The sequence below is a fragment of the Schistocerca piceifrons genome, chromosome 5, assembly GCF_021461385.2.
Source record: "Schistocerca piceifrons isolate TAMUIC-IGC-003096 chromosome 5, iqSchPice1.1, whole genome shotgun sequence".
Lineage (NCBI taxonomy): Eukaryota > Metazoa > Arthropoda > Insecta > Orthoptera > Acrididae > Schistocerca > Schistocerca piceifrons.
In genome coordinates, this window is record NC_060142.1 from 132139363 (window position 1) to 132211451 (window position 72089).

Sequence of the window (72089 nt, forward strand, 5' to 3'; positions counted from 1 at the left end):
TAAAAAGACGTTGTTCAGACGCTTTACACTAACGTTTCCCCAACTACAGAAAAAGTCAAACTAATACAAAGCGCAATAATAATAACAGTAAGAATGATACCCTACAACCTGGAAAATCTCGTTACATTCATGCCTGTGTGTGAGATCGGCATGAGTGCGCTCTGTGCCTTTAAGCTTCAATGCATGGCGGCGTGGCGGAGGGTTCACAGTGACGTCAAAGCTCACAGCCCGCCTGCATGTGACCCTTACCGTGTATTCCAGTACCCGTGCTCGTGTGCATTACGTGCGAGCTAATGTTGAACACGTTGTAGTAGCCATGTCCTTATTCAATCTTTACGATTGTTTTTGTGCCTCCAACTGGAACTGCCGTTGTGGTAGGCAGTATAAGGCCAGTCTTACACAGTGGGTCTCAATTATTAACGAAATTGTAATTCAATATTGCCCATAACCATTTTGAAACATAATATTAGCGCCACTTTACAAGGGTAGTCGTGCAGTTTTAATTACCAGCTCGACAAAATAAAGTAGGGCAATTATTTTTGTTTACAGTTACGTATCTTCAATAGCAACGAAACTGAACATCCCTCACCACAGTACCATAGAACACGCTTAGGGAAGCCAGTTGAAGGAAGGGCACAGAAGAACAACGACCTAGGGCCATTTTATAAAAAAAGTTTCACAAAAAACTGATTTGACAGTTTAATAACTCAGTACTAGAATCACTAGGAGAGGCAGTTAACCAAACCACAGAACTGCAGAGACTGGAAGCTAAAGCAGGCCTACAGATCTCTATCGAGAAGACGCAATGTATGACAAACATCACGACAGCTCCTAGGAGGATGACAACAGGAGGAGGGAAAATTCAAAAGGTGGAGAGATTCAAATACCTTGGAGAATGGATAGACATTGGACTGACCGAAAAAGAAGCAATGGGAGCACGAATAAACAAAATGAACTTAGAATATAAACTATCAACACCCACAATAAGAAGAATACTTCGATAAACGCAAAATTGAAACATTACCAAACAGTGATCCGCCCAGAAGCTCAATATGCTGCAGAAACTCTCAACTTAGCGCAAGAACCGGAGTGATCAACAGACTAGAACTGATAAAACAAAAGATTCTCAGGAGAATATTAGGACCTCGAAGAACATACGATGGTTAGTTTAGAAACCGAGCCAGCCGGGAACTGTATACCAAGATAGAAAAAATTTCTGACGTCATCAGGAAAAGAAGGAGCATGTTCTTCGGACACGTCCTCAGAATGGACCAGGGGAGGCCAACACAGCGATTCACACAATTTCTGAAAGTACGATGGAACCAAGAGATACAAAGAGATATGAAGAAGTGACCATACAGGAACCAGAGATATACCGGGTGGTCAAAAAGTCAGTATAAATTTGAAAACTGAATAAATCACCGAATAATGTAGATAGAGAGGTACAAATTGACACACATGCTTGGAATGACATGGGGTTTTATTAGAACCAAAAAAATAGAAACGTTCAAAAAATGTCCGGCAGATGACGCTTCATCTGATCAGAATAGCAATAATTAGCATAACAAAGTAATACAAAGCAAAGATGACGTTCTTTACAAGAAATACTCAATATTTCCACCATCATCCCTCAACAATAACTGTAATCGAGGAATAATGTTGTGAACAGCACTGTAAAGCATGTCCGGAGTTATAGTGAGGCATTGGCGTCGGATGTTGTCTTTTAGCATCCCTAGAGATGTCGGTCGCTCACGATACACTTCCGACTTCAGGTAACCCCAAAGCCAATAATCGCACGGGCTGAGGTCTGGGGACCTGGGAGGCCAAGCATGACGAAAGTGGCGGCTGAGCACAGCACATCAGCAAACGACGCGCGCAAGAGATCTTTCACGCGTCTAGCAATACTTTTTTTTGGCTCTAATAAACCCCATGCCATTCCAAGCATGTGTGTCAATTTTTACCTCTCTATCTACATTATTCCGTGGTTTATTAAGTTTTCAAATTTATAGTGACTTTTTGATCACCCACTACAACAGGGTGATTTTTAAATAAGAAAATTCAGGCCTTCAAGGCTTTAGAGGACAGAACAAAACCCAGAACAAAATCATCTTGCACAGAAGAACGAAGAAGGTTTCAAAGTATGAGAACGAAGAATATTGGGAAAGAAGAATGACCAGAAGAAACGAAGCTGAAGCAAATTAACGTGGTCCTAATATGGCCAAAATGAAAGAAGAAGAAGAAGAACTAGTACTCAGTTCTGTGTATGATGAATGAAAATTGACACAGAGGAATATAAAGAATAATTATTTCTTAGAAATTAAACGACAGTATTCGTTTTAACTGGTAGACAGCAACAATGGAAAATGCAATTCAATGAAACAATGTGTATTCGTCCAAAATAAGAACAATCAAGGTCCAAATGAATACTGTCTTGAACACCTTAATTGTAATGCAGTACCACTTCAGCCCAAAAAGTAAACTGTTTCTCGATCACCTGATACATATTTGCAACACTGTTATTTACTCGCTTTCACTAAGGCTTCTCCACTGGTAAACAGGCAATGCACTCCTGTGCTGTAGGACTGCAGAAGTGTCTCACTTCTAATAAATCATTCAGAGTTGTCCTTTTGATATATAATGGCTTCACATGTTCCTGTTGAGCGTAATCTCTGTTGTACTGTTTGTCTTCAGATTTCTTTGAAGTAACATAAAACATATAAATGACGGGGAAATTACTATTCAAGGATCCAAATGATGCATTCAGTCATGAGAAGATATTTTAACAAATAACGCAATAAACTCGCAGTGCAGCTTTCGTGGTATCTGCTGTACGACTGTCTCAGGAACGCCAGTTCAGAATTTTCCGGGATGTGGTATACGGTATTGCAATGGATCTCTGGACAAGAAGGCTTCTCTTCCTAAAGTAGCTACTCAGAAATTCTCGCAATCTATGAAATATCTCCTTCTTGCAATTAATAACATCAGCAATCTCTTGTTTCCAGTGATACACCAACACACACTGCCTTCTGATTTATCAGGCCCACATAGTTCTTACAATATAGGTACGAATGACCTCCTGCTAGAAATGTCACCTACAGGTGATCAATATCTCACTCATCTGCACCATTAAGTGGCAAAATGAGAACACAGTAAACGTTTTATTCTGTCCAGAACTGGAATCATACAACTAACTGAGTTCACCCGCAGCCAGGCAAAATTTCCGAACAAAAAGTATCACATTGAGCACACGTCATCAGGTCCTTTGTTGGAAACTGTTTCATCGTTTGTATAAAATACAGGTCACCCAGTGGAAAGCAAACGAATATTGAATGAATAAAATGATAGCTGCCTGTGATAATTTGCTTCCTTGGTTGAAATACTGGGAGACAGTAATTCTTCTGGTAATCCCTATAGATTGTTTTCTTAATCACTGGTTTTCTCCTACAAACTTAAGTCGTTCGGAGAAACGTCATTCTAAAATGAAGTACAAAAGAAGATGAAAAAAGCTCTGAGTAGAAATTCGATCTTGACTGTTCTTCCGCAGCACGGAGTGGACATTAATAGTTTTTCTCAATTAAATCAAAACTTTAACACAGATCTTCAAGCACCTTGATCGTTTTTACACAAAACAAATCTTATCACATTGTAGTAATCTAGGAATTGTAGGAATCGCCCCTATCTGAAATGACATTTCTGAATTTAGCTATGAACAATCGGCCACCGTTTGTGTTGCTGGATCATACAAAAAGTAATCTATTTACTTGATATACATTACGCAGAATAACAGTGTTCGGATTCGTTAAGATAATATTTAACAGCGTTAATCTGCTGGAATTCACGAGTTTAAAACATCGTTGGTGTGAAATAACATGCCTTTGCGCTCAGTTTTCAGACGCTTCGAATTAAAATTAGATATTGAGGTAGTTTATTGCTCATTGTATCAAAGTACTACAGATACTAAATTCCTGTTAAAGTTTATATTGCTATATACTTCAGCCCAGGCAGCAGTTAATGTTTATTAACACGATCAATCTGAGTTGTTAGAACACGAACCTGTTAACGCACATCAGGAAATATATACATTCTGTTCACTTAGTCTGTGAATGACATTTACATAAAGCGTATTTACATTACTTGTCCACACATGCACTTTCGGTAGCTAACGGTTACACATCAATAATCAATACTGCAGCACCTCTTAAAAAAGTTGTGTGTTTATATCTATGTACACACATCAAAAAAAATTCTGCATCACCTCGGTTCCAAGAATTCCGGAACCCGTACAGCAAATTGGAATAGGTATCAACATAAAATCATTTTCGCCCTTTTTATTGCTCATGAAAACCACACATTGCACGATGTACCACCATACAGTGATGAGACCATCAGAGATGGTGGTCCAGACTGCTGTACACACCGGTACCTCTAATACCCAGTAGCACGTCCTCTTGCATTGATGCATGCCTGTATTCGTCGTGGCACTGTTGGTACATATTGTCCCACTCCTCAACAGCCATTCGGCGTAGATCCCTCAGAGTGGTTGGTGGGTCACATCGCCCATAAACAGCCCTTTTCAATCTGTCCCAGGCATGTTCGATAGGGTTCATGTCTGGAGAACATGCTGGTCACTCTAGTCGAACGAAGTCGTTATCGTGAAGGAAGCCATTCACAAGATGTGCACGACAGGGGCGCGAATTGTCGTCCATGAAGACGAATGCCTCACTAATATGCTGCCGATATGGTTGCACTATCAGTCGGAGGATGGCATTTACGTATCGCACAACCGTTACGGCGCCTTCTATGACCACCAGCGGCGTACGTTGGCCCCACATAATGCCACCCCAAAACATCAGGGAACCTCCACCTTGCTGCACTCGATGGACAGTGGGCCTAAGGCGTTCAGTCAGCCTCACCGAGTTGCCTCCAAAAAAGTCTCTGACGACTGTCTGGTTGAAGGAATATGTGACAATCATCGGTGAAGAGAACGTGATGCCAATCCTGAGCGGTCCATTCGGCATGTTGTTGGGCCCATCTGTACCGCGCTGCATGGTAACGTGACCGCAAATGGACGTCGGGAGCGAAGTTGCGGATCATGCAGCCTATTGTGCACTGTTTGAGTCGTAACACGACGTCCAGTGCCTGCACGAAAAGCGTTATTCAACATGGTGGCGTTGCTGTCAGGGTTCCTTCGAGCCATAATCCGTAGGTAGCGGTCATCCACTGTAGTAGTAGCCCTTGGGCGGCCTGAGCGAGGTACGTCATCGATAGTTCCTGTCTTTCTGTATCTCCTCCATGTCCGAACAACATCGCTTTGGTTCACTCCGAGACGCCTGGACGCTTCCCTTGTTGAGAGCCCTTCCTGGCACAAAGTAACAATGCGGATGCGATCGAACCGCGGTATTGACCGTCTAGCCATGGTTGAACTATAGACAACAAGAGCCATCTACCTTCTTCCTAGTAGAATGACTGGAACTGATAGGCTGTCGGACCCCCTCCGTCCAATAGGCGCTGCTCATGCATGGATGTTTACATCTTTGGGTGGGTTTAGTGACATCTCTGAACAGTCAAAGGGACTGTGTCAGTGATACAATATCCACCGTCAACGTCTGTCTTCAGGAGTTCTGGGAAACAAGGTCATGCAAAACTTTTTTTTATGTGTGTATATATTTCATTGTAGGCATTGGTTTAAGCACCACTATGGGTGTGTCAATGTGTTTCAGTAGTCTGTTCTGTCAGGTGTAAGGAGAAAAGGAAGCTGTCAGATATTTGCATATGTTCATTTGCTCGAGTTGGAAGCTTTCTGCACTTAATTGATTTTGACAGAAAGAGCATGGCATCACAAGTAATATTTAGCCAGTCAGGTGTTGTAGTGTATATATTCTGTGTTGAACTATTACGTGATTGTGACAGTATAGTGTATTCTGGAAATCCAAGTTTATACTCAGTATTGGAAGTGCGCAGGCTACGTAGATATTCGTTGATTAGAGTGGGAAAATACTGTGAAGCACGCAACATTTTACAAGTTTCACGAAGGTTCGTCAAACTGTCCCAACCAATCAGGAAACAGGCAGCGTGACTAATCAATTTTAGAAGCAGAAAGAGATAATTAGGTCCATTTTATGTGTTGGACGTGTGGCGTACTGCTACTGTTATACACAACAGCAGCCGTTTAGACCAGTACGTTGATCTTCGGACGAAAACGTATGGAGTAGGTAACTACCTGTTTACGCTCACTCGAGTCAAGCGAGATGGAAAGCTATCAAGATAACCTTTGTGCCTGGGGAAACCAGCCCAGTCTTTGTACACCACTTTGGAGAGTGACCGTAGGCCATGGTGGATGATCGACCGACCTCGAGGTAAATACCTAGTGCTGCGAGGACTATATACTGTGCTTATGCTTATGTTTTTTGGGGACCTATGTCGTTGCGTTATATGCTCGAGAGTCTGTTGGTCGATAGCTATAAGCAGGATGGCGAAGTGACGATTTTGTATAATGCAGGATACGAATTGTGTTTACTACATCGATATGGTATTTGGTGTCGTAGCCCAGTTGGAGATCGGTTTCACACTGAAAAATTCGAGCTTTCCTCGCCAATAGCAGAGCAGTGTAATTGAGGAAGTGTCTTTGGCGGGAGTTTTCGTATTTCGTGATCTGTAGACCAGATTTGCAAGGTTTAACTGTCAGTGTAATATTGCTGCTGTATGTTTTTTTTTCGGTCTATACAAAATAGTTTTTCTACTGAAAGTCTCGTAATTGCAGAAAATCGCGGACAGTGCTCTCATACCGGCAGCAGTAGTAGTTTGACAGGTAAATTCAGTAAGCACCAATCAGATTATTCCATTCTCAAAAAGTTCCAAGACATCAGAGACTCACAAGACATAATTTGTGCGGAGCATAGGCGTCTCTACAGACTAATTCGAACAAGATGGGGATAAGGTATCTATGGAAAGTTCTGTGACGTCTGAGAGTTACGTGATGTCTTCTTTGTTGGAGTCTTCAGAGACAGAGACACTTCCTAGCAGACAGTCCTCCTATGGTTCAGTCAGATAGGATGATGTCCTTCAACCGCCGTAGCGGTTTTAGAGCAACTCCAGACCACCAGCTATAGGACATCGAAAATTCCAGCCTTTTTCTTGTCTATGGAACAGTACTTCGAATTCTGTTTGTGTAATTGGTCTGAATTTCCTGTCCGTGCTTAGACACCAGTGTGTGCTTCGAGAAGTGAGAAAAATACCGTCCCGGACTCCAGCAGCAGCAAATGCAAACTAAGCCCACTCACCATTTCAGAAAAGTGATGAACACCACAGCAGCTGTAGGACTCATAAATTTTTCTCTCTCTGGCAGTGCCTTCAACCAAGCAACTAAAACTTGGAAAGTGGTGAGCATCATGTTTAGAGTTAGAGAGATATTTATTTCGACTTCCAAATATCGTCGTTTTGTCGTGTAAAGTCAGATATTGCAGCTGATATCGTATTTTTTTTCTCAAGAATCCCTGTTCGACGGTGGTATTATACATCTCAAAATTGATGCAGAGTACTGTGTAGCGAAATTTTTGAAAGTGTATATTCAACTGGATTTAGTAGCTCCTGAAGCACCTCGTGCTCAAAGACAGGGGTATTTCTCACAAAAGCGCGCGAAATGTCTCTGGGATGGTTTCACAAGTGTGCCGTGATCTTTTTAGTGTCTGCGTTCAAGTGTTGTGGTGGTGGTATTTCTCAGAATAAAACGTGCAATTGTTTAAATATCCTTGCGTCATCCGCTAACCTTTATTTCTCTTTCTTTGTGCAGTGGTACATGTAGTCCCTGTGACATCTTCAAGCTATGTATGTGACAGTACTTGGGATCACCATATGTAATAACTCCTCTAGCAGTTCAACAACAATGGGTATCTATGTGTTGGGAATAGGAGTGAGGAAGGCTGTGGATATTTTCAATGCGACACAAAGTATGTGGCCACTCCTGCGGTTACCACTTGGTCATGCCGTAAGCTGGCGTGTGGCAGGGAGTGCTAGCATTGAAGTGGACATCTTGCCTCTTGTACTTCAGAAGAATGACTTGACTGTTATCAAATGGTCTGCAGTTACGGCACACACATTTATCAGCATGAGTTGCGAAGTGTAACTTAGCCCCATCCTGCTGCATCTTCATTATTTGCTGAAGTGTATTCGTCTTCACCAAATATCATTGCTATCGACACAGTCCTCTAATGCATGGTTAAAGCTAACATACCTGTTAAACTCCTCCATCACAGACATCTCATCCACTGATCACAGTAAACAATCATGTCTGTCCTCCTAATCCAGCAACTAGACACAGACTGTGTGCTTTTCCCGCCATTTCCCCTCCCCCCCAGACACCATCTTGGATAATGTCATGGAAGAGGAGGGGGGAGGGTTGACAGCACCCTCTGGTGACAGTGTTGTGAACTAGGTCAATTGGACTCTGGACCTCATGGTGAACACACTGGATGGAGCTACTGCCTATGAGAACTCAAATTGTTTAAATAAACAATGCATACTGATGTCTGTCCTATCCAGTTACCCAGCACAGACTATGTCCTTTTCCCACCAATTTCCAGATGGGGAGGGGAGCAATGCACACAAAATAAAGACTTACGTTTCTCCTGTATGGCAGCCCAGCACAGACTAAGTCTTTTTCCCATCAATTTTTAGATGAGGGAGGGGAGGGGAGGGAAGGAGAGGAGAGGAGGGGAGGGGGTTAGGTTAGTGAGGGTAGCCCAATTGACCTACCGTCCTGCCAAAATATGAACTTCCTGCCATGATGTCACTGCGATGTTGCTGCCATCTTGGATCCGCCATCTTGAATAAATTTAGTAACAATGTTATGTTGGGTGGTGCTTCTTTGCTCTACTACTCACAGGGGCTATAGAGTTGTTAAAGTGCTCACACCTGCGGAGCAAGGAGTAGGAACCTACTTTCATCAGAGGGCACAGAAATGATGCCTATAGGAAAGTTGAAAGAAAAAAGAATGAATCACTACACGAAAATTGAATGGAAGAAAATGTCGTGAACGACTGGGAGACTCTATGGTTGCCAAAACCAGTTTTGAGAGCGGATGATCTGGACGTGTGTCCATCAGAGACAGTAAATTTATAAGCCTGGATGTCATGAACTGATATATATATATATATATATATATATATATATATATATATATATATATATATATATATATATATATATATATATATGACTTTTGACCACTATTAAGGTAAATACATTGTTTGTTCTTTATCAAAATCTTTCATTTGCTAACTACGCCCATCAGTAGTTGGTGCCTTCAGTAGTTTGAATCTTTTATTTAGCTGGCAGTAGTGGCGCTCGCTGTATTGCAGTAGTTCGAGTAACGAGTTTTGTGAGGTAAGTGATTCATGAAAGGTATAGGTTATTGTTTTGCTGGAGCAAGAAGAAGTCCATTGGAAGCATGTGTCTAAATTACATAGGCATTAACTATCCAACCGACTACCTTCTTATCTACGAACAATTATACATTTATCATACCTCACAGTAATTATACTCGCAAAAATTTAAAGTTCATATCGTTCTTGTAAGTAAAGACACGTCCAAACAAAAGGCAATTTAACTGTAGACTATAATATACTGATCTGAGAGATCTATTCGTTCTCTACATTCTTCTCTGAACAAATGGCTGCATTGTCTCAGTACATGTCAACACTTACAGGACATTCGACGCGTCGTGACGCACGCAATGCGTCGGCGACAGTGGGGTGGCAGCTGAGGGACGTACTCAGGCGGTAGCTGCGTAGCAGCAGCATGAGCGGCGGGCTGCTGGGTACACGGCTGCTAAAATACGCGCCCCGGGCGCTGAGGCCAGGACCCTAACGCAGATGGCAGCAGGGGGCTGACCGGTGGCGAACGTGGGGCGGTACGGCGGCATATTGGCCGCGTAGCCGGTCTGCAGCAACAACAGAGCCCGCGATGCGGGCATCTCTGCCTGTAAAGCCGGTATTACACTATCAAATTTCTTTGTCAAAGATTTGATCAAAGATGTGATCAAATATTTCGCCAAATATATTTGACAAAGATCTTTGACGTAGCACTAGAAGGGATATTACACTGTCATCATATTTTTCGTCGAAGTTCAAGATGGCTGACAACAACTACTTTTTATTAACCGCAGCAGTTGCATGTGCCACAATTGCATTGTGTGCACATGCGGAAGAGAAGTGGGGGAAAAAAAGGAACCATACATACTAGGTTGACAGTCTTAAATTCCTGGGATTACAACCTGACAATAAACTCATTTGGGAGGAGCACACCACAGAACTGCAGAAACGCCTTATCAAATCTGTATTTGCAATTCGAGTGTCAGCAGACATAGGCGACATAAAAATTAAAAAATCTTGAATACTTTGCCTATTTTCTTTCCCTAATATCATATGGTATAATATTTTGGGGTAGGTCCAAGTCAAACAAAAGTTTTCAGAGTCCAAAAGCGTGTAATACGTATTATTTGTGGAGTAAATTCTCGGACGTCCTGTAGAAACCTCTTTAAAGAACTGGGTATACTAACTACTGCCGCTCAGTATATGTACTCCTTAATGAAATTTTTTCTAAATAATATATCTCTTTTTCCAAGAAACAGCGCAGTTCATACATACAATACCAGGAACAAAAATGATCTGCACAAGGACTTAAAAGCACTTACTTTAGTTCAAAAAGGGGCCCACTACTCAGGAACGCTCATCTTCAATGATTTGCCAGCAAACATAAAAAATTTAGTTACAAATAAAGATCAGTTTAAAAGGAGCCTGAAAGACTTACTAGTGGCCAACTCCTTCTACTCCATTGACGAAATTTTTAATAGAAACAAATGATGTATTGATGTATTCATACTATTAGTATTGTTATTTCAGCTTAAAATAATTAACATGTTCCACATCCACGAGGATCTCCTCAGCACGGATATGGAACGAAAAACTAATCTAATCTGAGTGAAGCCGTGGGTTTTACGACGACACGATAAAAGCATTCAACAAAACTTGTTACATGAGCTTATACTGGAGGACGTCGTACATCAATTATTTAAGTGAAATATATCCTCATATCATAAAGGACAATATTCACTTAAGAACTGCTACATCTGCAGAAGACAGGCTCACTGTAACACTCCGATTCCTTGGTACAGGAGAGGGTTACGTAATGTTAGGTTAGGTCAGGTCAGGTCAGGTCTCCAATCTTCTTAATCTATTTTGGTATTCAGGGCGCCTCATGTCGTAAAGCGCCTCATCAGCTTCATACATCTCTATTAATTTTGTAGTTGTCGGCACACACCAATTGTATTTACCGGCAATGTTTATAAAAACACTACAGACGACAGAATGCTGCAGCGATGCTAGCCTCTTGAGTAAGCACTTTGACGTTCTACATGCTCAGTGTTACTTGATGAGCACCTCCACAGGCATTGGTGCTGTCTTGCTTTAAACTTAAGCGTGGTTTCTTATATAAATGTGGGCAGAATAATCGCAACCTCTATTACCTTACCTTCAAATGTTTAGCAACTGCAAACAACATATTTTTGCTTCCTGTTTTCCAATATTTACACGAAAATAAACTTAAATCTATCCCTTAACGTCACTCACGTTAGCAGACTTCAACACTGGTCACATAAAATATATCGTTAGCCATCCTGTTTATCATTGAGGTACGTATTTTCATTTTTATTTGTGTGCCCTTAGATGTACAATAGACAGTAAACGTTTTTCTTCCCTGTGAATAGAAGTACTGAGCTGACGGGATATTGTGGGATGGAGGTGTAGAAATGAAGTAATTTAATGTAATTACTTTTTATTTAGAACATAATTACGTGAAACTTGTTACGGCGGAACTAGTTGGTGCACCATATTTTTCGTAATATTTAACCTTTGTCAGGAAGTCATTTTTCCCTTTTGCGTATTTATAAAACTCCCTGCAAGTCAGCTCGTAGTTAAACTGGCACTGTGAGATGGTTCCCACAGTCCCTGGAAGCAGTATATTTCTTTGATCACCCCACCGGGCCGACTTCAGAAGAAACACTCTTTCCACTGTGGTGTTGTGTGCGTCTGTAGCAACCAAATATTCGCATAATTTCAGCAGTTGGCTTTTGCGTTTAGGATTTTCAGTTTCCTTAAGAAAGTAAATCCACCTTTCTTCCATTCTTCCGAGTCACCCTTCGTTTGTAAAAAGCTCTTCAGATACACATATTCCAGAAAACAATTGTCACATGAAATCTTCACGCCATTTTTACTCGGGTGTATAATAGTTTTTTCAATCATCAGTCATTCCCGGGTTTCAGATAGCGTCATCCGATCAAATACGTGATATTTAATAAAAGAAATAGCCCATTTCTCAAAGAAATCAAATGATATGGTGTAGAAAGACAGTCTCTCTTCCTCCGATTTAGAAATCAAATTATAATATGGTATAGAAAGACAATCTCTCTTCCTCCGATTTCGAAAACAAATTATAATTATTTCTTGGTTAGGGTTCTCATTCTTTAATTTGTTCAAATTCGTCTTAGTTTTCATGCCAATAAAACTAACAATTTTCCTTTCATTGAGACATCTTTGAGTGTCGATTAATATGTTTCTTATTTCAATTATCGAAACTTTATTCTTCTCTTTGTTTCTTATATATTTTTTCAAACAGAGCCAAGTTTGACTGCAGAAACATGAAGTAAATTTCACTGATCGGACTATGGAAAAAATATGAAATTATTTAAGGTAGCCTGTCTTCGGTGTCAAAAAATTGTTTTGATGGAGTCCAGAGCTTACGAATTCTCTCAACTGCCGGCATTAGCGACAGTCATCTTGTTTTTGAGCGAGATATAAGAGCCTGATGATTGACATCAAGGTATAAAAAGAATTATTTGCTTCTGTAAATTGACAAATAATTAAATGTTTTAATGACGATTATTTAAATGTCGATAGTTAAGACTCCAGCAGCGCTGAATATAGCATTGTGGAGAATATGCGCAGGGCGTCCAATTCCTTCTACATTTTTTCCTGGCTCTTCTTTAATTTTGTGAAACACATTCCGCTGGCCGCGTCGATGAAGGCCTCCGAAGTTGGTATTGATATTGTCTTCGCAAATTGCGATCACTTTATCTAATGGAATTTGCAATTGTCTTGAAGTGTCTAGACAGAATTTGCAATTGTCTCAGATGTTTCGGTATTCAGCGAATCATACTGCGAAAGCTTCTGTTGGATTCCATCAGTTCCAGTAAAGTATTGAACAACTAAAGGGAACATCTGTTCAGCCTTGTGAGTCGATGCGTCGATGTCTATACCATGAAATGAAACTTCTTGTAATTCTTTTACGCATTCGGACACGGAGTATGGTGCGAGAATACTTTTAACGATCACTTTAACTTTGATGCTGGCTGTAGGCTACTTTGCGACGACTCTGGAGTCAGGACACATTTCAGCATTCAGTTTTATGGTACAGTTAAGAGAATTGAAGGACCGATGATGCTTGACAACTTCACAAAGCTGTTCATAGTTCTGCAGCAGAAACGAGCATTTCTTCCTGGATATCTTCTTTAATCATGAAAGAAGAAATAGGCTTTGATGTCGATGCTATCGCGAAGCTATTTGTATGATTCATCGTAGTAATTGTATTGTCTCACATCTACCTTCCTCCGTGAGTTATTGAGATGAAACAGCTACAAATTTCACACAACACTTCCTGATGCGTACACCTTTTCTTGACAAGAGACCGCTCCTTTGTATAATCATCCGAAAAGTCATATTTTCTTTTTAAATCCTTATGCATTTTCATAAGCTATGGTAAGTTTATTAGAAGGTAAACAGTCGACAGTAACATTTTAGTCACCGAAGTAAACATCTCAAACATTACTGACTTACACTCGTTGTTCATATTATGTTTAGGAAGAATCCTCTTATCAGATCGCTATTCAAGTGGGAACTGTCCTATCCTTCTGCATGGCGCTGCCTAAATTGTCCCAGTCCCTTACTACTGGAAAAATGTGGTATTTTCTCGAATGATAGCGCTATATCTAGAAGGGAAAGAAGGTCAATTGGGCTACCTCCACTAACCTAAGAAAATGGCAAGGAAATTTTGGTGGGAAAAGGACTTAGTTTGTGCTGGGATGCTGGATAGGATGGACATAAGTCTTTATTTTGCATGCAGTGTTTATTTATGCAGTTTCAGTTGTCATAGGCAGTAGCTGCAACCAGTGTGTTCACTGTGAGATCCGAAGTCCAGCTGACCTAGTACACAGTACCGCCACCAGATAGTGCTGTCGCCCCTTCCATGATGTGATCGAAGATGGTGGTCTGGGGAAAAATGGCGGGAAAAGGACTCAGTCTGTGTGCAGCTGCTGGAGAGGTTCAGTGTACTTTATTTTCAGTGCAAAGTTGGAACAGTTTACTTAGAGATGGATTTCACACAGTTTATTTATTACACTAATACAAAACACTCGCCCTAACGTGCATGGGGTCACAATAAACATCCTAAAGACCTGAAAACTGCTCGTAAATTACATCTACATCTACATTTATACTCCGCAAGCCACCCAACGGTGTGTGGCGGAGGGCACTTTACGTGCCACTGTCATTACCTCCCTTTTCTGTTCCAGTCGCGTATGGTTCGCGGGAAGAACGACTGTCTGAAAGCCTCAGTGCGCGCTCGAATCTCTCTAATTTTACATTCGTGATCTCCTCGGGAGGTTTAAGTAGGGGGAAGCAATATATTCGATACCTCATCCAGAAACGCACCCTCTCGAAACCTGGCGAGCAAGCTACAGCGCGATGCAGAGCGCCTCTCTTGCAGAGTCTGCCACTTGAGTTTGTTAAACATCTCCGTAACGCTATCACGGTTACCAAATAACCCTGTGACGAAACGCGCCGCTCTTCTTTGGATCTTCTCTATCTCCTCTGTCAACCCGATCTGGTACGGATCGCACACTGATGAGCAATACTCAAGTATAGGTCTACATTTGTCTATGTTAAGGGTCAGTTGCCACTCCCTGCACCAAGTGCCTATCCGTTGCAGATCTTCCTGCATTTCGCCACAATGTTCTAATGCTGCAACTTCTCTGTATACTACAGCATCATCCGCGAAAAACCGCATGGAATTTCCGACACTATCTACTAGGTCATTTATATATATTGTGAAAAGCAGTGGTCCCGTAACACTCCCCTGTGGCACGCCAGAGGTTACTTTAACGTCCGTAGACGTCTCTCCATTGATAACAACATGCTGTGTTCTGTTTGCTAAAAATTCTTCAATCCAGCCACACAGCTGGTCTGATATTCCGTAGGCTCTTACTTTGTTTATCAGGCGACAGTGCGGAACTGTATCGAACGCCTTCCGGAAGTCAAGGAAAATGGCATCTACCTGGGAGGCTGCATCTAATATTTTCTGGGTCTCATGAACAAATAAAGCGAGTTGGGTCTCACACGATCGCTGTTTCCGGAATCCATGTTGATTCCTACAGAGTAGGTTCTGGGTTTCCAAAAACGACATGATACGCGAGCAAAAAACATGTTCTAAAATTCTACAACTGATCGACGTCAGAGATATAGGTCTATAGTTTTGCGCATCTGCTCGACGACCCTTCTTGAAGACTGGGACTACCTGTGCACTTTTCGAATCATTTGGAACCTTCTGTTCCTCTAGAGACTTGCGGTACACGGCTGTTAGAAGGGGGGTAAGTTCTCGCGTACTCTGTGTAGAATCGAATTGGTATTCCGTCAGGTCCAGTGGACTTTCCTCTGTTGAGTGATTCCAGTTGCTTTTCTATTACCGAAATTGATGTAAAAACATGCAAACAACTTGTAAATTATCACAATAATACATGTAAAACGCTAAGCAAACACTCTGACTAATTGTAAATGTCGAAATATTGCATTGCACAGCCTACACACATGTTCACAAAATAACGCAGTACACTGATGCAAAGACACATTCACTACGCGTGAAATTGTAAAAAATAATACGTGTATAACACTCTGCAAACACACTCACAACGCCTTAATAGTCAAAATAATGCAATGCACACACACTCATTGCACGTAAAAACGCTTTCGAACCATGATTAAGAAATTCGACCCCCCCCCACATATCAACCAACTGTTCCCTACAGAGGCCAATAGTCGCGCTCGCTGGGGCGGCGCGTGCACGCCTGTCCAGGCTGCTCCACATGCGAGATGCATATGGCCGCACACACGTTTACCTGCCCAGCATGGCTGATGCATAGCTGCGAGATGTGTACCTCGCGACTCACCCTTGTAAGCACAGCGAAAAAGTTGACAGTGTGTTGTGTGCATCTAGCAGGGGAAAGATGGGTGGAAGACACATTTGATGGTTCTCTAAGCATGAGAAACTAACGTTAGATGACTTTGTAAATTATAAGGATGATTTGAAATCTGCTATATCACCAACATCGGTATTCGAGTTTTCATGTAAAGGTCTTCGCTGACGAGATAAGTTTCCAGTTACTCAGTGGTTTACAGCACGCTCCACCTCGCTACGGTTTTGGGTTTCTAGAGAAGTAATTTCCACTCTATATTTTCGGAAGCGATCAAGCTATCCAAGCGATTTTGCTACATACTTGATATCGAGAAATATCGCGAAAATGGTATGATATTCAGGCAAACCATGTGAAAATACATATGTTCTTGTAATACGGGAGTCTAGAGATGGTTGTAGAAAGCAAGCAAGCAGGTCGCCTCTGTGCCGACAGTTCTGACCCAGCCTTTGTACAACAGTTTAGAGAGTGACCTCGGTGCGTTGAGGGTGATTTGGTCATGCGTCAGGGCAATGTGTGTGCGGGGGCAGATTACTTGTGACCGTCGGCTGCAGTGTATGAGCTACCGAGCTCATGGGAAATATTTGGTGCTGCGAGGGCTATATATAAGGTCCGTGTGCCTATACCGTCTATCTTCGTGGTATACGTACGAGGGTCTGATGGTCAGTAGCTACACTCCTGGAAATGGAAAAAAGAACACATTGACACCGGTGTGTCAGGCCCACCATACTTGCTCCGGACACTGCGAGAGGGCTGTACAAGCAATGATCGCACGCAAGGCACAGCGGACACACCAGGAACCGCGGTATTGGCCGTCGAATGGCGCTAGCTGCGCAGCATTTGTGCACCGCCGCCGTGTCAGCCAGTTTGCCGTGGCATACGGAGCTCCATCGCAGTCTTTAACACTGGTAGCATGCCGCGACAGCGTGGACGTGAACCGTATGTGCAGTTGACGGACTTTGAGCGAGGGCGTATAGTGGGCATGCGGGAGGCCGGGTGGACGTACCGCCGAATTGCTCAACACGTGGGGCGTGAGGTCTCCACAGTACATCGATGTTGTCGCCAGTGGTCGGCGGAAGGTGCACGTGCCCGTCGACCTGGGACCGGACCGCAGCGACGCACGGATGCACGCCAAGACTGTAGGATCCTACGCAGTGCCGTAGGGGACCGCACCGCCACTTCCACAGCAAATTAGGGACACTGTTGCTCCTGGGGTATCGGCGAGGACCATTCGCAACCGTCTCCATGAAGCTGGGCTACGGTCCCGCACACCGTTAGGCCGTCTTCCGCTCACGCCCCAACATCGTGCAGCCCGCCTCCAGTGGTGTCGCGACAGGCGTGAATGGAGGGACGAATGGAGACGTGTCGTGTTCAGCGATGAGAGTCGCTTCTGCCTTGGTGCCAATGATGGTCGTATGCGTGTTTGGCGCCGTGCAGGTGAGCGCCACAATCAGGACTGCATACGACCGTGGCACACAGGGCCAACACCCGGCATCATGGTGTGGGGAGCGATCTCCTACACTGGCCGTACACCACTGGTGATCGTCGAGGGGACACTGAATAGTGCACGGTACATCCAAACCGTCATCGAACCCATCGTTCTACCATTCCTAGACTGGCAAGGGAACTTGCTGTTTCAACAGGACAATGCACGTCCGCATGTATCCCGTGCCACCCAACGTGCTCTAGAAGGTGCAAGGCAACTACCCTGGCCAGCAAGATCTCCGGATCTGTCCCCCATTGAGCATGTTTGGGACTGGATGAAGCGTCGTCTCACGCGGTCTGCACGTCCAGCACGAACGCTGGTCCAACTGAGGCGCCAGGTGGAAATGGCATGGCAAGCCGTTCCACAGGACTACATCCAGCATTTCTACGATCGTCTCCATGGGAGAATAGCAGCCTGCATTGCTGCGAAAGGTGGATATACACTGTACTAGTGCCGACATTGTGCATGCTCTGTTGCCTGTGTCTATGTGCCTGTGGTTCTGTCAGTGTGATCATGTGATGTATCTGACCCCAGGAATGTGTCAATAAAGTTTCCCCTTCCTGGGACAATGAATTCACGGTGTTCTTATTTCAATTTCCAGGAGTGTATGTGTAGGATGCAGAAGTGGTGATTTTCTATGTCGCAGGATACAAATTTTGTGTTCACTATGTCGATTGAGTATTTGGTTATATATAGCCAATTTTCACGCTGAAATATTCAAACATCCATCTTTAGTGGCCAACCAATGTAATTGAGGACGTGTCTTTCTGTATTTGACGATCTGTAGACCACTTCTGTAGGGTTTAACTGTCAGTGCAATATGGCGATCTGTAGAAAGTAGGATTGCCGCTGAAAGTCTTATCTGCAGAAAAAAAAGGCGACTGTCCTCCTGCACTGGCAGCATCAGTAATTTCGTGAGTAAATTCAGTAAGAGCCAGTCAGTGCTCCATTCATTCACAAGACATCGTTTGTGCTGGGACATAGCAGCTTCTACAGACTGGTTCGAACACGATGGGGGCACGGTATCTACGGAAAGTTTTGAGGGTAATGTGATGTCTTAGTTGTTCTAGTGTTCAAAAAAAGTTGAAGTGGACCATCCATCTCTGGCAGGATGCTGTCCCTCATCCACCATTGTGGCATTAGGACATCTCCAGAAGAGTAGCTGTAGGAACCGAAACTTACAGTTATTTTTCTCTTCTGCATGACTGCGTAAATCTTCTGATTTTCCTATCTGTGGTTAGACTGTGATCTCTTTCCAAACAACAAGAAAGGTTTATTGATTAACGGTGTTTTCACAAGCATGCACAGACAAAGACTTTTAGCGGTGAGAACATGAACGAAACGTTTACTATTTCTGAGAAATATGGGGAAAGCAGGATGTTATAATTTCCGGGAATGGTAACATGTGATGGACAGGGTGCTTCTTTAGGACCATCAGGAGGAATGCATTCGGCGTTATTCTGGGATATTTTCGTAAGCAGGTTCTGTTAGGACAAGAATATCCATGCAGACAAGCTGAGACGTAATGAAAGCTCCTACAACAACAAAAGCAACCATTAACTATTTCTGTGGCACTTATTAGGTTCACTATGAAGAATGCATCCTGCGATATTCTGGGAAGCATTCCAAAAGATTTCTATAGCACATCCAGAAGGAGACTTGTATGATATTTACATTGACATGAGATGTCAGTATAACAGTGACAACCTTATAGCTGTGCCTACAAGCATGAGTCACGAGGTAAACATCTCGCAGCTGTGCGTCAGCCATACTGGGCAGGTAAACATGTCCACAGCCAGACGTGTCTCCCAAGTGGGGCAGCCTGGACCAGCGTGCACATGCGGCCCTGGCGTGCGCACCTGGGGGCATCTGTAGGGAACAATTTGCTTATATGTGGGGGTCGAATTTCTTAATGATAGTTCGAAAGCGTTTTAAATGCAATGAGTGATTGTGCACTGCGTTATTTCGATTGTTGAAGCATTGTGAGTGTGTTTGCAGAGTGTTATACATGCATTATTTTTTACAATTTTACGAGTAGTGAACATGTCTGTGCATCAGTGTACCGCGTTATTTTGCGAACATGTCTGTAGGCAATGCAATGCGTTATTTCAACGTTTACAATTAGTGGGCATGTTTGCTGAGCGCTTTACATGCATTATTTTGACAATTTATGAGTTGTTTGCATGTCTGTACATCAGTTTACTGTACTGTAGCATGTCAGGGTAAGGGTTCTGTATCAGTGTAATAAATAAACAATGTGAAATCCATCCCTAAATAAATTGTTCCAACTTCCCACTGAAAATAAATAAAGTACACTGCTTCCTCTCCCGCAGCTGCACACAGACCGAGTCCTTTTCCCACTTTTTTCCCCCAGAGCGCCATCTTGGATTATATCATGGGAGGGAGAACAGCGCCCTCTGGTAATGGTACTGTGTACTTGATCAGGAACACACTGGTTGGAGCTACTGCCTAATGACAACTGAAATTCTTTAAACACTGCAGGCAAAATAAAGACTTATGCCCATCCTCTCCAGCTGCCCAGCTCAGACTGAGCGCTTTTCCCGCCAAAATTTCCCTGCCATTTTCTTAGGTTAGTGGAGGTAACCCAATTGACCTATTTTCCCGCCAAAACTTTAACTTCCTGCCATGACGTCACTCAGACATTGCCGCGTCTATCCCCGCCATCTTGGATCAGCCATATTGAATAAATTTGGCAACAATGCAATGTGGGGCCATCTTCTCTCTGCCCTACTACTAAGTTGTACTATAGACAGTGATTTGAAGTAGTAAATCTCAGCTGTCATTCATGTCTGGTTCTTTGGAACTTTCGAAGCCCCTTCCCTCAGGTGCGCCTAATTACACATCAGCTTAGGGGAAAAAACGACATAGTCATTCATAGTCAGTAGCATCCATTGCCGGAACATATCGTGTGAACAGTCATAAAAAGGATACTGTGGGCAGATACAGTGTGAAAAATCATTTTGTAGGAGCAATACAGCGATGGCAAAGTTCAGTGTGGAAGAGTGCTAAATTTAACCATTAATACGAGCATGAATGTGTTTACGCATTGTTAGGAAGTTTATTACTTGCAAAAATCAGTAAATGAAGTACAGTTATCCTTAAGAAGCCTGGTTTTCCACGTAAATTTGCGAAACTTTACTATTCACGATGTAAAGAGACACGGTTTCTTATTTGGTAAAAGGGTTCTATTTATTTAGCGACGAAGTGTTCTCTCTCTCTTTTAACCATCATCCAATATCCATGTCCGTCTGCTGTATACTGAAAATTTTGGGAAAGGAGCTTACATACTTTTGGTCGCACTTCACTATACTGTGTCTATGATGTAATACATGTGAAAAGCATGTACAAGATCGCGTGCATTGTAGATGTGCAACAGCTTTACCCTTCTTACATTTATTCGCTTTTGTCCGCTGCTCGTGGTCTCGCGGTAGCATTCTCGCTTCTAGAGCACGGGGTCCCGGGTTCGATTCCCGGCGGGGCCAGGGATTTTCCCTGCCTCGAGATGACTGGGTGTTGTTGTGTCGTCTTCATCATCATCATTCATCCCCATTACGATTGGAGGAAGGCAACGGCAAACCACCTCCACTAGGACCTTGCCTAGTAAGGCGGTGCGGGTCTCCCGCATCGTTCCCCTACCCTCTGTAAAGAAGCATGGGACTTCATTTCCATTTTTTTTGTTAGCTATCTCAAGATTTCCTTTCTTTCGGAACCCAACTGGGGAGCACTGAATTTTGATATCGAACTTCCTATTGTTCCTCATTATGTTATGAAATTCTAACACTTGTACAGCTTGAAATGACGTGTGCTTAAATTCTAACGTCAGGTATGTCAGTTTGTTAATGTACTACAGTTAAGTGTCTTACTAGCCAGTGCATTAATTTGTAACCCATATTGAAGCTGCTCGTGTCGAGTCACAATCTTATTTCTTGATTTTTTGAACTAAATCACTATTATATACTTCGTAAATTATTATACCAAACTAAGAAATTTACAACGATTATATGTACAAATGACCTAGTACTTGACATTACTAGTTACCTTAGGATCTACACAGACGATGCAGTGATAAACAGAACTGAATTGTAATTTATCATGGAAGCATGTCACCTACGACATTGTTATTAGGGTTATTCTTCAAAAGTCTTAGTCAGCGTGAAACCACTAAGATGTTAGATATACGGTTGTGTTACAGATAAACCATAACGGGGATGCAGGAATGGCAATTGGTTCATTCAGATGAGCGAGTGTGTCGTGCACATTCTCATTAGCGCCGTCATTGTCAACAGCTGGTAGCCATAAAGTTGACTCTTCTTGTGTTATGCAAAAGCACGAAGTCGTCGTTACTACATTTGGCAGGGTGCAGAGGGAAGATTCCTGTTTTACTGTAGCCAGAAACATCCCTTTCTATATTTGCAACCTCCTTGAAGGCTTCGTTAAAAATAGGGCAAATGTCATACGGGGCTATTTCCTATTCCTAAAATTGTTACATTCTTGATTAAATGGAGCCTTTAAATTGCTGATAAAGCCACTTATAAACGTTTTAACCTGTGGGAACAGTAATGTGGTATGCTAGTCCATTGTCCCTGCGAAACGTATAGGCTTGTAGGGAGACATGACTACTGTGAATTTATAAAATCAAAAGAATGTTATGGTCCTTGAATGCTGAGTTTAGCCACCTTGGAAAAAGATCCTCACTCATTTAGCCATTTTGCTACAGTCGTATATTGAATTTGATGGCTCCCTTCTCTGTAAAGCAAGGGTCGGTTATCCCACACAGCGAAAAAATAAACATGGAAGGCATATACGCCGTACTGACACTCGCTCACGAAACACTGTGAACATTCTTACCACGCTCCCAGTGTGTCGTAGGTGATTTGGTTCGATGATAAATTACATTTTATTTCTGGCACTCGCTACACGGAACACTGTAAACGTTTTTACCACGCTCCCAGGTTGTTGCTGAGCCTACTTGTTTACATGGCTTTTGAATTATTGATACCAGGATCTCATCAAAATAATAAACCCTAGAGGCATTCAGATTATGGATTTCAGTTACAGAGGAGAGGGTAGAGAAAAATGGTTGCGTTACTTGCATTAAAAGCTGAGATCCACTCATGACTCAGTCTCAGGTTTCCGATTGTTGACATATAGCTTTCTAATAACCAAACCCAGAGAGCCAGTCCTGCCCGACCATCTTGAATGATTTGTTAAAATTATGCTGAATATTTTTTGCCACAGCATATGCATTCAACTAAATATCTCAAATCCGCAGAAGGTAGTCCATAAAAGTCTTTGCTAGGAATAACACAATGCTTAGATATGTCTTCGTCCTGTTCTTTAGATAATGTAATCTTTCTGCCTAAGTTTCACTTTAGAACAGCCTCCACCTTCCAACCTATCTCTTAAGGCAGAAAAAGAATTCTCGTTCTTCCTTGCAGCTGACATTTGTGGCTTTCCACTTTCAAAAACATCATGGAGTGCACGATTCATATCATGTTCTGTCCACCATTTTCCCCTGTCTGTCACTCTGATTCTTTTCCTCACAATCTGTGAAGAAACGATCTTATAAGTTTTCATACATTTTCAAAAAGTAATTCATCGCGAATACTGAAATGAAATTACCGTATAGGGCAATAAAGTTCACCCCCAGACAATAATGTGCATCTTACACGGCATTGTCTCATGAAACATGAATCTACATTTCCACTCATTACGTAAAGGCGTCCGCCCCTGGTAGCTGAGTGGTCAGTGCGACAGAATGTCACTCCTAAAGGCCCGGTTTCGATTCGCGGCTGGGTTGGAGATTTTCTCCACTTAGGGACTGGGTGTTGTGTTATCATAATCATTTCATCCCCATCGACGCGCAAGTCGCCGAAGTGACGTCAAATCGAAAGACTTGCACCCGGCGAACGGTCTACCCGACGGGAGGTCCTAGTCACACGACTACCTACTACTACTAATGTTTGGTGTACAGAACAAGTTTCATAAAATTGTAATTAATTACTTTATATGGTTACAATTACAGGTTCCACTGACCTCTACACTTCATATCCACTGTTTTTATAGCAAAATCAGCTGAAATTAAATAATGAGATAGTATGAATAATCTCGTGCTGTTAGGAGCTGACCAGAACTCTGGGTGTAACTGATATTCCTTTCGCTTTGTGGCAACACTAAGCGGTGCAAGCTATTACCCTGCTGTCCCCTAATCATAACTGATAGTGCTTTATCATGGAATATACCACTGATGGTACTTTACTATTAAAGCAAAACGCGTATGGTCAATGACTCCTTTAGTTTTCAAAATGCTTAGGACGTGAAAGGTAGTATAATGCTACTTATAACAGCTGACACAAAGATGTCATCAGAAACAAACTTAATTTTGAAGTTCTTGGTGATGGTTCAGAAATTCAGGAAATGAAGGGAAGAAAAAAGTGAAGCAACCAGACAGGAAGGAGGGAATGGAAACAAAATTTCTTAGATTGAGAGGGTATGTGGTATTACACAATGTGACCAACGTATCCGCAACATTGGACCTAGGGATGTTTAGGAGCGTGGAAATCTCACGTACAGACGTATGACACAAATGACGCCCAATCACCTGAACACGTTCGAAGTCCATGAGCTGGTATGGAGTTTCTGGCAGTAGGTGACAGCACAATGCACCTAATATGAAAAACCTATGTTTTTGGGGATGTCCGGATACATTTGATCACATAGTGTATTTCAGTTATTGAAATGTAATCAGTTTAATAAAGAACTTGGCACTATGAACCCACTTACCAGTGCGACGCTGCAATTTCTCTGGTCTGGATGAATACACCGATTCGATTGGGAATGATGTCATAAAGCCATTGTATCCTCTCCTGAGGCAAGCTGGCCCACAATTGTTGTAACTGGTCCTCGATATCATAGGTACTGGCCCTGGTTCGGAATTGAACGTCCAATCTGGTCTTTTATATTCCATGAGAGACGGACGTGGAGGCCTTCCTGGCCACCGGAGCACCTCGCAGACCGCGTAGAGACACGTGGCGTGTGTGAACGAGCATTGTCCTGTTGAAAAGTGGCATCACGATATGGTCACGCGAGACGTAGGATGTCCGTGACGTACCGTTATGCCATCATAGTTCCTTCAATCACTACCAGGCGTGACCATAGGTCGTACCAGTTCTTTTACCACACCACGACACCAGCAGTGACACCGCTGTCCCTCTCCAAAAACTTGGAAGAATGAAACCTCTCCCCAGGTCGTCGCTGTACTCGACGACGATGGTCATCCAGGCTTGTGCAGAATTGTGATTCATTGCTGAACATAATGCGAGAGCGCAGTGATTAGCACACTGGATTCGCTTACAGGAGGACGACGGTTCAAACCCGCGTTGGCCATCCTGATTTAGGTTTTCCGGGCAAACGCCGGGATGGTTTCTTTGAAAGGGCATGGCCGATTTCTTTCCCTATCCTTCCCCAGTCAGATAGAGCCGATGACCTCGTTGCTTGGTCCCTCCCCAAATCAACCAACCAATCATAATGTGACGCCGTTCATCAGTAGTCAGCGATTCCGTGTCACGGCAACATCCCAAACGCAAGTCGTTTGTATTGTAGTCCTAACGACAGCCTACATATGAGGTAGTTCGGCTGCTAGTCTCTGGCCAACGGTGTGGTGACACATAACGTTGTAGGGAGTCCATTACTTGTTCTTCGATGGGAGGTGCAGATGTAAAGGGGATACAATGTGCTCGGTGCACAAGACAGCGATCCTTCTTGGTGGTGGTCAGATATGATCGTCAGGAACCTTGACGACGAGTATGCCTCCCTTCACATTCATATGGAGTCCAACATTGAGCCACTGTCACATAAAAATGCCACACAAATCTGAATACTGCACTGTTCGACCAGCTGGCCAAATGGAAATTCACAGGCGCATTAGGTGATGATAACGGTGTCTCACATGTGAGCTCCCCATTCTCTTTGGCCTAATGAAATTAGTGTTAATATGTGTGGTCTGATCAGTGGAGAGTCAGCTAAATCTGCAACCTAGTAGAGATTGTGGCTCGTATACCTGCCAGTGCCGATGGTTGCATATCGCTCCATTTATTACCCTTCGTCCAGCTTGGATGTAGAATTGTTGGATTTCTTTGTGAGTTGCCTAGCGCTTGACGAAAATTGCAAAATATGGAAAGATAAGTCAGTAAAATTAATAAAATAGGATAATTAAGTAACTGACAAGTATTTATGATTGAAACTGAACAAAGTTTTTTATGAAATAAAAGTGAATTCACTTGCGAATGGTGGACACACACAAACACACACACACACACACACACACACACACACACACACACACACACACACACACACACACAAAACTGCTTTGATAAGACCAGTTTGTCAACCGCGTTCATGTTTGTTAGTAAAGCTAACTGGACATCAGATCTGAACACAGTGAAGTCTCATACCAAGCACCTGTCAGAGGTGGGGGCTCACATTCCGAAAGTGCTCTGACTACATGAAAATCAGAAATTAAAGTTCATTAAATGATTCTGTAGTCACTAAAAAACGGTAATAATTCTGTCCAGTAAAATATGTTTAGTTTGTTATTAGCGCCACTAGTTAGCGAGCGTTGTAACACACTGTAAAACGAATATTTCAGTTCGCTTCACTACCTAACACCCATAGAAAGTCCGTTCTCGCAGTATCACCCGCGAATGTTGGATTAAAATGTTCAACACATAGCGGAAAGTTTGAAATCTTTGGCGCTCGACGCGGCCGATATGACGCACAAAATCTCTCACATCGCTGCCTATTACCGATCTCGCCGCCGAGACGGACACAGCGACTACGACTGAGGCAGTGAAGACCTCGCGCCATTGGCACCTCTCATTTGTGTAGCTGACGTCACGCTGCGCGGTTCGTTACAGCGAAATTATTTCGTATGACCACCGTTCAATTTTGCAAATAAAACATTAACAGTACACATTATACTCCTTCTTGCGATTATTTACCACCTACAAACTACGTGATATGTTTATTGTTTCGCTTGTTGTTGACAAAATTGATATTGAAACCTATTTGCAATATTGGTTTACACAAAGAAAAAAGTTAACCTAAGAACATAAGTGGCCAGTTATTCTGAAACCTCTTTTGACGACGTTTCATCTCGTGCACCGAAACCTTACAACACATGCAGCTTACTCACATGTCGCCGGCCGAAGTGGCCGTGCGGTTAAAGGCGCTGCAGTCTGGAACCGCAAGACCGCTACGGTCGCAGGTTCGAATCCTGCCTCGGGCATGGAAGTTTGTGATGTCCTTAGGTTAGTTAGGTTTAACTAGTTCTAAGTTCTAGGGGACTAATGACCTCAGCAGTTGAGTCCCATAGTGCTCAGAGCCATTTTTTTTAGAGCATCCCAGACGTGCTCGATGGCGTTTAGGTCTGGAGAACAGGCAGGCCACTCCATTCGCCTGATACCTTCTGTTTCAAGGTACTCCTACACGATGGCAGCTCAGTGGGGCTGTGCGTTATCATCCACCAGGAGCAAGGTGGGACCCACTGCACCCCTGAAAAGGCAGACATACTGGTGCAAAATGACGTGCGATACATCTTACCTGTTACAGTTCCCCTGTCAAAGACATGCAGGGGTGTACGTGCATCAATCATAATCTCACCCCACACCATCAAACCACGACCTCCATACAGGTCCCTTTCAAGGACATTAAGGCGTTGGTATCTAGTTCCTGGTTCACGCCAGATGAAAACCCGGCGAGAATCACTGTTCAGACTATACCTGGACTCGTCCGTGAACATAACCTGGGACCACTGTTCCAATGACCATGTACTGTGTTCTTGACACCACGCTTTACGGGCTCTCCTGTGACCAGGGATCAGTGGAATGTACCTTGCAGGTCTCCGGACGACTAAACCAAGTCTATTCAGTCATCTGTAGACTGTGTGTCTCGAGACAACTGTTCCAATGGCTGTGGTAAGGTCCCGAGCAAGGCTATCTGCAGTATTCCGTGGCCATCTGCGGACACTGATGGTGAGATATCGGTCTTCTTGTGCTGTTGTACACTATGGACGTCCCGTACTGTAGCGTCTGGACACGTTTCCTGTCTGCTGGAATCGTTGCCATAATTTTGAGATCGCACTTTGTGGCTCACGGAGGACTCGCGCTACGACCTGCTATGTTTGACCAGCCTCCAGTCGCTCTAGTATTCCACCCCTCATGACGTCATAAATATGTGTTCTTTGAGCCATTTTCAACACACAGTCACCATTAGCAGGTCTGAAAACGTCTGCACACTTACTCGTTGCACTGTACTCTGACATGCACCAACACACCTCTGTATGTGGGCTGCTGCCAGCGCCACCTTGCGACGACCGCAGGACAAATGCACCGCATGGTCATACCCCGAGATGATTTAAGCCCACAAACCGCCCACCAGAGCATTGTTTCACCATGCATCAGCATTATCCTTAATTTATGAGCGTACGTGTATTCTAGAACATTTCTGATTGTGGATTTTGGACACTTTTGTATACCAAATATCATGTCATGATAGCTTTACTGTGCTGTGTAACCAATATAAAATCCTGTTCATGGAATTTGCTGTACTACATGACAATGTTTAGCATTTGCATATTAGTGCAGGTGTAGGTTATAACTACTTTGTCTACTATGTTCTCAGTAGTGTTATATTTAAGTACTGTAATTTATTTCCACAGCGAGAATGAGAGTGAAAGATCAGCAGCGGTGGAAGATGTCGAGGGCAGACTGGTCAGCGACCTGCTGGTGCTGTTGGAGTCTGGCGAGGGCAGCGACGTGACGCTCATGGTGGATGGGGCCTCACTGGCAGCTCACAGAGCAGTGCTGGCAGCGCGTAGCCCCGTCTTAGCCGAGCAGCTCAAGGACAGCCCAGGTGGCACCCTGCAGGTGGATGGGGTGCGAGAGGAGGAACTGCGTCAAGTCCTGCTCTACATGTACAGCGACCAGCTGCCGCCGCCAGCTAGCATCACAGATAAGCTCCTGGTGCTGGCCGACAGCTATGCACTTTGTGGCCTGAAGGAGTACTGCGAAGAGCAGTTGGAACACAAAATTACTATTGACAGTGCAATGCTCTTCGCCGTGGTCGCCATCAAGCACTCCTGCTCCTCATTGAAGAGGACCTGTGTTGATTTCATCAGGACACACATCTTCCAGGTGATGGACACAGCTGGTTGGGATGCAGCAGTACGCGATGATGCAGAGGTTGTGCTGCAGATAACCAAGAGCATAGCAAGGGCGGTGTTCAACGATAAAATTAAAGAAATACGCACTAACATCAGTATAACTGCCAACGTACTGAAAGAACTGTCCAAATAAAATAAATGTCAGAGTAGGTATAGGAAGAATAAACCACCTATAAGTGATTAATATTGCTAAGGATGATATACAACTAGGTGTGCCCTACAGACCTCTGTCCTACATGCATGTAACAATATGCCTCATGCCAAGCTCGATGAGTAACAGTGAAAGTGAGTCCTGTGTTGACGGCTGACATGATATAAAACTGAGTAACCGACTACACCAGGTCACTTTCCTGACTGTTACCGAAAGCATTAAACTATTCGCCCACTGCAGGTTTAATTCACCTAGGCATCACACTAGATAATGGCGACGGCGAAGCGTGATTAAATTTAGGGATAGCATACCTCTATAGCACAAAAAATACATGTCCTATGCGAGAGTTAGCTAACAGAACAGAAATAGTTTGCAACATTGGAAGAAGAAGTACTCCAGAACTGGGCCAAACACCATCTATACATACATCACATACAGAAATATAGAAAACATTATTATAGAATGTGAATATATTACTCTATGTTAACAGTTTCTTTTTCAGGGATATTAGCTTAATACTCCTTTTTGAATCTTCATGTCTAATTTCGCTCATGTCAGTCTGTGGTCGCTACCAATATTAAATTAGTTTGAAACCGAAACATCCTTGATTGATTTGTAAAAATAAAATCTGTTCCATTCAGAGTCTTGGGATTTGAGCTTCTCCTAGTCCACTTCTGTTACAGTTTTTGTCAACAAACCAGGAAGAGAGGAACCGTCGAAATACGACTTTTTTAAAAATTCTGGTAAGTTATACCCCAATACTTGCTGTATCAGAATTTGTACAGATTTTGCGTATTTAGTACATACTAATGGGAAAGAAGAAAATTTTTTAAACAACGACACGCCCCCCTCCATCTGCTGTCAATTGAGATGTCTTTATCCCGGCCGCAGCAGACTTTTTATTTTTTGTCTTTACGCTACTTATTCTTTGGCCACTGTTTTTCAAATTGGTCAGCCTGGTGCTAAGAGAGTGTAGGTAATAGCTGAATATCATTTCAGAATCCTTTTTTCGAGTTACTCATCGTCGTGTACTGAAATAGTGATTGATTTTGGGTAGTAATCTTATTCTGTTTCTAGCTGTATTTTATCCACGCAGATCGTAAATATAGGCAGAATAAGGAAATTTAGATGTAGGAACGGCGGCGAAATTTCATTCTCTCCGTCCAAAGGGCCTCGAGCCACAGTGTAAGTATTATAGGGCTAGTGTAACTGGTTATGAATATAGATGTAGCCATCCCCTGCCTAAGCCAAAAGCAGAAGTTATAAAATTCATCTATAAAGATATAGCTAACAAAAACATAGTTAAATGCAACCATGGAAGAATTCAAGATCACAGTGAAAGTGTCAACGGTTGCCTAATACAATATTTGTGGGCCTCAAACCCCTAAAAACTGGTATCATGGAAGCAGTGTTGTGTTTCAGTGATGGGTCAGACAGCAAGCAGAAAGTTTTCAGTGATATGGGCTTAGAATCTGGAGTGAACGTAAAGAATACGCTTTTGTCAATTGACCAGCTGATAGTGCGGGAGGCTGAAAAAAGTATCCTAGAAATGGACCAAAATTCAAAAGAAGGCCTCCAAAGATAATCTGGAGGAAACAGAAACCCATAACGATGGTAGCTATGGCCCTTACGAGTTTCAGCTTTGAATGTAAGTTGAAGACACTGTATTAAAATCTTTAAATGCATTTTCCCGAAAGTATGTAATTTTTAGCTTCATGTAAATTTTTTCTGAAACAAAAACATCTAAATCAATGAAACTTGGCACAGGGATTAATTACATCACTTTCATTAAAATGTACTAGAATTATGGCAAAATTTGACAAATGTTTAGATATTTTTTAAATGCCAATTTTTTAAGTTACATATCTGTTTTGGGGTTTCTTCTGTGATAAGAATGCTACTATCATACATGTAAAAGAAAATAGGGTAGGTTATGCATGATTCAGATTTGGTTCGATTTAAACAAATAATATTTTAGAAAAGTGTGAAAACGTTAGTATTGTCAACAGCAGAAAATTCGCTCACGAACGGGGCCCCTTAAAAACGGTGTTCATGATGAGTAAATTATTCACTTCAGCAAGCTAACAAGTCTCCATGAAAATCTTCAGAAATTCATACCAGCTCTGTCTTCTGCCCTTTATCATGGAATACATATAAAGATAAAAAAATCGGCGTGCCACGAAGGACTTATGCAAATTGGCTACAAACCGTTATTCATAAGAGTATCCACGAAAATGTAAAACTGTAAACTTTGACCGCAGATGGATGTATATGTGATGCTGCAACGCAGTTTCACGATACGGCTGACAAAAGTAGCAAACAAGGGACATGCCGATACCAGGGCATGAAGTCTTTGCGAATTTAATTTCGTGTTCTTAGTTGGCGAGCAACTATGCCGCGCAGACCGGCACGTGAAGAATATACATGCAGATGTCAGCATTTGAGAGAGAACACTTAGTTGACAAAGAAGCAGATAGAAATAACAAATCACTCGAAATTTAAATAGGAACAATACCATTACTCGACGATGTTGGCAGGAATGGGTGAACCATGGCCAAACACAGCGCCAAGAATGAAGCGGTCGATGTAAGAGGCTACAGAGCGCGAGGATCGAACAATCGTCAGAGAGGCACTCAGGGTCCCGGATTTTTCATTACTACCAGTCCTATGTGCAACTGGTGCTTCAGGACAAGAATCATCAATAGGCGGCTCACAGAAAGGCGCTGAGCTCAAAGCGGCCCTTGCACTGACAACCATTGACCTCTGAACACCAACAAGCCTGTTTGTAGTGGTGTCGGCACATTAATTGTGGTTTCTCTTTGACTAGAGTAGAACTGGCTTCAGTGATGAGTGTCACTTCGAACTGAGCCCTGATCACCATCAAAGACGTGTCTGGTGATACCCCGGATAGCAGCGGGATATGATCCTGATTGTCGTTCATCATATGTCCTGCAACCAGGAGTGATGGTTGGGGTGCCATTTCATTTCATGGCGAGATTCCTTTGGTTGTCACCCTTACAGCACAGCGGAACGTCGATGGTATTCGACGCTCCATTTTGTTCCCTTTCATAGCAAACCATGCTGGACTTACATTTCAGTAAGATAATGCCTTCCTGCACACGGCAAGAGTTTCTACTGCTGGTGTTAATACTTGCCAAATCTCACTTTTGTCAGCAGGGTCGCCATATCCTTTACCAATTGAGAACGTTTGGAGCACTATGGGCAGGACCCTCGAACCAGCTCGGTATTTTAACGACCTGATTCGCCGATTTGACAGAATTCCGCACGATATCCTAAGGAGGACGTCAACCAACTCTGTCAATCAACTCTAAGCCGAATAACTGCTTGTATAAGGGCCAGAGGTGGACCAACGCGTTACTGACTTAGCTATTTGACAAACTCTCTCTCTTGAATAAATCTTCAAATTTTTCTGAAGAATCACTAACGTCCATTTGCAGTAGGGTTTTGGAACATATACTGTATTCGAAAATTAAGAAGTACCTCGAAGAAAACGATTTATTGACACGTAGTCAGCACGGATTCAGACAATATCGTTCATGCAAAACACAACTAGCTCTTTATACTCATGAAGTAATGAGTGCTATCGACAGGAGATATCAAATTGATCCCATATTTTTAGATTTCCAGAAGGCTTTCGACACCGTTCCTCACAAGCGTCTTCTAACCAAACTGTGTGCCTATGGAATATCGCCTCAGTTGTGCGACTGGATTCGTGATTTCCTGTCAGAAAGGTCACAGTTCGTAGTAATAGACGGAAAGTCATCGAGAAAAACAGAAGTAATATCTGACGTTCCCCAAGGAAGTGTTATAGGCCTTCTATTGTTCCAGATCTATATAAATGATACAGGAGACAATCTCAGTAGCCGTCTTAGATTGTTTTCAGATGCTGCTGTCATTTACCGTCTTGTAAAGTCATCAGATGACCAAAACGGATTGCAAAAAGATTTAGATAAGATATCCGTATGGTGCGAAAAGTGGAAGTTGACCCCGGATAAAGAAAAGAGTGAAGTTATTCACAATAAGTCACGCAAATCTGAAGGCTGTAAATTCAATTAAATATTTAGGGATTTGGAACGATGACATAGATAATGTTGTGGGTAGAGCCAACCAAAGATTGCGATTCATTGGCAGAACACTTAGAAGGTGCAACAGGTCTACTAAAGAGACTCCTTACACCACGCTTGTCCTCCCTGTTCTGAAGTATTGCTGTGCGGTGTGGGATCCGCATGAGATGCGACTGACGGATGACATTGAAAAAGTACAACGAAGTGCAGCTCGTTTTTGTATTATCGCGAGGTAGGGGAGATAGTGCCACAGACATGAGACGTGGAGTGGCAATGATGAAAACAAAGGCGTTTTTCGTTGCGACGGGATCTTCTCATGAAATTTCAATCACCAGTTTTCACCTCAGATTGAGAAAAAATTCTGTTGGCACCCACCTACATAGGGAGAAATGATCATGATAAAATAAGAGAAATCAGGGCTCGCTCAGAAAAATGTAGTAAATGCTCGTTTTTCCCGCGCGCCGTTGGAGAGTGGAAACGTAGAGAGACAGCTTGAAGGTGGTTAATTGAACCATCCGCCGGCCAATTTATTTTGAACAGCAGAGCAATCATGTAGATGTTGATGTAATTATTTCTTTGTCTGTACATGGACATCACCTCTACCGATTTCCATCCCTTTTAGTTAGTTCCTTCCTGATGCGTCGTTCTTTTTTTGTGTTAGTGTATGTTACCTTCTCATGAAACACATTTAATTGATCCTGAGAAAAAACACATGCACTTGCTCTCTGTCTGTCTGTCTCTCTCTCTCTTTTTCGCAGGTGGCCATTAACCTTGCGAGACCATAAAGGCGGCAATCAAAAATCATTAAATTCGCATTAAGGGGATTGTCTAGTAGAAAAAGGAACTTTATCCATAATGAATCAGTTGGTCTCAAATTTTAAACATACAATTTCTCCAGATTGCTACATATAACTACAGAGTTACAAGTCGATCCATCCCACAATGTTAGAGAAATTATTTTATTTTGTTTTGAAGGATTTTTGAAATTTTCTTTCGTACAGGAAATTTATTTTAATGTTCTTGAAAAACTGAAGAATGTATTTAATAATATAAACATTTTTGTGTATCTTGATGACAACCTTAAAATTAATTTTCGATGTTCTGAATCTTTTTATTGAAGTAAAGCATTCACATATCAATTTTTTCTTTTCTAATTTTTTTAAAAATTATACTCAGGACTGTTAGCAGTGATAGGAAGGGTTTTCTATAAAAGTTTCATCCAATTTAGGGAATATTTACTAAATTTCCCAAATTAGAGAGAAACACAGTCAAAGTTTCACAACACAATAACTCTCCGGTCCTTGCTCTAAAATACACCTGGGCTGTACGTTGCTTTTTCTGGTTTCTTCTGGGCTGAGCATGTATGGCCATCAATCTGGATGCATGTCGTCTGCGTTTTTCAAAATATAGGCACTGTCTGACCTTTTTCTTCCTTCTTCGCTCATATCCAAATTTGCTCCTTAATGTCCTTATTGCTGACAGTGGAGTGGTCTCTGTTGTTCTTGTTGCTTCTATCAGATAGAACGCTTGATTGAACTGTGAAGCAGCTTCTGTCACAGCTGGTTCTGTTTTTCTTTTGAATACAAATACATCCTTTGGGCATTTTGATCAGAGTGTACTATGTACACACTCATTTGCATTTTGAGTCTTTCCAGTAGTGCATCTGGAGAGCATTGTATTAGATGCTAGCCTCTGATAAACAGGCACCATTTTCTAACAACACCAGATGGTCTCAGAGCAGTATGGATAGCAGTTTTATGTGATTCTGCTTGTTCTCTTTTGGCAAGGGTACGATTAAAGAAACTTCAAGAATTCTCACTTTTGGACACTTGATGCGTTGCCATTCCTCACCAGTGCTCATGCAATGGTCCGGTATTGCGTAGACTGCACTCTTTATTGCCGTAGTAGCTGGAGCACAGTCAGAAACGGTTCTGCTTTAATAATGAGTCACCTTTAGAATTGCTTCTTCTTTCAAACTCCCATGTGGTCTCCCACTGATAGTCACGTTTTGTGCCTGACTTTCCTTCACTACATTTCTCGATCCTGTCCCAAATTCTTTCGCAATGTGATTTACACACTCTTCCTGCACAATTTATCTGCTTCCATAGACACTGGTTTGAACTAATTATATTATTTTCTACATATTGCTTTCGAATTCCACAAAATGCTTTCACACAGTGTATATACGAATGCATATATTTAAGCAAAAACATTTTTTTTTGCAAGAATTACAATGTGGCTGAGCGGTTCTAGGCGCTCCAGTCCGGAACCGGGCGACCTCTACGGTCGCAGGTTCGAATGCTGCCTAGGGCATGGATGTGTGTGATGTCCTTAGGTTAGTTAAGTTTAAGTCGTTCTAAGTTCTAGGGGACTGATGACCTCAGATGTTAAGGTCCATAGTGCTCAGAGCCATTTGGACCATTTGCAACAATTCAATATGTTTCCAGAATGAGATTTTCACTCTGCAGCGGAGTGTGCGCTGATATGAAACTTCCTGGCAGATTAAAACTGTGTGCCCGACCGAGACTCGAACTCGGGACCTTTGCTTTTCGCGGGCAAGTGCTCTACCAACTGTGCTACCGAAGCACGACTCACGCCCGGTACTCACAGCTTTACTTCTGCCAGTACCTCGTCTCATACCTTCCAAACTTTACACACTCCGCTGCAGAGTGAAAATCTCATTCTGGAAACATTCCCCAGGCTGTGGCTAAGCCATGTCTCCGCAATATCCTTTCTTTCAGGAGTGCTAGTTCTGCAAGGTTCGCACGAGAGCTTCTGTAAAGTTTGGAAGGTAGGAGACGAGGTACTGGCAGAAGTAAAGCTGTGAGTACCGGGCCTGAGTCGTGCTTCGGTAGCTCTGTTGGTAGAGCACTTGCCCGCGAAAGGCAAAGGTCCCGAGTTCGAGTCTCGGTCGGGCACACAGTTTTAATCTACCAGGAAGTTTCATTCAATATGTTATTTCCATACTATCCGTTAAGTGTGCTATATACTTGCATATGCATATGATTAGCATTTCAGTACAACTGCACTAAGTAAGTAGGAGTAACGTCATCTACACCCTGTAAATACGGAAAAAACTGTACAGCATGTTTTCTATTCAGAAATAGCATTTGATTTTTGGTTGTTGGCAAGGCAGTTGTGTTACGTCTCGTCTATGGAGGAGAAACTCGTACCAGCACATGTTGAAATGTGACAGCTGCAATATCATGACTTACCAAGACTGCTTCGTTTGGGCTGACATGACTGTCACGCGCTCGTGGAGTCTTTAGTACCAAATAATGCTCAGCATATTTCAGTATCTCAAGACTCCACGTGACTAATATAGGTCAGGATGCACACTTTTTCGCTCAGCCTTGTTGGACTGTACAGCCTTGAGTCAAGAATCTACAGCAAGACAAATACCCACACGTGAAGTGTAATGATGTCTACAACGTCACAGAATGTCAGCATGATTATTAGTGTTGTGGCGTCCATTGATATTGTAGTGAACTGAAAATTCTTTTCTGCTCTCTGACATGAAAAGACACGTAAAGGACTAATTAGATTGCCCCGCATTAGGAGCCAATAATTGACATCAGTAATCAAATGAAACCAGACTCAAAAGATTATGAGATTAGTGGTTTAATAAACGAATGGAGGAGTTTGTTTAGATGAATATAACATGAAATGACTGTATTTGTTTCAGCAACTTCACACACACACACAAACAAAGAAAAATTACAAATCTCAGGGCCGATTTGACTAGGTGTTAAGGGGAAGGAGGAAGCCTTCTCACTTCTCACTCATTTCTCAGCTCAAGGATTTCTCGAAATTTTCCTCCCACTCGTGTACCCTGATCAAGGGTACATGTGAAGTGTAATGATGTCTACAACGTCACAGAATGCCACCCTCATCAAGAGTACACGAGTGGGCCTTCGGCTCTGAAAGCCATATCGATGGTGTTTCGCTGAATGGTTTGCACGCTGACACATGTTGATGGCCAAGCAGTGAAATCTGCAGCAATTTGAGGAAGGGTTGCACTTCTGTCACGTTGAACGATTCTCTTAAGTCACCGTAGGTCCTGTACTAACAGGATCTTTTTCCTGCCGCAGCGATGTCGGAGAACTGATGTTTTGTTGGATTCCTGATATTCATGGTATACTCGTGTAATGGTCGTATGGGAAAATCCCAGCTTCACCGCTACCTAGGAGATGCTGTGTCCATCGCTCGTGCGCCAACTATAACACCACGTTCAAGGTAGTTGATCAGTTGGACACGTGTAAAAATAAATGTTGTCTCTTTCAGTTGTCTTTATGTACAGCTGCATAATGAAGGGACCGTGAAAACAAGGTACCAATAGAATTTGCATAAGCATGGGAAATGCATCTGGTAAAATGATCTGTGTTGTGTCATATTATTATGTACGCTCATACAGTATGTAAATCAGAATAAGCATATATAAAAGCTGGCAATATAAATACATACATCTGTAAAAAAATTGGAAATTAGCATCGTTCCTGAAAAACAGCAAGAAATTTATACAAAGCTAAAAGTCGAAAAAATAAATGAATAACAGTAGTGTAATGTCTTCAGAATGCAAGACGTCGAGATGATGAAATAATTTATGTCGACAAGATTGGTGCATATCGGTAGTGTAAATAAAGTAGCTGGTTACATAGAAATTTCGTAGAATAAATGCCATAAAATTTTCTTTTCAAACTCTTGCTGCTGAACTAATCGTGCGTATAATTTCGTTCATAATAGCAGTCGTATTCTTGGCATTAAAACTTACCTTATTGGTATTTCAGTAATTTCTCATCATTGCTATACGATGGAAATGGAAGTTCAGTGCATATCATTCAGGTGTTACATAGCGACAAAAGACGTAAAAAAATGGACAAATTCGGTGAATCGGTGTCAAAATCGTGTGTGACGTTGCAGTCCGGGAAAGCAGAATCGTGCAAAAAGTAATATATGTGATGGCAGAATCTGCTAAGTTGTATTTACATAGCGCAGTGTAAGTGATCCAGTTCTATGTTTGGCTTTGCATAATATTTTTGAGATGAATGTAAATGTTCTTAGTTTTGGAAATCGACGTTTTCCAATAAATGTGCTTGACAGTTTGGCGCTGGTGATATTCAGCTCTGGTTATTTTATTGTGGACTGATTCGTTGTTGATGACTTTGCAATTAATTTCATAGGATCTGTACACTGCTGTTAAATCACCTTGGATTTGCGAGTAAAAGGAAGTAACTTTGACGTCAGTGGACTTGATATATGCGGAACAGGGTTTTGTTTTTTTCGGTGTAGCGCTACATTGCTTTGAAGTAAGGTGTGGCGTACAGCTGTGCGGCCCGATGGTATTGTTGATGGCGCCGATGCTGTTTTGAAGGACGGCATGGCATTTACTGTTGCAGATATCACACTCTGTCCACGGCCTCTCTACTTCGAAATAGGCTGTACTACCGATTGAACTTGACCTTGAATAATTTTGTGACATTGGAGGAATCTCAGTTTTATCACAGCTGTTTTCAGTTTGTATAGGATAACTGTGCGGGGTCGGTGTATTGGAATCTGTGTGTTCGTGTTTATTACATAAACGGTGAATAGAATATAAAATATTCTCTTCTTCTTGGTAGTCTGTTGCGAAAATAATTTGGAACTGTTTTTGGCATTATGCTGACGGGCTGCCTCGTTAGATAGAAATGATTGATCATAGACAATAAAATCCTGTTCACACTAAATGACATCTGCATTTATACCGGTCTTCTGAACAAGCTTCCTACGACGTTGCTTTTGTGGCTTAGCCGCGCGGGATTAGCCGAGCGGTCTCAGGCGCTGCAGTCATGGACTGTGCGGCTGAGCCCGGTGGAGGTTCGAGTCCTCCCTCAGGCATGGGTGTGTGTGTTTGTCCTTAGGATAATTTAGGTTAAGTAGTGTGTAAGCTTAGGGACTGATGACCTTAGCAGTTAAGTCCCATAAGACTTCACACACATTGAGCATTTTTTTTTTTCTGTGGCTTAGGCATTTCTGTACCTGTGCTAAAAGTATTACTCTGAGTGGTTTCACAAATTTTATCCGAAATATCAGAAATGTTGCTTGACAGTGTAAGGTCAACTGTGCCAGAAGATAATTTTTCTTTTGAGAGCTGCTGTCAATTGTAGTTCTCTGACGTAATCAGAGTGAATATGCTGTTCGTTGTGATTAGAAGCAGGCTGTTGAAATAGATTCGAAATGTTGTGACCATCATTCTTACAGGCTCTGACAACAGACTGGGCTGGTTTATCGTCGATAATAAAACTCTGTTTGCTCAAAATATCTGCATCTGTGCTGGAATTCTTAATGAGACTTCCACGAAGTTGCTGTGTTTTATTTTCTGTAGTAATGGACATCGTCCTCTTGTAGCTGTTAATTTTGGGTTCTGACTGTAGGTTGTCATGATTATACGTATCTGGTTTGAAAGAGATAACCGGAATGGTGACGTATTGCGTGGTTTCACTGGAATCTGCATCAGTAGTAGATTGAACAAAAGCGTTTATTAGAAAAATTTTGCTTCTCAGAATGGTCTACTAAATATTACTCCTCTTGACAGGTCAGGGGTGCACTACACAAAGGATGTAGCTTCTCGTGTAGCAGAGTACTTGTTGAGTGCACATGAGGTTTTTTTAGAGTAGGCGGTAGTTTGAAGTGCTCTGATGAGCACTCGCCAGTCGTTTCACAGCATGGGAAATCAAACGGCGTTCAGAACAGAGACTGCCACAATTTTATCAGTAAACTGTCCAAGTATTCGTAATAAAGTTCCCGAATTTACTGGCGTCCAGGAAAATTCTCGCGCTCAAATTATTCATCGGACTGAGAACCGGCTGAAGCCCGAAGTGGAAAGCTATGAGATATTTAGCGAGTTGTGGAACGTATATCGGATAGACAGATTAAGGCCATAGGAGAGAGAGATGTCATTGCAGGTGACAAAAAAAAGTCTCTATTGAGGTCGAAGTTGAGTGACAGTGAAGTCCTCTGGTCACGTATAACAGGTGTGGGTGAAACTAAGTTAATTGCTGGATGTTTTTACCGGCCACCCGATTCCACTGTGGCAGTTCTAGAGTCATTCAAAGAAAGTCTACGGTCATTAGCTCGTAAATACTCAGACCATGCAGTTCTAGTTGGAGGCAACTTTAACCTGCAGCGTATAGACTGGAGTGTCTATGGATTCATTGTGTGGAGTACAGACGGACAGTCATGCGAAATACTTTTGAACACATTTCCTGAAAATTGTCTTGAGCAGCTAGCTCACAGCCGACACACAATGGAGATATCTTAGACCTTTTAGCTACAAATAGGCTGGACCTTATCGACAATGTCCGCATAGAAACGGGTATTAGTGATCATGATGTCATTATAGCAACTATAATTACGAAAGTTAATAAATCAGTCAAGAAGCCTAGGAGAGTGTTTCTGCTAGGTGGAGAAGATAAGCAGTTATTAACATCTTACTTAGACAGTGAACTGGTTAAAACGCCTGGTTAAATCCGCAGGCCAGAACAGGTAATTGGAATTGTGGAAAGGGGCCAAAAATGATCGGCTGTCAGTTACACTCGAACACATATAACTTTATTTAGTTGCCCAAACATTACAGCGCTAATTTCCGAGCTTAACTATGGACTGAATATGTCACACAATCTTATGACTTAAGGGCACAACCTTTTCAATTTTTAAAGCGGCTGGAGGCCCATGATTTTAAACACAACTACAACAAATTTTCAAAAGGCGGAAAGTGCAAGGTTTTATCCTTAAATAATATTTCAAATGAGGCTGAAGGCCCAAATAATCTAAGCCCGTGACTGAAAACACAACTGCAATAAATTTTCAAAGGCAGAAGGCCCAAAGCTTTATCCAGAAAAAATTCAAATGTGGTTGAAGGCCCAAACAATGCATGATATAACAAGTAAGAAATTTTCAATTTTAAAACGGCTGAAGGCCCATTATTAAAAACCCAACTACAAGCATACAAATTCAAACCATCGGCTATAAGCCATTAAAATACACAACCAAACACCAATAAGAAAAGGCAATGCAGCCGGCGGCGCTCAGAAGTTAACGGTTTGTTACTGACTGCCAATTGAATTCAGAGTTATGCCATAACTATCAGTGTGCTCAGGGATTTTTTAGAGTAAGTTTTTCAGTGACGAATAATGGTTTGCTGCGCGGTTGCCAGTTGCACTAGCCACAGTAGACAACTAGGTAATTTAGGAATTAAGTTTCATAATTTCCTAAAAACAATGAGACGAAACGAAAATAAATAAATGGTTGTGAACGTGTAGATTTGTTTTGAGTTGAAAATGCTCATGTCTGCTCAATACATTTCGCTTATTCGGATTACGAAAGGGATTTTAACTTTCCACGCCATGACGTAATCGCCTACCGCACCTTTATGACCAACCAGTCCTGGGCAGCTACGAGGATTGACCAATCCACAAATTTCTTTATTGACAAACCTATGTGTGTTCGTACTAGACGTATCTGTAAATTGTCAAACGATGATTCTGTGTCAATATTTACAGGATGGGGGTTGTTGTTGTTGTTGTGGTCTTCAGTCCTGAGACTGATTTGATGCAGCTCTCCATGCTACTCTATCTTGTGCAAGCTTCTTCATCTCCCAGTACCTACTGCAGCCTCCATCTTTCTGAATCTGTTTAGTGTATTCATCTCTTGGTCTCCCTCTATCATTTTTACCCTCCACGCTGCCCTCCAACACTAAATTGGTGATCCTTCGATGTCTCAGAACATGTCCTACCAACCGATCCCTTCTTCTAGTCAAGTTGTGCCACAAGCTCCTCTTCTCCCCAATTCTGTTCAATACCTCCTCATTAGTTATGTGATCTACCCATCTAATCTTCAGCATTCTTCTGTAGCACCACATTTCGAAAGCTTCTATTCTCTTCTTGTCGAAACTATTTATCGTCCACGTTTCACTTCCATACATAGCCACACTCCATACAAATACTTTCAGAAACGACTTCCTGACATTTAAATCTATACTCGATGTTAACAAATTTCTCTTCTTCAGAAACGCTTTCCTTGCCATTGCCATTCTACATTTTATATCCTCTCTACTTCGACCATCATCAGTTATTTCGCTCCCCAAATAGCAAATCTCCGTTACTACTTTAAGTGCCTCATTTCCTAATCTAATTCCCTCAGCATCACCCGACTTAATTCGACTACATTCCATTATCCTCGTTTTGCTTTTGTTGATGTTCATCTTATATCCTCCTTTCAAGACACTGTCCATTCCGTTCAGCTGCTCTTCCAAGTCCTTTGCTGTCTCTGACAGAATTACAATGTCATTGGCGAACCTCAAAGTTTTTATTTTTTCTCCATGGATTTTAATCCCTACTCCGAACTTTTCTTTTGTTTCCTTTACTGCTTGCTCAATATACAGATTGAGTAACATCGGGGATAGGCTACAACCCTGTCTCACTCCCTTCCCAACCACTGCTTCCCTTTCATACCCCTCGACTCTTATAACTGCCATCTGCTTTCTGTACAAATTGTAAATAGCCTTTCGCTCCCTGTATTTTACCCCTGCCACCTTCAGAATTTGAAAGAGAGTATTCCAATCAACATAGTCAAAAGCTTTCTCTAAGTCTACAAATGCTAGAAACGTAGGTTTACCTTTCCCTAATCCTTCTTCTAAGAAAAGTCGTAGGGTCAGTATTGCCTCACGTGTTCCAACATTTCTACGGAATCCAAACTGATCTCCCCGAGGTCGGCTTCTATCAGTTTTTCCACTCGTCTGTAAAGAATTCGCGTTAGTATTTTGCAGCTGTGGCTTATTAAACTGATAGTTCGGTAATTTTCACATCTGTCAACACCTGCTTTCTTTGGGATTGGAATTATTATATTCTTCTTGAAGTTTGAGGGTATTTCGCCTGTCTCATACATCTTGCTCACCAGATGGTAGAGTTTTGTCAGGACTTGCTCTCCCAAGGCTGCCAGTAGTTCTAATGGAAGGGTAGGGGTATTTCAATCAAACGTAAATTTATTGGTGATTGTACTGTTTATTATTATTATTGTTACTATACACGTAGTAGACCCTTCGTGGATCACGTGAAGCTTCTACAGTTCCTCCTGCGGTTTCTCCATGAGACCTTCATTTACTCTCTCAAGGCTTTCTTTCTTTCATCCGTCCATTGGACTTCCCACTTGTCTATTTTGCATCTGTTCATGTTACGGTCTTCAGTGTTGTGAATGGTGAGTTGAGCGTCAGTAAGGTCTCTTCGTACTTGCTCGACCCATGTCATACCTTTAAAGTTTTCACTGGCTGTGAGTATCTGGCGTGTGAGTCTATACTCTGAGAGTCTGTCTATGCGTCCATAGAATTTAACGCGTCTTTTTCTAATGTCAGCAGCAACATTTGAGATTTCCTCTGTGGTTTTGTTGGTTTGCAGTCTATATCCAGCTTCAGTCCAAGGATTTTCCTAATGATCTTTCGTTCTTCTTTTTGTAGATTTTGTAGCAGCATCTTGTTATGAGGTGATAAGGTTTTTGTTGCGTATAGCACCTCGGGTTTATTGACAGTGCTGTAGTGCCCGACTTTTGCATGCATGGACATGAACTTTTTGTTGTAAAGTTGGTGTGTTCGACCGTAGGCTCACTTAAGTTTCTGTGCTCGAGTTTCTTGAGATTTTTTTTCTAGTCCAGTGGGTTCCAAAATTTCCCCCAGGTACTTAAAATGTGGAACTCTGTTTATCCGTCCATATTATGTGGTGAGATTCTGTACGTGTATACACATAAATCCCGTTTTCTCAAAAGAAATTTACAAGTCAACCTTCTCTGCGCATTCCTTGAGTACTGTATTTCTATTTGTATTTTGTACACTGTCTGTCAAAATTGCAAGGTCATCGGCAAAGTCTAGGCAGGTGACTTCAGTTTTCCTTCCAATCTTCATTGGTTTCCATAGGCCACATTTTCTAAGCTCACTCTTCCATTCCCTTATGACTTTGTCCAAAACGATATTGAACAGAATTGGAGATAGTCCGTCTCATTGTCTTACGCCAGTTCTGATCTCAAAACATTCCGAGATTTCCCCCATGAATTTTACTTTAGGGGTTGTATTGGAGAGTGTCTGCTCAATGAGCTTACGTGTTCTATTAGTATGTTGACAAGGGATTTACGGTCGACTGAGTCACACGCCTTCTTGAAATCGACGAATGTGCATATGGGGGCTTATGTCTAATAGCTCTGTATTTCAATGTTGTTTTTAGATTAAAAATTTGTTCAGGGCCAGAAACCCGCTTGATATTCCCCAATCTTGTGTTCAATTTGCTCCTGTGTTCTCTGCAATAGGCATGAAGGTGACTGGTAGAAGTGAAATGCCTCGGTAATTGTTGACATCCGTTCTGTCTCCTTTTTTATGGAGGGGATGGATAAGTGCACACTTCCAATCGTCTGGTAATACTTCTGTTGTCCAAGTTTCTTTAATAATTTCCGTGAGCTCATCAAGTGATTTAGGGCCTACATTTTTCAGTAGTTCTGCTACTATGTTGTCTTCACTGGCCGCTTTGTTGTTTTTGAGATGGTGGATGTGCCTCAGGATTTCTACTTTTGAGGGTGGTATTGAGTCTTAGTTGGTGTGTGCGGGTTCAATAAGTGGGAATCTTTCTGTTGGTTCTGGACAATTTAGTCAATTGGAGAAGTACACTGCTAGTTCTTTGCAATTTTCTTCATTGGTAATTGCTAATTTTCAATTTTGTTTTTTAAGGCAGAGATTTTGTTTCGTGTGCCCCTGTATCCTATTTGTAAATGTCCTCTTGTATTGTAATTCCGAAAGTCACTCTCCAGTTGTTCGTTTATGTATCGTCTCTTGGTTTGTCTGATGGTTCTAGCTGTTTCTTTCTGTACTTTGAAGAAATTTTGTTGTGGTTCTGGCATTTTCTTGCTGCTGTATTTCTGGAAGGCCAATTAGCGTGTTTTAAGGACGTCACTGTTGGCGTTCCACCATGCATGTTTTTTCTTTTTTCTCAGCGGTAGTTCCTGTGCTTTACTCATGATCTTGTTTTTGAACTCTTCCCATGTGTTTGATTCTTCTTTCTCCCATTCGCCCTTTATGTTTGTTTTGTGGAGACTGTTTATGTCGAATCTCTGCAGGTGCGATTTCTTTGGATTGTACTTTCGTGGAGTGAATTTTACTTTGACTCGTGTAAGGTAGTGGTCTGAATCAATATTGGTACCTCTTCGGACTTGTACATCATGAATTTCTCGTTGCTGCGTGTGGGTGATTGCTATATGGTCAATCTGGAATTCTCCAAGTTCTTGAATAGGAGAGTGCCAAGTTTTTTGCTTTCGTAAAGATATCGACATTATCTTCAGGTTGAATTGTTAGCAGAGATCAACTAGTCGCCTTCCATTTCTGTTGGTAAATTTGTGCGCAGGATGTCTGCCTATAGTCTTCTCTGCCCAGTTGTGTATTAAAGTCACCAAGGAGTAAGGTGGTGTCCTTCTTGGGGATCTTCGCCATAGTCTCCTCCAGTTGGTTCCAGAAATTCGGTAGGGTTTTTCTTGTTGGCTATGTTGGTTGAGGCGTGAGCGTTGACATGTGTATAATTTCTGTTGGCGCACTGTATACGTGCTGTCACGAGTCTATTGTTGACGGGATTGACTTTCTTGACGGAGTTTATGATCTTCTTGTGCGCAAGTATCGCCATTCTCAGAAAGGGGGCACCTTTGCCAATTAGTCTCAGTTTTGCTCTTGAATATGCGGTAGTTACCATAATCTATGGTATCATCGTCAGTATATCCTGATTCCTGAAGTGCTACTAAAAGGATTTTTTGTCTGTCGAGTTCTGTAGTAAGATTCAGTAGCTTTCCAGGTTGTATTAGTGTATTGATATTTAGTGTGCCAATGAATGTTGGTGTTTTAGTGGGTAGTTTGCCAGAGAACTCCGACTTTCTCAGAGTTCGTGGTTGCCCGGGTCCCCTAGAACCAGAATGCCCGGTTGCCGCCTGTCGACGGGTGGATTGATTACCACCTGGGGTAATGTTGTTGTTGTTGTTGTTCTCACGAACCATAGTGCTTGTTATTAAATTTTGTCCTGCTAGGCTGGTTGTGTAGAACTAGGGATTGTTCGTTTCTGGATGAACAGTCGCTGACCAAGTTGCCTGTGGTTTCCACAACAGACGCCTCTTGGGTTTTAAGAAGAGAATTCTTCCGCCTTCTCTGCCGCTGAGATCTTCATCTTCATTCGCCATGAAAGCCGTTGATCCTCTTCACCTGTACCCTGGTAAGGGGCCTCTACAAGGTACTACCAGCCGGACCAGCTGGATCAAGGTATTTTTACGAGGTGTTACTCCTCCCCCTCCTCCTTTCTCAACCGGCTTGGGACCGGCTTTGGCGGAGTTTTGTACTGTTTATAATAGTATTTAGTACGCTAGCGTCAGCCGAGTCCAGTTCGTGTACATCGGAGCCAGGGGCTCAAGGATGCAACAGTTTGTTCGGTAAATTATACTGATCACTTACAAAAGTCTTTTAATTTCAGTCTTATTCACCCATTAATCCAATCTTTGACCCCTTTGTTTGTGAACTGTTGACTATTGCTTCAAAACGCAGGATGAAGATTGATGCTGTTTCAGCTCTAAATCTACCATTCCCTAGCGCTGATTTAGGTCGCAGTAATGAGCCTAATAATGTGAGAAATATTTGGGCACAGAAACGAAGCTACCATAAAGAAGTAAAAGATATTTTACAGATATCTATATTACCGATTAATGAAGAAATTACTACTAGACAAAACATTAACGGTGGAAACGTACACTGCTGTAAATGCGACAATGCGTGCTTACCCCAACTATTAGAAAATACGCAAACAGAAATTTAAGATATTAGGCAAAACAATACAGATTTACAGGATGTAGGGCCGAGATACATGAAATTAAAACATCTTCAGAAAGTGATTCAGGGCTCTTTTTCTAATTGACAACAAGAAGTAGTTATGGAAGGATGGTGTACTAACTGATCGTCTGAAGATGCTGCAAAGGCAGCGACGTTACATTGCTTATCTTATAAAGTGTTATATTTTTTCAGGAACATACTGGAAGATCTTCCTAGTTAATTCACTATTAAAAAGAAGACTCAGACAATTAAGCATTCCAAAAGTTTTTATTGATTTAAGCCTCAGAGTTTTGAAAACTCAAATATATTAAGAAAATTCTAAAAAGATGTTGTTCAGACGTTTTACACTAACATTTCCCCAACTACAGAAAAAGTCAAACTAATATAAAGCGCAATAATAATAACAGTAAGAATGATACACTACAACCTGGAAAATCTCGTTACATTCATGCCTGTGTGTGAGATCGGCATGAGTGCGCTCTGTGCTTTTAAGCTTCAATGCATGGCGGCGTGGCGGAGGGTTCACAGTGACGTCAAAGCTCACAGCCCGCCTGCATGTGACCTTTACCGTGTATTCCAGTACCCGTGCTCGTGTGCATTACGTGCGAGCTAATGTTGAACACGTTGTAGTAGCCATGTCCTTATTTAATCTTTACGATTGTTTTTGTGCCTCCAACTGGAACTGCCGTTGTGGTAGGCAGTATAAGGCCAGTCTTACACGGTGGGTCTCAATTATTAACGAAATTATAATTCACTATTGCCCATAACCATTTTGAAACATAATATTAGCGCCACTTTACAAGGATAGTCGTGCAGTTTTAATTACCAGGTCGACAAAATAAAGTAGGGCAATTATTTTTGTTTACAGTTACGTATCTTCAAGCAACGAAACTGAACATCCCTCACCACAGTACCATAGAACACGCTTAGGGAAGCCAGTTGAAGGAAGGGCACAGAAGAACAACGACCAAGGGCCATTTTATAAAAAAAGTTTCACAAAAAACTGATTTGACAGTTTAATAACTCAGTACTAGAATCACTAGGAGAGGCAGTTAACCAAACCACAGAACTGCAGAGACTGGAAGCTAAAGCAGGCCTACAGATCTCTATCGAGAAGACGGAATATATGACAAACATCACGACAGCTCCTAGGAGGATGACAACAGGAGGAGGGAAAATTCAAAAGGTGGCGAGATTCAAATACCTTGGAGAATGGATAGACATTGGACTGACCGAAAAGGAAGCAATGGGAGCACGAATAAACAAAATGAACTTAGAATATAAACTATCAACACCCACAATATGAAGAATACTTCGATAAACGCAAAATTGAAACATTACCAAACAGTAATCCGCCCAGAATCTCAATATGCTGCAGAAACTCTCAACTTAGCGCAAGAACCGGAGTGATCAAGAGACTAGAACTGATAAAACGAAAGATTCTCAGGAGAATATTAGGACCTCGAAGAACATACGATGGTTAGTTTAGAAACCGAGCCAGCCGGGAACTGTATACCAAGATGGAAAAAATTTCTGACGTCATCAGGAAAAGAAGGAGCATGTTCTTCGGACACATCCTCAGAATGGACCAGGGGAGGCCAACACAGCGATTCACACAATTTCTGAAAGTACGATGGAACCAAGAGATACAAAGAGATATGAAGAAGTGACAATACAGGAACCAGAGATATACCGGGTGATCAAAAAGTCGGTATAAATTTGAAAACTGAATAAATCACCGAATAATGTAGATAGAGAGGTACAAATTGACACACATGCTTGGAATGACATGGGGTTTTATTAGAACCAAAAAAATACAAACGTTCAAAAAATGTCCGGCAGGTGGCGCTTCATCTGATCAGAATAGCAATAATTAGCATAACAAAGTAATACAAAGCAAAGATGACGTTCTTTACAGGAAATACTCAATATTTCCACCATCATCCCTCAACAATAGCTGTAATCGAGGAATAATGTTGTGAACAGCACTGTAAAGCATGTCCGGAGTTATAGTGAGGCATTGGCGTCGGATGTTGTCTTTTAGCATCCCTAGAGATGTCGGTCGCTCACGATACACTTTCGACTTCAGGTAACCCCAAAGCCAATAATCGCTCCGACTGAGGTCTGGCGGCTGAGCACACGATCATCAGCAAACGACGCGCGCAAGAGATCTTTCACGCGTCTAGCAATACCTTTTTTTTGGTTCTAATAAACCCCATGCCATTCCAAGCATGTGTGTCAATTTTTACCTCTCTATCTACATTATTCCGTGGTTTATTAAGTTTTCAAATTTATAGTGACTTTTTGATCACCCACTACAACAGGGTGATTTTTAAATAAGAAAATTCAGGCCTTCAAGGCTTTAGAGGACAGAACAAAACCCAGAACAAAATCATCTTGCACAGAAGAACGAAGAAGGTTTCAAAGTATGAGAACGAAGAATATTGGGAAAGAAGAATGACCAGAAGAAACGAAGCTGAAGCAAATTAACGTGGTCCTAATATGGCCAAAATGAAAGAAGAAGAAGAAGAAGAACTAGTACTCAGTTCTGTGTATGATGAATGAAAATTGACACAGAGGAATATAAAGAATAATTATTTCTTAGAAATTAAACGACAGTATTCGTTTTAACTGGTAGACAGCAACAATGGAAAATGCAATTCAATGAAACAATGTGTATTCGTCCAAAATAAGAACAATCAAGGTCCAAATGAATACTGTCTTGAACACCTTAATTGTAATGCAGTACCACTTCAGCCCAAAAAGTAAACTGTTTCTCGATCACCTGATACATATTTGCAACACTGTTATTTACTCGCTTGCACTAAGGCTTCTCCACTGGTAAACAGGCAATGTACTCCTGTGCTGTAGGACTGCAGAAGTGTTTCACTTCTAATAAATCATTCAGAGTTGTCCTTTTGGTATATAATGGCTTCACATGCTCCTGTTGAGCGTAATCTCTGTTGTACTGTTTGTCTTCAGACTTCTTTGAAGTAACATAAAACAAATAAATGACGGGGAAATTACTATTCAAGGATCCAAATGATGCATTCAGTCATGAGAAGATATTTTAACAAATAACGCAATAAACTCGCAGTGCAGCTTTCGTGGTATCTGCTGTACGACTGTCTCAGGAACGCCAGTTCAGAATTTTCCGGGATGTGGTATACGGTATTGCAATGGATCTCTGGACAAGAAGGCTTCTCGTCCTACAGTAGCTACTCAGAAATTCTCGCAATCTATGAAATATCTCCTTCTTGCAATTAATAACATCAGCAATCTCTTGTTTCCAGTGATACACCAACACACACTGCCTTCTGATTTATCAGGCCCACATAGTTCTTACAATATAGGTACGAATGACCTCCTGCTAGAAATGTCACCTACAGGTGATCAATATCTCACTCATCTGCACCATTAAATGGCAAAATTAGAACACAGTAAACTTTTTATTCTGTCCAGAACTGGAATCATACAACAAACTGAGTTCACCCGCAGCCAGGCAAAATTTCCGAACAAAAAGTATCACATTGAGCACACGTCATCAGGTCCTTTGTTGGAAACTGTTTCATCGTTTGTATAAAATACAGGTCACCCAGAGGAAAGCAAACGAATATTGAATGAATAAAATGATAGCTGCCTGTGATAATTTGCTTCCTTGGTTGAAATACTGGGAGACAGTAATTCTTCTGGTAATCCCTATAGATTGTTTTCTTAATCACTGGTTTTCTCCTACAAACTTAAGTCTTTCGGAGAAACGTCATTCTAAAATGAAGTACAAAAGAAGATGAAAAAAGCTCTGAGTAGAAATTCGATCTTGACTGTTCTTCCGCAGCACGGAGTGGACATTAATAGTTTTTCTCAATTAAATCAAAACTTTAACACAGATCTTCAAGCACCTTGATCGTTTTTACACAAAACAAATCTTATCACATTGTAGTAATGTAGGAATTGTAGGAATCGCCCCTATCTGAAATGACATTTCTGAATTTAGCTATGAACAATCGGCCACCGTTTGTGTTGCTGGATCATACAAAAAGTAATCTATTTACTTGATATACATTATGCAGAATAACAGTGTTCGGATTCGTTAAGATAATATTTAACAGCGTTAATCTGCTGGAATTCACGAGTTTAAAACATCGTTGGTGTGAAATAACATGCCTTTGCGCTCAGTTCTCAGACGCTTCGAATTAAAATTAGATATTGAGGTAGTTTATTGCTCATTGTATCAAAGTACTACAGATACTGAATTCCTGTTAAAGTTTATATTGCTATATACTTCCAGCCCAGGCAGCAGTTAATGTTTATTAACACGATCAATCTGAGTTGTTAGAACACGAACCTGTTAACGCACATCAGGAAATATATACATTCTGTTCACTTAGTCTGTGAATGACATTTACATAAAGCGTATTTACATTACTTGTCCACACATGCACTTTCGGTAGCTAACGGTTACACATCAATAATCAATACTGCAGCACCTCTTAAAAAAGTTGTGTGTTTATATCTATGTACACACATCAAAAAAAATTCTTCATCACCTCGGTTCCAAGAATTCCGGAACCCGTACAGCAAATTGGAATAGGTATCAACATAAAATCATTTTCGCCCTTTTTATTGCTCATGAAAACCACACATTGCACGATGTACCACCATACAGTGATGAGACCATCAGAGATGGTGGTCCAGACTGCTGTACACACCGGTACCTCTAATACCCAGTAGCACGTCCTCTTGCATTGATGCATGCCTGTATTCGTCGTGGCACTGTTGGTACATATTGTCCCACTCCTCAACAGCCATTCGGCGTAGATCCCTCAGAGTGGTTGGTGGGTCACATCGCCCATAAACAGCCCTTTTCAATCTGTCCCAGGCATGTTCGATAGGGTTCATGTCTGAAGAACATGCTGGCCACTCTAGTCGAACGAAGTCGTTATCGTGAAGGAAGCCATTCACAAGATGTGCACGATGGGGGCGCGAATTGTCGTCCATGAAGACGAATGCCTCACTAATATGCTGCCGATATGGTTGTACTATCAGTCGGAGGATGGCATTTACGTATCGCACAATCGTTACGGCGCCTTCTATGACCACCAGCGGCGTACGTTGGCCCCACATAATGCCACCCCAAAACATCAGGGAACCTCCACCTTGCTGCACTCGATGGACAGTGGGTCTAAGGCGTTCAGTCAGCCTCACCGAGTTGCCTCCAAAAAAGTCTCTGACGACTGTCTGGTTGAAGGAATATGTGACAATCATCGGTGAAGAGAACGTGATGCCAATCCTGAGCGGTCCATTCGGCATGTTGTTGGGCCCATCTGTACCGCGCTGCATAGTGTCGTGACCGCAAATGGACGTCGGGAGCGAAGTTGCGGATCATGCAGCCTATTGCGCACTGTTTGAGTCGTAACACGACGTCCTGTGGCTGCACGAAAAGCGTTATTCAACATGGTGGCGTTGCTGTCAGGGTTCCTTCGAGCCATAATCCGTAGGTAGCGGTCATCCACTGTAGTAGTAGCCCTTGGGCGGCCTGAGCGAGGTACGTCATCGATAGTTCCTGTCTTTCTGTATCTCCTCCATGTCCGAACAACATCGCTTTGGTTCACTCCGAGACGCCTGGACGCTTCCCTTGTTGAGAGCCCTTCCTGGCACAAAGTAACAATGCGGATGCGATCGAACCGTGGTATTGACCGTCTAGCCATGGTTGAACTATAGACAACAAGAGCCATGTACCTTCTTCCTAGTAGAATGACTGGAACTGATAGGCTGTCGGACCCCCTCCGTCCAATAGGCGCTGCTCATGCATGGTTGTTTACATCTTTGGGTGGGTTTAGTGACATCTCTGAACAGTCAAAGGGACTGTGTCAGTGATACAATATCCACCGTCAACGTCTGTCTTCAGGAGTTCTGGGAAACAAGGTCATGCAAAACTTTTTTTTATGTGTGTATATATTTCATTGTAGGCATTGGTTTAAGCACCACTATGGGTGTGTCAATGTGTTTCAGTAGTCTGTTCTGTCAGGTGTAAGGAGAAAAGAAAGCTGTCAGATTTTTGCATATGTTCATTTGCTCGAGTTGGAAGCTTTCTGCACTTAATTGATTTTGACAGAAAGAGCATGGCATCACAAGTAATATTTAGCCAGTCAGGTGTTGTAGTGTATATATTCTGTGTTGAACTATTACGTGATTGTGACAGTATCGTGTATTCTGGAAATCCAAGTCTATACTCAGTATTGGAAGTGCGCAGGCTACGTAGATATTCGTTGATTAGAGTGGGAAAATACTGTGAAGCACGCAACATTTTACAAGTTTCACGAAGGTTCGTCAAACTGTCCCAACCAATCAGGAAACAGGCAGCGTGACTAATCAGTTTTAGAAGCAGAAAGAGATAATTAGGTCCATTTTATGTGTTGGACGTGTGGCGTACTGCTACTGTTATACACAGCAGCAGCCGTTTAGACCAGTACGTTGATCTTCGGACGAAAACGTATGGAGTCAAGCGAGATGGAAAGCTATCAAGATAACCTTTGTGCCTGGGGAAACCAGCCCAGCCTTTGTACACCACTTTGGAGAGTGACTGTAGGCCATGGTGGATGATCGACCGACCTCGAGGTAAATACCTAGTGCTGCTAGGACTATATACTGTGCTTTGCTTATGTTTTTTGGGGACCTATGTCGTTGCGTTATATGCTCGAGAGTCTGTTGGTCGATAGCTATAAGCAGGATGGCGAAGTGACGATTTTGTATAATGCATGATACGAATTGTGTTTACTACATCAATATGGTATTTGGTGTCGTAGCCCAGTTGGAGATCGGTTTTACACTGAAAAATTCGAGCTTTCCTCGCCAATAGCAGAGCAGTGTAATTGAGGAAGTGTCTTTGGCGGGAGTTTTCGTATTTCGTGATCTGTAGACCAGATTTGCAAGGTTTAACTGTCAGTGCAATATTGCTGCCGTATGTTTTTTTTTCGATCTATACAAAATAGTTTTTCTACTGAAAGTCTCGTAATTGCAGGAAGTCGCGAACAGTGCTCTCATACCGGCAGCAGTAGTAGTTTGACAGGTAAATTCAGTAAGCACCAATCAGATTATTCCATTCTCAAAAAGTTCCAAGACATCAGAGACTCACAAGACATAATTTGTGCGGAGCATAGGCGTCTCTACAGACTAATTCGAACAAGATGGGGATAAGGTATCTATGGAAAGTTCTGTGACGTCTGAGAGTTACGTGATGTCTTCTTTGTTGGAGTCTTCAAAGACAGAGACACTTCCTAGCAGACAGTCCTCCTATGGTTCAGTCAGATAGGATGATGTCCTTCAACCGCCGTAGCGGTTTTAGAGCAACTCCAGACCACCAGCTATAGGACATCGAAAATTCCAGCCTTTTTCTTGTCTATAGAACAGTACTTCGAATTCTGTTTGTGTAATTGGTCTGAATTTCCTGTCTGTGCTTAGACACCAGTGTGTGCTTCGAGAAGTGAGAAAAATACCGTCCCGGACTCCAGCAGCAGCAAATGCAAACTAAGCCCACTCACCATTTCAGAAAAGTGATGAACACCACAGCAGCTGTAGGACTCATAAATTTTTCTCTCTCTGGCAGTGCCTTCAACCAAGCAACTAAAACTTGGAAAGTGGTGAGCATCATGTTTAGAGTTAGAGAGATATTTATTTCGACTTCCAAATATCGTCGTTTTGTCGTGTAAAGTCAGATATTGCAGGTGATATCGTTTTTTTTTTCCCCTCAAGAATCCCTGTTCGACTGTGGTATTATACATCTCAAAATTGATGCAAAGTGCTGTGTAGCGATATTTTTGAAAGTGTATATTCAACTGGATTTAGTAGCTCCTGAAGCACCTCGTGCTCAAAAGACGGGGATATTTCTCACAAAAGCGCGCGAAATGTCTCTGGGATGGTTTCACGAGTGTGCCGTGATCTTTTTAGTGTCTGTGTTCAAGTGTTGTGGTGGTGGTATTTCTCAGAATAAAACGTGCAATTGTTTAAATATTCTTGCGTCATCCGCTAACCTTTATTTGTCTTTCTTTGTGCAGTGGTACATGTAGTCCCTGTGACATCTTCAAGCTATGTATGTGACAGTACTTGGGATCACCATATATAATAACTCCTCTAGCAGTTCAACAACAATGGGTATCTATGTGTTGGGGATAGGAATGAGGAAGGCTGTGGATATTTTCAATGCAACACAAAGTATGTGGCCACTCCTGCGGTTACCACTTGGTCATGCCGTAAGCTGGCGTGTGGCAGGGAGTGCAAGCATTGAAGTGGACATCTTGCCTCTTGTACTTCAGAAGAATGACATGACTGTTATCAAATGATCTGCAGTTACGGCACACACATTTATCAGCATGAGTTGCGAAGTGTAAATTAGCCCCATCCTGCTGCATCTTCATTATTTGCTGAAGTGTATTCGTCTTCACCAAATATCATTACTATCGACACAGTCCTCTAATGCATGGTTAAAGCTAACATACCTGTTAAACTCCTCCTCCTCCATCACAGACATCTCTTCCACTGATCACAGTAAACTGATCCTCCTAGTCCAGCAACTAGACATAGACTGCGTGCTTTTCCCGCCATTTCCCCTCCCCCCCAGACACCATCTTGGATAATGTCATGGAAGAGGAGGGGGGAGGGTTGACAGCACCCTCTGGTGACAGTGTTGTGAACTAGGTCAATTGGACTCTGGACCTCATGGTGAACACACTGGATGGAGCTACTGCCTATGAGAACTCAAGTTGTTTAAATAAACAATGCATACTGATGTCTGTCCTATCCAGTTACCCAGCACAGACTAAGTCCTTTTCCCATCAATTTCCAGATGGGGAGGGGAGCAATGCACACAAAATAAAGACTTACGTTTCTCCTGTATGGCAGCCAAGCACAGACTAAGTCTATCAATTTTTAGATGAGGGAGGGGAGGGGAGGGAAGGAGAGGAGAGGAGAGGAGGGGAGGGGGTTAGGTTAGTGAGGGTAGCTCAATTGACCTACCGTCCTGCCAAAATATGAACTTCCTGCCATGATGTCACTGCGATGTTGCTGCCATCTTGGATCCGCCATCTTGAATAAATTTGGTAACAATGTTATGTCGGGTGGTGCTATCTTTGCTCTACTACTCGCAGGGGCTATAGAGTTGTTAAAGTGCTCACACCTGCGGAGCAAGGAGTAGGAACCTACTTTCATCAGAGGGCACAGAAATGATGCCTATAGGAAAGTTGAAAGAAAAAAGAATGAATCATTACACGAAAATTGAATGGAAGAAAATGTCGTGAACGGCTGGGAGACTCTATGGTTGCCAAAACCATTTTACAAGCAGCAAATCCCTGGAGATTAATCGAAAACTCTCAGAGATATACCTTAAGAAACTTCTCATCTCAACAACTAAGCATCAAATAGTTTGACAACAGCGTTTAAAAGAAGTATAAGAAATTTACTGCAGTACACAGGTCCATTGGTGTGTGTGTGTGTGTGTGTGTGTGTGTGTGTGTATGCTGGTGCTTAAGGGCGCTCAACACCGAGGTTATCAGAACCGTTACACACATGAAGAGGAAACGAATGCGACAAAATTAGTGAAATGGGGTCATACACACAAAGACAGCAGGAAAAGACTGAATATGCTATACAAGAGACTAAAACATAAATAACGAGAAAGGAACTAAAAGGACGCCACAAGAAACTGTCACTGGCTGGCCATTTACGTAAAATATGGGCGAATCAGTCACCCTGTGAACGAATTAGAATCCTCTCCCTGAAATCTTGGTAACAACATTCGACAGTGCACAAAACTTTAAAACTCTATACACATTCGTTTGATTATTACGTAAAAGATATTGCAGATCCGTCAGGAAATCAGCCGCCTTCCGCTGGTCAGAAAATAAAACGCAGTCCTAGATGTAAGTAGGCTGTTTAGGTTTTTTATATTGGTAACGCCATGTAGCGGTCTGTATGAAAATCACTGGCTGTGCTGTGTGCAGTCTGTGGCTGGGTGGCATTGTTGGAATTGGCTATTGTAATGTTGGGCAGTTGGTTGTTAACAGCGCGTAGCGTTGCGCAGTTGGAGGTGAGCCGCAAGCAGTGGTGGATGTGGGGAGAGAGATGGCGGAGTTTTGAGAGCGGATGATCTGGACGTGTGTCCATCAGAGACAGTAAATTTATAAGCCTGGATGTCATGAACTGATATATATATATATATATATATATATATATATATATATATATATATATATATATATACAGGGTTATTACAAATGATTGAAGCGATTTCACAGCTCTACAATAACTTTATTATTTGAGATATTTTCACAATGCTTTGCACACACATACAAAAACTCAAAAAGTTTTTTTCGGCATTCACAAATATTCGATATGTGCCCCTTTAATGATTCGGCAGACATCAAGCCGATAATCAAGTTCCTCCTACACTCGGCGCAGCATGTCCTCATCAATGAGTTCGAAAGCATCGTTGATGCGAGCTCACAGTTCTGGCACGTTTCTTGGTAGAGGAGGTTTAAACACTGAATCTTTCACATAACCCCACAGAAAGAAATCGCATGGGGTTAAGTCGGGAGAGCGTGGAGGCCACGCTGATCATGATCTCCACCGCGCCGAAAATTCAAAGAGTTTGACTTTTCTCATCGGGTGTCAGGGCTTGTAGCAATTGTAAACGGTAAGGCTTCTGCTTTAGCCTTTTCCGTAAGATGTTCCAAACAGTCGGCTGTGGTACGTTTAGCTCCCTGCTTGCTTTTTTTTTTTTATTCGTCGACTTCCGCGGGCTACGCTTGAAACTTGCCCGCACGCGTTCAACCTTTTCTCACTGCAGGCCGACCCGTTGATTTCCCCTTACAGAGGCATCCAGAAGCTTTAAACTGCGCATACCATCGCCGAATGGAGTTAGCAGTTGGTGGATCTTTGTTGAACTTCGTCCTGAAGTGTCGTTGTACTGTTATGACTGACTGATGTGAGTGCATTTCAAGCACGACATACGCTTTCTCGGCCCCTGTCGCCATTTTGTCTCACTGCGCTCTCGAGCGCTCTGGCGGCAGAAACCTGAAGTGCGGCTTCAGCCGAACAAAACTTTATGAGTTTTTCTACATATCTGTAGTGTGTCGTGACCATATGTCAATGAATGGAGCTACAGTGAATTTATGAAATCGCTTCAATCATTTGTAATAGCCCTGTATATATATATATATATATATATATATATATATATATATATATATATGACTTTTGAACACTGTTAAGGTAGATACATTGTTCTTTATCAAAATCTTTGATTTGCTAACTACGCCTATCAGTAGTTAGTGCCTTCAGTAGTTTGAATCTTTTATTTAGCTGGCAGTAGTGGCGCTCGCTGTATTGCAGTAGTTCGAGTAACGAGTTTTGTGAGGGAAGTGATTCATGAAAGGTATAGGTTATTGTTTTGCTGGAGCAAGAAGAAGTCCATTGGAAGCATGTGTCTAAATTACATAGGCATTAACTATCCAACCGACTACCTTCTTATCTACGAACAATTACACATTTATCATACCTCACAGTAATTATACTCACAAAAATTTGAAGTTCATATCGTTCTTCTAAGTAAAGACACATCCAAACAAGACTATAATTTACTGATCTGAGAGATCTATTCGTTCTCTACATTCTTCTCTGAACAAATGGCTGCACTGTCTCAGTACATGTCAACACTTACAGGACATTCGACGCGTCGTGACGCGCGCAATGCGTCGGCGACAGTGGGGTGGCAGCTGAGGGACGTACTCACGCGGTAGCTGCGTAGCAGCAGCATGAGCGGCGGGCTGCTGGGTACACGGCTGCTAAAGTACGCGCCCCGGGCGCTGAGGCCAGGACCCTAACGCAGATGGCAGCAGGGGGCTGACCGGTGGCGAACGTGGGGCGGTACGGCGGCAGATTGGCCGCGTAGCCGGTCTGCAGCAACAACAGAGCCCGCGATGCGGGCATCTCTGCCTGTAAAGCCGGTATTACACTATCAAATTTCTTTGTCAAAGATTTGATCAAAGATGTGATCAAATATTTCGTCAAATATATTTGACAAAGATCTTTGACGTAGCACTAGAAGGGATATTACACAGTCATCATATTTTTCGTCGAAGTTCAAGATGGCTGACAACAACTACTTTTTATTAACCGCAGCAGTTGCATGTGCCACAATTGCATTGTGTGCACATGCGGAAGAGAAGTGGGGGAAAAAAAGGAACCATACATACTAGGTTGACAGTCTTAAATTCCTGGGATTACAACCTGACAATAAACTCAGTTGGGAGGAGCACACCACAGAACTGCAGAAACGCCTTATCAAATCTGTATTTGCAATTCGAGTGTCAGCAGACATAGGCGACATAAAAATTAAAAAATCTTGAATACTTTGCCTATTTTCTTTCCATAATACCATATGGTATAATATTTTGGGGTAACTCCAAGTCAAACAAACATTTTCAGAGTCCAAAAGCGTGTAATACGTATTATTTGTGGAGTAAATTCACGGACGTCCTGTAGAAACCTCTTTAAAGAACTGGGTATACTAACTACTGCCGCTCAGTATATGTACTCCTTAATGAAATTTTTTCTAAATAATATATCTCTTTTTCCAAGAAACAGCGCAGTTCATACATACAATACCAGGAACAAAAATGATCTGCACAAGGACTTAAAAGCACTTACTTTAGTTCAAAAAGGGGCCCACTACTCAGGAACGCTCATCTTCAATGATTTGCCAGCAAACATAAAAAATTTAGTTACAAATAAAGATCAGTTTAAAAGGAGCCTGAAAGACTTACTAGTGGCCAACTCCTTCTACTCCATTGACGAAATTTTTAATAGAAACAAATGATGTATTGATGTATTCATACTATTAGTATTGTTATTTCAGCTTAAAATAATTAACATGTTCCACATCCACGAGGATCTCCTCAGCACGGATATGGAACGAAAAACTAATCTAATCTGAGTGAAGCCGTGGGTTTTACGACGACACGATAAAAGCATTCAACAAAACTTGTTACATGAGCTTATACTGGAGGATGTCGTACATCAATTATTTAAGAATGGATGAGCGTACATTTCTGTGTGTGCTCAGTGAAATATATCCTCATATCATAAAGCACAATATTCACTTAAGAACTGCTACATCTGCAGAAGACAGGCTCACTGTAACACTCCGATTCCTCGGTACAGGAGAAGGTTACGTAATGTTAGGTTAGGTCAGGTCAGGTCAGGTCTCCAATCTTCTTAATCTATTTTGGTATTCAGGGCGCCTCATGTCGTAAAGCGCCTCATCAGCTTCATACATCTCTATTAATTTTGTAGTTGTCGGCACACACCAATTGTATTTACCGGCAATGTTTATAAAAACACTACAGACGACAGAATGCTGCAGCGATGCTAGCGCTCCATGCGGTAACATGTCACATTGCAGTGAACAGAAGACAAGCGACTTCTTTGATCAAATCTACAGCGAGACCCTAGATTTGATCAAATATTGGACGACATTTGACAAAGTTCCCTATTACACCATAAAATATCTTTGACAAAGATATTGGACAAAGATATTTGACAAAGAAATTTGGTAGTGTAATACCGGCCTAAGCAGCGTGGCGGTGGGGCGTGGCGGTGGTGGGAGGGGGGGGGGGCAGCAGCCTCGTGGCGCTCAGTGGGCGTCACCAGGTGGTGGGCGGTGACAGCGACAGGGAAACGGTGCCCACGATGCGTAGCGCGCACGTGCGCTTCGTGAGACAAGGCAGCGGTACGGACGCATTGCGGGTTTTCTACATGTCTCGGCGGTCACAGTGGCACCGATATCTGTGGGTTCGGACGACGACCGACATCGTCTGAAGACAACCAATCTTTTTAAATCAGTACGTCACTACGTGCGCTACCATAATGTAGCCGATCTCATTGCCAGAAGGTACAGATTTCGGACGACAATCAGTGAAATTCAAATCAGTTTGTTTTTTTCGCTCACAATGGCCGACACAGCACGAAACATGGATTGCGACAAACTGTCAAGCTTCGTCAAAGAAGTACTTAGTGGCATCCTGAGAATGAAAAATATCATAATCAGGATATATTTCGGAACCTATGGACTGAAATCGCACGTTTATTGGAAGCCACAAGTTGGCAAAATCTTTATCAGAAATTTTAGGTGTGGATTATAAACTCGAAAAATAATTCATTCAAGTGACAGGGATGGTTTATCTTGTAATTAAAGATAGTGTAGTTTATCTTTATGGGTCGTAATAGGTCGACGTAACCTGTCTACAAATTATTATTACTCTTTACCAGCGTTTTTATGTGAGTAGCCTGGTTATTCTGTTAGGTGAAATGGTTTGTGAAAGTGGTGCACGTATGTGTTTCCCCTTTACAGTGCTTTAGGTGTCAAAGTATCTTAATCCAGACTTTGTGTTTGTCTTTCACACATATTCTGATGGTAGTCTTTGGAGGTTAGCTGACGTATGTCAGCACAGCTTCAAATAAATTCAGCAGAACAGATTTAGAGTGCTTGACCAGAGGCGTGATTTGAGCTCTACTCAGAAATCCTATACTCATATTAAAGATGCAATTCTGCCTCAAGTCACTAGCAGTGACACTTTGACATTTGGCATCTGGTGATACACCTTTCCAATGATGAGGCCTATACCGCGTTCTAAGAAGTACAGTTTCAAAGTTTTTGTTTGATGTGTTACAAGTTATTTACAATGCCCTAAATACTAATTTAAAAGCTTGAAAAATATGTAAAAAAATCAGGCAACCGTTTGGCTGATTTTTTTACATATTTTTCAAATTTGTGTATACGGGTTGCTGCAAACGTCAGCCATGTTCAAAGTTGTAATTTAAAAGCTAATATTTCCACTCTTGGAGGTTCGAATCCTGCCTCGGGCATGGATGTGTGTGATGTCCTTAGGTTAGTTAGGTTTAAGTAGGTCTAAGTTCTAGGGGACTGATGACCACAGCAGTTAAGTCCCATAGTGCTCAGGGCCATTTGAACCATCTTTTGCACTCTTGCACCCCAAGTAATACGAAATTTATAATATATTCCATACCGACTATTTGAGGTACGCTTCGTGCAAGTGCCCTAAAGGACACTGTAATATAGTTGATTTTCTTTACTAAAAGCTACATTAAATCTGAAATAATACTACCCCCACTTGTTTGTCCTTTTTTCAGATCCATTGGGCAAATGTTCAAAGAGCAATGAAATTGATAGTATTAGAATCTGATCATACCAACTGCCAGTTATGCATTAATATACACCGTTTTTAGAATAAAGTGAGCTGCTGTGAAGCCACAAATCTACCTTTCATTAATTAAATAATACACACATAAAAAAATTATCATCACACCGGTTCCCAGAAATCCTTAAGACAGACGTTGACTGTGGATACTGTATCACTGACACAGTCCCTTTGACTGTTCAGAGATGTCACTAAACCCGCTCCAAGATGTAAACAACCATGCATGAGCAGCGCCTATCAGACGGAGGGAGGACCGACAGACGATCAGTTCCAGGCATTGCACCATGAAGGAGGTACACGGGTCGTGTTGTCTGTAGTTCAACCATGCCTAGACGGCAATACCGCGATTCGATCGCGCCCGCACTGTTACTTTGTGTCAGGAAGGGCTCTCAACAAGGGAAGTGTCCAGGCGTTTCGGAGTGAAGCACAGCGATGTTGTTCGGACATGGAGGAGATACAAAGACACAGGAACTTGTCGTTGACACCCCTCACTCAGGCCGCCCAAGGGCTACTACTGCAGTGGATCACCGCTACCTACGGATTATGGCTCGGATGAACCCTGACAGCAACGCCATCATGTCGAATAATGCTTTTAGTGCAGCCACAGGATGTCGTGTTACGACTCAAACTGTGCGCAATAGGCTGCACGATGCACAACTTCACTCCCGACGTCCATGGCGAGGTCCATCTTTACAACCACGACACCATGCAGCGCGGTACAGATGGGCCCCAGCAACATGCCGAATGGACCGCTCAGGATTGGCATCACGTTCTCTGCACCGATGAGTGTCGAATACGCCTTCAACCAGACAATTGTCGGAGACATGTTTGGAGGCAACCCAGTCAGACTGAACACTTTAGACACACTGTCCAGCTAGGGCAGGGCCGACATACGCCGCTGGTGGACTTGGAAGGCGCCGTAACGGCTGTACGATACGTGGATGCCATTCTCCGACCGATAGTGCAACCATACGGGCAGCATATTGGCGAGGCCTTAGTCTTCATGGACAACAATTCGCGCTCCCATCTTGCATATCTTGTGAACGACATCCTTCAGGATAATGATATCGCTCGACTAGAGTGGCCAGCATGTTCTCCAGACAGGAACTCTATCGCACATGCCTGGGATAGATTGAAAAGGGCTGTTCATGGATGACGTAACCCACCAACCACTCTGAGGGACCTACTCCGAATTGCCATTGAGGAGTGGGACAATCTGGACCAAGAGTACATTGATGAACTTGTGAATAGTATCCTATGACAAATACAAGGATGCATCAATGCAAGAGGATGTGCTACTGGGTATTAGAGGTACCGATGTGTACAACAATCTGGACCACCAACTGTGAAGGACTAGCTGTATGGTGGTATAACGTGCAATGTGTGGTTTTCAAGAGCAATAAAAAGGGCGGAAATGATGTTTATGTTGATCTCTATTCCAATTTTCTGTACAGGTCCCAGAACTCTCGGAGCCATGGTGATACAGCATGTTTTTTGATGTGTGTGCTTGCTTACTCAAGCAAATTTTATCCATCCTTTCTATAATAGAAACATTTGTTTTCACCACATAAATTGTAAGTAGTCTGTTTAGGTTTTTATGTTGGTAACGCCACGTAGCACTCTGTATGAAAATCACTGACTGTGCTGTGTGCAGTCTGTGGCTGATTTGCATTGTTGGAATATTCGCTATTGTAGTGTTGGGCAGTTGGATGTGAACAGCGTGCAGCGTTATACAGTTGGCGGTGAGCAGCCAGCAGTGGTGGATGTGGGAAGAGAGATGGCAGAGTTTTGAGAGCGGACGATCTGGATGTGTGTCTGTCAAAAAAAGGAAATTTGTAAGACTGGATGTCATGAACTGCTATATATATTATGCCCTTTTGAACACTATTAAGGTAAATACATTGTTTGTTCTCTATCAGAATCTTTCATTTGCTAACTATGCCTATCAGTAGTTAGTGCCTTCAGTAGTTAGAATCTTTTATTTAGCTGGCAGTATTGGCGCTTGCTGTGTTGCAATAGTTCGAGTAACGAAGATTTTTGTGAGGTAATTGATTCATGAAAGGTATAGGTTATTGTTAGTCAGGGCCATTGTTTTGTAGGGATTATTGAAAGTCAGACTGTGTTGCACTAAAAATACTGTGTGTCATTTTAGTGTTGATCAGAATAAGTAAAGAGAGTAATGTCTGAGTGCGTTCAGTTTTGCTCAGCTGTTTGAAAAGCAAATAATGTAGAGGTTTACTAGCACAGAAATTCATAAATTTTTCTAAGCAAACGTTTCAAATGGCGACCCTGCCAGGATACCTCACTGGAATCTTCTGATTTTTTCTTGTAGTTTGTGGAATTAGTGTACCTATTGTTTACTGCTAGCATGTAATTTTAGAGAGAATTTCCTCTGTAGTTGTAGTTTTTCATTGTTGTACAGTAAAACAGTTGTGGCATGCATGTAGATTTGCACCAGGTATTTCGCAGCTGTGCTTGCAATTAACTAGATATTGTTTTGAGTGCTATGTTAATGTGTTTTCTTGTTTTTGCTCTTCAAGTTGTGGTTTTCTTGTTATCGTGTGAAATACGTGATAAGTATGGTGTGTGAAAAACGTAACACTAGGCTCCAAAGTAAATTGAGAAATGATAGTGACAGCGAGCGTAGCTTGTCAGCATGACCGTGTAATGAATTAACAGACATTCATCGTAGTAATTTGGTAATTGTGCATAGGGAAATGGGGTGGGTGGCAAATAATGGTGTAGACAGTGAAACAATGACTGAACAAGGAAGCATTATCGATCGATCGGTTGGCAACAGCTCGCTTCAGGAATCCAAAATGACAGGACATAATCAATCTTGCAAATACTGTAGATTCAGGTTTTGTGTCCTCACCATTTTCTCAAATAAGTCAAGACACATTTTATGCTTTTCAAAATGCGCACATTCCAGGTGCAAATGCACAGCCGAAAAGTATAGAGCAACAGATTCCAGACACTAATACATTATTATTACAATTAATGCAACAAATGGGACAACAGCTTGAAAAGTTTGACACAATGGAACAAAATCTTCAAAAGTTAGACACAATGGAACAAAATCTTCAAAAGTTAGACACCACACTTGAAAAAACACGTGATGGTTTAACTGCTGAGTTACTTAAAACGAATCGAAATGTCAAAAAGTCTGTAATCACGTAAAACCACAAATTTGTGAGGATTTTCAACCAATTCTTTCTCGTCATGAAAATGCATTATAGGATCACGAAGCACCCATAAAAAAATTGCAAACTATTGTTCATGAAAATCACTGACTGTTTGCAGTATGTGGCTGGTTTGCATTGTTGGAATATTTGCCATTGTAGTGTTGGGCAGTTGGATGTGAACAGTGCATAGCGTTGTGCAGTTGGAGGTGAGACGTCAGCAGTGGTGGGTGTGGGGAGAGAGATGGCAGAATTTTGAGAGCGGACGATCTGGACGTGTGTGCGTCAGAAATAGGAAATTTGTAAGACTGGATCTCATGAACTGATATATATATATATATATATATATATATATATATATATATATATATATATATAATGAGTTTTGAACACTATTAAGATTAATATATTGTTTGTTCTCTATCAAAATCTTTCATTTGCTAACTATGCCTATCAGTAGTTAGTGCCTTCAGTAGTTAGAATCTTTTATTTAGCTGGCAGTATTGGCGCTTGCTGTAGTGCAGTAGTTTGAGTAACGAAGATTTTTGTGAGGTAAGTGATTCAAGAAAGGTATAGGTTATTGTTAGTCAGGGCCATTCTTTTGTAGGGATTATTGAAAGTCAGATTGCGTTGCGCTAAAATACTGTGTGTCAGTTTAGTGTTGATCGGAATAAGTAAAGAGAGTATGTCTGAGTACGTTCAGTTTTGCTCAGCTGTTTGAAAAACAAATAACGCAGAGGTTTACCAGCACAGTAATTCTTAAATTTTTCTAGGGGGACGTTTCAAATATAACCATATGTGCTCATAACCTCATTGAAAAAACCTTTATACAGCGAAGCCGCCACTGTAGCGTAATAAACCACACTCTGAACAATGTGTTTTGTAGAGATCCTTGGTGCGGTGTATCATTGAAACTTCATGGTTTCTAAATACACGGCTATTTCGTAAAATTCGTCCGGTAATTCAGACAGAGAGTACAGCACTCGGTAAGTTCTTTTCGAGACACATATAGCTCATTCGGCAGTTTTTTAAATGCAAACGCCGCATTGCCGCACTCGTCTCCACGCACAGAGGCGTCGTGCTGTCCATCCCACCCTTGGATGTTAAAATATAACCTACTTCACACATAGGATAGACTGTAACGTACCCTGCTCGAGCCCTTCCGAAAACTGACGAATGAGATCGGATGCGCCGTGACCAAGCTGTTGCCAGAAGCCGTCGGGCAACCTCTGGCAGTGGGCGTCTGACGACCGTGCCACTGTGAACGAAGCCTCAGCTGGCAGCGACTGACAAGGGAATGGTCAGACTTGTCATGCCGAAACATGTATTGATTTTTTTTGGCACTGTTATTTAACTGTGCAAAAGGCCCGTATGCAAAATTGTAGCTGCTGACATGAACTGGAAGTCACCTAAAATAAATCACGAACATGGCTGTGTTTCCTGCTTGGCGCTTGCAGTGACGGCTGGCTACCCCTGGAAATGGCGCCGGCCGCGGTGGTCTTGCGGTTAAGGCGCTCAGTCCGGAACCGCGCGACTGCTACGGTCGCAGGTTCGAATCCTGCCTCGGGCATGGATGTGTGTGCTGTCCTTAGGTTAGTTAGGTTTAAGTAGTTCTAAGTTCTAGGGGACTGATGACCACAGAAGTTAAGTCCCATAGTGCTCAGAGCCATTTGAACCATTTTTGAACCTGGAAATGGCGAGTCGAGAGCGTTGTGCGCATGGTCGGGAAGTGCGGCCGTCTTATCGCGGCGTTCACTAAAGAGGAATATCGCTGCACGGTTCTGGTGGAAAGGGGAAACGGATATTCGTTTCTGTGGCATGCACGTCCTTTTAATTTCTGGTACGTATTTCGAAACATACCGTCCTGAAACTGGTTAGATATGTGAAAGATGTTCTGAACATGTTCATCAATACTCCGCAAGCCACTTTACTGTGAACATTCAATCTCTCCTCACAGGTGATGGTGAACCCTGTAAATCTTTTGCTGCTTGCCATGGAGATATACCACAGACGCCAAATGAAGCAATCAACAGAAAACACGCGTGAAGACTATGTGTTGTGCGACATGGTTGTTAAACTTCTAGACGAGCATGTAAATGGCGCAGACATGTGGCTAGAAACAACTGAAACATTCGATATTGCAGACTGTGAATCTACAGACGGTGAAGACACCGACGAAAGTTGCAATCATGAAGACTCTTCAAGTGATAGTGCCAGGTATCATCATCAATTATCTCCGAAAGTAACAAAATCAAATGACTCTGAGTACTATGGGACTTAACATCTGTGGTCATCAGTCACCTAGAACTTAGAATTAGTTAAACCTAACTAACCTAAGGACATCACACACATCCATGCCCGAGGCAGGATTCGAACCTGCGACCGTAGCGCCGAAAGTAACAGCAGCAACTATAATTACCTTATCAGACAAAGAAAAAGCGGTGACGTATTGGTTGAACGAAAGTGGTAAGAAACGCCTACGTGTCATTACTGTTCAAAATAAATATCGCTTTGTCCGTTCTGAACGTGAATTGTATAGATGGAAAAAGGAAGTCGCTGGATGACGTAAGAGTCGACAGGAAATTGCGACGGAGATAAATGCGCGACTTTTTGAGCTATTTACGGATGCCAGATTCAAATGGTTCAAATGGCTCTGAGCACTATGGAACTCAACTTCTGAGGTCATTAGTCCCCTAGAACTTAGAACTACTTAAACCTAACTAACCTAAGGACATCACACACATCCATGCCCGAGGCAGGATTCGAACCTGCGACCGTAGCGGTCGCGCGGTTCCAAACTGTAGCGCCTAGAATCGCTCGGCCACCCCGGCCGGCCACGGATGCGAGGCAACAGTCATTTAGTGTCAACGATACAACTTTGCGTGATTGGGCGTTAGAGATTGCCAACGCGATAGGCGCTAAAGAATTTACAGCTTCTCGAAGTTGGATTAGTCGCTTCAAAAGATCACATAAAACCGTGGGAAAAAAATAACAAAATTTGTATCGATAAAACAGGTCGGAAAATGAAGTGACACAAATCGAAATGATAGAAGCTTTTCTTATGAATGCATAAAATAAGATCGCTAGTTTTAGTGAATCGTACATGTACACTGCAGATCAGTCAGGTTTTCAGAAAGAAATGCGTGCGAAAAGAACACTATCATTCACAGGGGAAAAACATATTGAGGCGATTGCGCAGTCCACGACTGCACTCACCCATTCATACAGTATAATGCCCATAATTCGTCTGGATGGTTCATTGCTGCCTAAACTATATGTGTGTCTTCAAGAACCAACTGGACGTTTTGGACCACGTGTCAAAAGAACAATGTTCTACGCAAACAATCTTGTGGTAGACGCATAGAAGTCTGGAAAAATGGGAAATGAAAACGTTATACATTTCATGCGTCATGCTTTTCTTCCGTTCTGCGGGAACAAATCTCTTCTCCTTCTAGATTCGTGGTTAGGTCATAAAAGGTCTGATTCATTAAAAGCTGTATTTCGAGCCCACCCTGACAAAGAAGTAGAGATACTTCAGATTCCACCCGGCACGACGAGCGTAATTCAACCTTTAGACAGAGAATTTTTCCTTCGGTGGAAGTCATTTTACAGAAAACTAACAGAGAGATTATTGGTGCAGATCACTGCAATTTCCTGTCTATCTCTGTGACAATATTCTCAAGCTGCAATCCGTAGTACATTATCAATTTTCCTCCCCACGGTTTCAGAATTTGATTAAATATGCGTGGCACTCCTCGAAATATACGGATACTAGGCCTGATACATTCATAACACCAGCCCAGTTTGGTCTACGGACATTTAACAACGTCTGTGATTCGCAGGGCTGTCATATGTCGTCTTTGCTTGTACGTTCTTGGTGCACAAAGAACCTGTGTTTTGAACATTGTATCAATGTTTCGCATTTTTGCGGTAATTACAAGAAATAAAATTTGGACGTGTTCTAAACTGTATATTTATTTGTATCTATTTCATAGCTATTTGGAAAGAATGTTGTAGATAACATATCAGCCATATTTGTCAACGAATGTTTAATTATCATACGATCGCTTTCACTGGGGGATCAGCTCTCTCACTGCTGTGGCAAGAGAGCGGCGCGCAGCTAACGCCACCTTGTCCCTAGATGGCGTTGGTATAACGAAGCGAGAGAGGTCAGGGTTGTACAACAGGCAGTTATAAGCACGGAAACCATGCGACAATCATGTCTTACTTCATAAAATTGTTTACAGACTTCCAGATCATGTCAGCAGCTAAAATTCTGCATACAGACTTCTTGCAATGTTAACTCACAGTGGTAAAAAAAGCAACACAGGTTTCGACATGACAAGTCTGACCATTCCCTTGTGAGAAGCTGGACCGGCTGCTGTGGCCCATATCGGTGTACTCAGCGCCCACGTGCTGTTGCGGCGAGCTGCGACAGGCAGGCATTAGACTTTGCCCCGGTCGCTGATACGTGCGGACTCAGCGTCTGGCGCGCATCTAGCCGATGCGATGCAGCATCCAGGCTCGGCTCGGAGCGGAATACCAGCGGCGAATACTGGCCGACCACACAACATTAAAGATGAACCAAAAGTAAACGACCGCCGTATGCACCGAACGGTGGGAACGAATCGCGATGCTGACACCAATGTACATGTGCAGGGAGAAGAAATAAGGTTGTTGCATCCGGCTTATGACGACAATGGGTGTGTTCAAATGGGTGTGAAATCTTATGGGACTTAACTGCTAAGGTCATCAGTCCCTAAGTTGATACACTACTTAACCTAAATTATACTAAAGACAAACACACACACCCCTGCCCGAGGGAGGACTCGAACCTCCGCCTGGACCAGCCGTACAGTCCATGACTGCAGCGCCTTAGACCGCTCGGCTGACGACAATGTACAGGAGGTCGAGCGTTCAGGACTTGTGGTTGGGCATCCAGGGCGGACGTTAAATGGCAGAACATGAAATTAAGTCAAAGCAAGGAAATATATTTCAGTGTATGGAATTCAAAGGGCGCGCCTAGGAAGGAAGTCACCAGTGTAGGCCAGCCTAGGAGGACGAAAAATTAAATAGGTGGGTAACGGAGAGGGAGGCGATTCGTGTTAAGTTATGTTGATGGTCGGTCATGGGACGCAGAGCCGGAGGCTCTGACTCCCAAGAAAGACGTCTGTTCTGCTCGAGGTCAGGATCACAAGAGAGAGAAGCAACTTTGTTCTGCACTGCTGAATCCTCCGGCGTCCACACACGTGACCTGTATTACACGCAAACAATTGGCTAAAAGCGACTGCGTGCATTCGCTAGCGACTTCAGCAGAGGGCTCAAGGCGTCTCTTGTCAGCAGCTTTAACTGGACAGAACTGCCTCGGTTCTGAAAGGCGGGGCAGGCAACTTGTGTCACGTAGGCACAACCGAAGTTGGTCTGGGAGGAAACTTGTAAAGATTTATCTGAGGCCTTTTAAATAAATTTTGTAAACCGGTTCCCTAAATACACATTGACTGGCTGCCACCCTGCAGAATACCACAGCGAACATGTGTGGTCAGATCTGTTGTACGAGGCGTAACATTAGGCCACACATAACCCCTAGTAAGACCATGCTTCCCATGTCATACGGTCATCTTAGTAACCCATATCAGTCAAAGGCTTGATGCAATAAATGTGGAGGTAACCATGAGGCAGCACAGTGTACAAACCAAATAACATGCTGCGCGCACTATAATTGGAATCATACATCGAGGGATAAGGCTTGCCCATCGTAACTCAAACAACAAGAGATTAAGAAAGCGTCAGCTATGTAGAATGTACCATTTAAGTAAGCCAAAGCATATGTAAATCGAAGACTTTATGCTGCTATGCCGAGCAACATTAGTAGGCGTACATCAGATTGGGAGAAGGATTGTCCTCCCCCAAAAAATATACAGCACAGATTCACGACAAATGTAAACCGCAAAACAAAACCAATAAATACTACGCCGACTCCAAGTCCTCACTTTACAAATGTGTTCAAATGGTTCAAATGGCTCTGAGCACTATGGGACTTAACACCTGAGGTCATCAGTCCCCTAGAACCTAGAACTACTTAAACCTAATTAACCTAAGGACGTCACACACATCCATGCCCGAGGCAGGATTCGAACCTGCGACCGTAGCAGTCTCGCGGTTCCAGACTGAAGCACCTAGAACCGCTTGGCCACACCGGCCGGCCTACAAATGTGTGTTATAACTTCCTTTGCAAGCTGTGTGACTCTTTAGTGCATACAGGAGCGAGGAAAAAATGCTGTCCTAGAACAGAGAATTCAGATATTAATTTATTCTACGTCTAATACCAAACAGTAAAAATAATACATAACTTTGTTGCAGCATCGGTTGCTAACAGTTAGTTTGAATGTAGAAATACACAGGGTGGTCCATTGATAGTGACTGGGCCAAATATCTCACGAAATAAGCGTCAAACGAAAAAACTACAAAAAACGCAACTTGTCTAGCTTGAAGGGGGAAACCAGATGG

General features: G+C 42.3%; 1 protein-coding gene across 1 annotated transcript; it reads left to right on the forward strand.

Moving 5' to 3' along the window:
* Positions 1–28474: 28474 nt before the first annotated feature.
* Positions 28475–29158, forward strand: LOC124798798 (speckle-type POZ protein-like). Its single transcript, XM_047262327.1, has one exon. The coding sequence runs from the start codon at positions 28475–28477 to the stop codon at positions 29156–29158; it is 684 nt and encodes a 227-aa protein (XP_047118283.1).
* Positions 29159–72089: the final 42931 nt, after the last annotated feature.

Bases quoted from the DNA above. Each gene is read 5' to 3' on its own strand.
- LOC124798798 (XM_047262327.1), top strand. From the start codon at position 28,475: ATGTTCTCAGTAGTGTTATATTTAAGTACTGTAATTTATTTCCACAGC.